The following is a 71,468-nucleotide window of genomic DNA, read 5'->3' as shown; positions in this document are numbered from 1 at the left end:
TTATTTGGTGTTCCTCCAAAAAAGTATTGTATATTCATACTCAGCTTGGAAGTTGCTAGTCAGAATTCCTCTCCGGAGAGAGTCTCAATTCACATTTAGTATATCTAAAGGATCAGAGGTCTTACATTAAAGAAATAAGTTAATTTTCTTAGTCTAGTGTTTTTTTTTCTTTTGAGAAACCTAATCTTTTTTTTTTTTTTAAAGATTTTATTTATTTGAGAAGGAGAGAATGAGAGATAGCATGAGAGGGAAGAGGGTCAGAGGGAGAAGCAGACTCCCTGCTGAGCAGGGAGCCCAATGTAGGACTCGATCCCGGGACTCCAGGATCATGACCTGAGCTGAAGGCAGTCGCTTAACCAACTGAGCCACCCAGGTGCCCGAGAAACCTAATCTTTAACAACACTATAGCATACTGATTTTGCTAGAGCAAAATTAGTAGATACTAACCTATGGGATCATATTAGTTTAACTTTTGGAAACTAGCATGTAGATATAGCATTCATATGAGCACTTGTGGACTGTAAATTCTCAAATGATGGGTGAGAAAGCAAGGAAAACAAGATGACTCAGCCCTGAGTAAAAGTAGATTTTTAAGTGTGTACATACATCCTACTTGTTCTTATATTGTTAGACTTCACTACATACAGAACATCCAGATTGATCTCGGAATCACTCCCACTGTGATCCTTTAGATCACTTGTGGCCTCATAGCATTTCTTGGCTTGTCATCTTCACTGTGCATTAGAATGTTGGGCCATTTTTAATTCCTTCCAAAAAAAATTTTCACCAGTGGTACAGTGATGCAGTGGATTATATATTGTCCATATCTGTCATGGATAATACAACATTGGGTGCAGCTTTTTTTTTATTCCAAAAGTCAGTTTGCTTCTTTTTTCTGACTCAGTAGGCTATATGGGGATGAAGACATGAATTGAAGGCATTAGAGTTATCTAGAAATAATTATCGTGAACACATACATAGCATTTACAAAATGCCAGCCACTATTTCATGCACTTCTTATATATTAATTCCTTTAATCCTCATAAAACTTTTGAGGTAGATAATATTTTCTGTTTTACAGTCAGGAAACTAAGGTTAAGTAATTTGTCTCCGGTCATATAATTGGTAAGAGGAAACCATTTAAACCTAAGAACCTGACACTGAAGTTACTAGTACTCTTAAGTGCCGTACTATACTGCCACTCTTGTAAATGAGTGATTGTAAGTTGCTGCTTTTTTCCATTTTTTAAAGATTTAGAACCTTTTGCTTTCACCTCTTATGTTCACTCAGGAATAAGGACTTACCTTGTGCCAGTCCCTTGGCTAGTGACTTGGGATATAATATATGGTCCTTATTCATATAGAGCTAAAAACGTTTACCAGTTTAGACTTTGTAGCTCACTAAAAAATATTTTTTGTTCTTAATCTGCTAGATTTTTTGAAATAGTTTTTAATTGTAAAAAAAATTTACCATATTAACCATTTTTAAGTATACAGTTCAGTAGTGTTAAGTATATTCACATTGTTGTGCAACAGATCTCCAGAACTTTTCCTTGCAAACCTGAAACTTTTTTACCTTGAAAAACTGAAACTCTGTTAAAAACAAATTCCCTCATTTTCCCTTTCTGGGAGTCCTTAGCAATCACCATCTACTTTCTTATGCATTTGACTACTTTGGGTACTTCATGTAAGTGGAATCATACAGTTGTCTTTTGTAGCTGGCTCATTTTGCTTATTAGCATTATGTCCTTAGGGTTCATCGGTGTTGTAGCATGTGATGTGATTTCCTTCTTTTTTAAGGCTGAATAATATTCTTGTATGTATATAACACATTTTAAAAATGTATCTATGTGTTGATGAATACTTGGGTTGCTTCTACATGTTGGCTGTTGTGGATAATGCTGTTATGAACATAGGTATGCACATATCTCTTCAATATCCTGTTCTATGTTCTTTGGATATATATCTAAAAGTTGGATTACTGGATTATAGGGTAACTCTATTTTTAATTTTTTAAGGAATATAGTGTTTTCTGTAGTGGCTGGGACATTTTACAGCCCATGAACAGGGCACACGGTTCACGTTTCTTCACATCCTGGTCAACACTTAGTATTTTCTGTCTGGGTTTTGGCTGGGGGGTTGTTTTGTTTTTCATTTTGTTTTGGGTAAATATAGTAGCCATCCTAAAGGGTGTGAAGTATCTCATTGTGGCTTTGATTTGCATTTCTCTAATAATTAGATTGGTGTTGAGCATCTTTTTATATGCTTATTAGCCATTTATATACCTTCTTTGGAGAAATGTCTATTCAGGTCCTTTGCCCATTCTTTAATCGAGTTATTTTAAGTTGTAGAAGTTCTTTGTATGTCCTAGATATTAAGTCCCTATTAGATATGATTTGCAGATATTTTCCCCCATTTCGTGGGTTCCCTTTTCACTCTGTTGATTGTGTCCCCTTTCATGCACAGAAGTTTTTAAGTTTGATGGGGCCCCATTTGTTTATTTTTGCTTTTGTTGTCTGCTCTTGGTGGCACAGCAAGAAACCACTGCCAATCCAATGTCTTGAAGCTTTTCCCCTGTTTTCCTCTGAAGTTTTATAGTTTTAGGTCTTAATTTAGCTCTTTAATCCATTTTCAAGTAGTTTTTGTACATGGCATAAGGTAAGGATCCAACTTCATTCTCTTGCATGTGGATATACAGTTTTCTCAACATCATTTGTGGAAGAGACTCATGTTAGACATTTTTTTAATGCCCTGAAATGATGAATTGATGAGATTTTTCTATCTAATTTAGGATGTTTTTCATTTTGACATTTAGCCTTAGTATTTTCCTAGTTATTGATAGAATTTCAAGTTTTATAGGTGTGATACAGAACATATCAGTAAACAGTGATATAATTTAAAATTTTTTTTTAAGATTTTATTTATTTATTTGACAGAGACACACAGCGGGAGAGGAAGACAAGCAGGGGCAGTGGGAGAGGGAGAAGCAGGCTTCCCATGGAGCAGGGAGCCTGATGTGGGGCTCAATCCCAGGACCCTGGGATCATGACCTGAGCTGAAGGCAGACACTTAATGACTGAGCCACCCAGGCGCCCTGATAATTTTAAATTTTAAGTGATTCAGCTCTTTACATTGTTTGTGGGGTTTTCACATTTGGGTTTTTTTTTAATCAAATTTGTATATTAAATTAAAATTTTATATGAGTCCATCTCCAAGTCATTCTGTATAGTTTTTTCAAATGCCTAATCTATAATATATTAAAATATTTGTTGCTTTGAGCTGAATACTTAAAAGTACTCTAGCCCAAAATAAATGATAGAGAAATAAATGTTGCATAATTTTTCCTGTCCTTTTTGCTCATAGGGAAGCAGCACGAGAGTGTCGTAGAAAGAAGAAAGAATATGTGAAATGTTTAGAAAACAGAGTGGCAGTGCTTGAAAACCAAAATAAGACACTCATTGAGGAGCTAAAAGCACTTAAGGACCTTTACTGCCACAAATCAGATTAATTTGGGATTTAAATTTCACCTGTTACGGTGGAAAAGGACTGGCTTGGCCACAACCAGAAAGACGAAATAAACATTTTATTTTCTAAACATTTCTTTTTTTCTATGCACAAAACTGCTTGAAAGCAACTACAGAATTTCATTCATTTGTGCTTTTGCATTAAACTGTGAATGTTCCAACACCTGCCTCCACTTCTCCCCTCAAGAAATTTTCAGCACCAGGAATCATGAAGAGACTTCCGCTTTTCATCCCCCTCCCTCTTCAAGAAGTAATCATTTGTTTACTTGTAAATTGATGGGGGAAATGAGGAAAAGAAAATCTTTTTAAAAATGATTTCAAGGTTTGTGCTGAGCTCCTTGATTGCCTTAGGGACAGAATTACCCCAGCCTCTTGAGCTGAAGTAATGTGTGGGCCGCATGCATAAAGTAAGTAAGGTGCAATGAAGAAGTGTTGATTGCCAAATTGACATGTTTTCACATTTTCATTGTGAATTATGTAAAATTGTTAAGAAACATACCCTCTAAAAAAGAATTTTAGTATGGTGTTGAAGAAATTAAGAATGAATTCGGAGTGCTTTCTATGTACATTCTCTTCTTCAATACTGAAAACTTGTCCTTGGTTCTTAAAAACATTCTGTATTAACTATAGCTCTTCCATAGGCAGTTGTTGCTTCTTAATTCAGTTCTGTATGTGTTCAACATTTTTGAATACATTAAAAGAAGTAACCAACTGAATGAAAAAGCATGGTATTTTAATTTTAAATTGAAATAAATAAAAGTACAAAGCTTGTTTTAGTTAGTACTAAATTCTTAGTAAAAAGATGCTCATTAGTAAACCAGCCCCTTGAGTTATATAACAAGGTTTTTAAATAAATGTTTTTGTCATCGCCTTCAAAAAATATTTATGTCACTCATTTACTTAAAAAGATATTTCTAATTAAACTGTTCCCATTTGCACTTACATTATACCACCAACAGGAAAGCCTTCAAGATGTTAAATAAAACAAAATGATATATTTGTTTATAAAATGTTATGTGTTGTAGAAGAATACTGATTTGAAATCTTTTCCATATTAACATACTTTAAGAGTATCTCTGAATTTTTTAATGAAAGAAGTTGTAAGGATATAGTTATAAAAAGTACAGTATTAGATGTACACAAGAAAGTTATTTTCTTCAGACATATTTGAATGACTGCTGTACTACAATATTTGGATTGTCCTTTTTGCAAAACATTTTTTTGGTTTGTTTTCTCCTAAAAAGGATAGTTGTGCTTTAGCTTTCCAATATGCTGTATAGCCTTTGTCATTCTACAGAGGAGCTACCTGTTTGAATCCCTGACTATAACAGTCTGTATTTATACGTATCATACATTGTTTCCAGTACTACTCCTAATTATTAATTACTCATCTTATTCACTAAGCTTGATAAATCTAGAAGTTACCCTTTAAAAGAAAAATAGGACTAAGGTGGATTGTAAAAATTGGAGACTGACATAATCTTAAGTATAATTTCTCATTTGAGAAGGTTATTCCTTTTAAAAGAAGAGTATAGAAAATGTGTTATATTTAGTCATGGGTTATTTTTAAACATTAAGTTTGTTAATACGTTAACAAAATATGCAGATATGGGTGTTATTGGGTCCATTTTGAAAAGTAAGGTTTTTAATTAATATTTGTATATGGTATATTTTTGTTTGTAACAAACCATTGTCTTTTTTCAAGGATGAACAGAGTTTATGAAGGAGCATCATTCTAAGAATTGAGTGATTGTAGTCTTATATTTGGACAATTCACCAGATTCTCAAGAAGGCTTTCAAACGGCTGTAAAGTTTGATGTTTATCCTGCTGAGCTAATGGGGAAAGTTGTAGCATAAAAATTATTTGTATACCAGCTTAGATATGTCATTTTCCAAAACTTCAACAGAAACTAAGCAAAATCACAAATCTGTTCACAAATTAGAATTCTTAATGAGTCAAAATGTTTTGAATGTCATAAACTTTATAAATGAAAATTGCCTAGTATTTAGCAAGTTGTATTCTCTAAAGTAAACCGTTTTCCAAAAGTTGAGGCATTCTGTTTAATTAGGAAAGTTGATGGTCCTCTTAGTCCCCGATAAATCAAGGCAGTCACATCCGTATGAGCTGGTTGAATTTATAAGTTTTTATAAATACCAGGTCCTTTGTACCTTGAGGATGATTGCACTGGTTTGAAGTCAGTTACTTCATGGTGAGGTAAGAAATATATTCTGTTGCTAAATCTGTTTTAGACCCTTTTAAGAGACTTGAAGATATTTCAGTTTATACAGATAGAAATTAAGCATCTTTTGTGCAGACTTTTTTTTTTACAAGAATTGGAAAAAGGGTGTTTGTTTTTAAAAAAGCATGCAACTTTGAGAATCTTTATTAAGAAAATGACATAAGTAAAAAAAAATCTTGTAGCCAAGAACTATAATATATGGCCACATTACCAGTAATAAATGTTTTTTCTCTTCATATTGGCCAAAAGGGAATGAAAACGTCATCATAGGAATCTGTACATATGCTACTGATTTGCCTAGAAAATAGCAAGTTTGGTATCGCTTACTTTGCAAATATAGGGCCATGTGGCACTTTTATCTATAGGACAGATTAACTCTAATAAAAATGAAGTGGGAGGGGTTTATTTTTGATATATTACTCTTATGAGTTTTCAAGCTTTGATAGTGTTTAACTGAAAAGTGGTTTAGAAAGGGCTAGATCCAATGTGTTCACATTATTAAAAAATTGATAGATACAATTTTAATTTCATTCTTTTCAAACTCAAGTACCATATTGGCAACCATCATATTGTCATAGGTGCTCTTTTCATTTAGATATTATTGGGGGGGGAATGGCATTTGTATAATATATGTGTACATATATATAAATACATACAGTATATAATCTGAAGCTCTGAGAGCTCTTAAGTCAGGAATGCTGAGTATTATAGTATATTGAGGTCAGATGAAATTTTACATTTTTGTGTGTTCTATTGCATCCCTTTTGGTAGTTTCTTGGACTGCATTACTCCAGCACTCATGATTGATTTTTGTCTTCTGATTTTCTTCCAAGTATTTTTTTTTTATTGTTAGTTTTCTTTGGCTTGATACTTTTACATATGTTACTAGTCACTTGAAAACTCCCCCACCCCTGAAGTATTTGGTTTTTATGCTTTGTCTCTGGCAGCTATAACAGTGGTAAGAACATTTTGAAGATAGCTTCTAAAAGGTACCACTGATTTTTCAAAACTCATCCTGGGGGAGGAATTTTGGTGTTTTCATTTGAGCAGGGATTTTGTCAAAAAATGTGTTTTGGATGGTAGGTCAGCAGCAGCGCTAGTGTCTGAAAGCGCACACCAGTCAGGCAGGCTGTGTAATCAGAGGTCATCTGGCTGAAGTTTCTCTCGGTCTCTCAGGCCTCATCCCTACTATCATTTTGACCACGTGGGGTGACATGTGGAATCATACAAAGGCTTAGGAAGAAACAAGTTTGTTTAAACCAGGATGCTTTTACTTACTTGAAGTGACTTCAATCTAGATTTCTTCTTTACATTTTTTAAATGTTTTTAATTTTGTGATCAGCTACAGTCAGCTACTAGCATAAATTGGTCTCTTTAATTTGAAGATCAAAAAGGCTGCTTCATTTTGCAGGATTAAATAAGGCTAATATGGTAAAGTTAAGATTTTGAATTAAAGTGGGTTATAAGAACAATAGTTACACACCTTTTCAGTTATTTCAAGAGTCTTTATTTTGTTGCCTTTGTGGCTCTGAAAACTTTTCGGTATATTGTTTCCCAATGACCTAATACAAAAGTTGTATATTTATTTGGATTATATTTACATTGTATTCTTTGTAAATGTTTGGTGTAACTTGCACTTTTAAAAATGACCCAGTTGGGTATTAGCAACTTGAGAAGTTCCCTCATCAATTAATTGTCAACTGACTTTTTATGTCTTTCTCCTCTCTTCAAATCATGTGACTTTTTGAATGGAAACTTTTCATTAAAATATTTTAGCACCTAAAGGCTAGTCTTATAAATAGCTGTAAAAGAAAAATAATGGGAAATTAGATTTGACTAGCCCAGTTAATTAAAAGATGAGTTTGGACCCAATCTTAACTCTTTTTCATCATGGATAAAGACAGAAGGAAAAGCAACTCGAGTGAATAGATATTTATTTCCAACATTATGTTGTCTATAGGATATCAAGATATCCATGAATTTGTCCAGAACAGTAAAATATTTTTCAGAGTAATTACTGTCATGATGGAGACCACATGTAATCATTTGACTAAGGTTTTTTTCACTTTAAATTGGCTTTCTTAACATCAAAGAAATGCTGCCTAAATTTGACTGATGTCAGGTGAGAAGGAAGAAAGTGCCGTGTGCTTTAGCAAGACTGTAGGTGAAGAGTTGGGGGATACGTTTGCTCACTCAATTGTACAAAGCACAACTAGAACTTTTGTTGGATGGTTTGCATACATCTTGAATACTTTTAATGTTGATATGTTGACTTTTTTAAGTTGACTGCACAGTCACTGTATGTACTTGGGAACTGGTTTCCTTGACTTTCTCGAATCGATGGCTAGGAGAGGCACTAATCCCTGAGGGGTTGAACATATCATGAAGCTGAGTCAGTATGGAAGAATTTCAAATAAATCAAACAGGGTGCTGAAGTTCCATCTGTCTCATATGCTTCTGATAAGTTCTTACTGATTAGTGAATGTAGCTTAAGCCTTTGTATGTGTCCTCAGGGGGCAGACAAACTTTAAGAGGGACCAGATAACGTTTGAATGGAGGGATTATATTTCAGGTGTTTTAGCTTGAAATTTATTTTTTAAAAAAATAAAAATAGAAAAAAAAATAGAACAGAGCCTGTGAAGCAAGATGATATTATAAACAGGCAGAGTTGTTTAGCACAGAGAGAAGATATTGACCTGTCGGCATTCTGGTACTGTGGGTGCAGGTCCTAGCTGGGCGTAACATGATACATTTTTAATTATTCTCACCAGCAAGTAAAAGAAAAATGAACAATCTGGGAAATGTCTTTGAAAAGGGTCAAAGAGTAGGAAATTCAGATTTTACCTACTTTATATAGGCATTATATGATACTTGCCTACAGAAGTATGGCATGTCCAAGCTTCTGTCTGAGGAGCATCTCAGAAATGTGAGAGTAAATCTGAGATAGTTTAAAAATTGGTAGGGAAGGAAGAAAATCCCTGCAGATAATAATCTTCTGTTAGTTGGCCAAGTGAAATGATCTATCATTGTGTTTGGGAGGTTTTATTTTCTTATGTTTTTAAAATTGAATTGGTAAATGCTTTATAGACGTATTTTTATCCAGGTGCCACTCCAATTTGTGTATGTAATAAAATTATTTATATTAAAAGTGGGAAATAATTTGTCAACATTGTTCTGTGAGTATGGATTTATTAGGGGTGGCAAAGAAGAGTGCTAGTTAGCAGTTTTCCATGTAGAGTTATCCCCAACTGATTTGTCCACATGTCAGTTGTCATCCCCACCCACAAAAGGAATTATTTCTAACCTAGATGTATCACTTGAAACTTTTTAGAAACAAAATAATCAGGGAAGTTTCTAGAGAGAAAGATGTTTTTGGTTTTTGTTTTAATTTTTCCTTGAGGATTGGGGTAAAGAATACCTCCCCCCAGAACTATCAGCACAAAACAGGGTATTGATTTTTAACTCTGATGTTGCTATTGGAGTTGAATACTAAATAAAAAACTATAATGAGGGAAGTACATTTCTAAAAAAATTCCCTACATTCTAGAAACATCCCTGTTTTAATTTTTTTACCTAAATCTTTTTGTGCTCTATCTGTGTAAAGAGAGAAAATGTACTGGCTTATAATGCATTTTATTAACACTATGTACATATTAGCTGCTTTGTGTTCAGAATGGTAGCAATTGCTTTGTATATTAAAGTGATCCTTGTGAATTTGTGAAATATTGTCATAAAGTGCTTTTTTCTTACTGTAATCTTTGTGGTATCAACTGTCATAATGCCCTTTTTACACACATTTATGTGCAGTCACATAAACATGCTTTTAAAAACTCTGTAAGTCTCTTTTTTGGGGGATGGGATCTCTATATTTTCTCTTTTACTAGTAGTGTTAAGCTGTATTTTCTTGAACTTAGTTTTATTACTTTTGTTAAATGAGCAAAATTTATGTTAGAATATTTCACAAGCTTGTTGGCACAGCAACAGAAAACTAGTTTGAGCAACAAGAACATATTTTCAGTTATTTAATTTTACTGTATTCCTCATTTTAGCACAAGATTTCTTTGTTCAGTAAGACTGAACAGTACCTATTTGAAGATTTGGAGATGTTACCGCCCTATTGAGAAAACCAATGGGAGACATAGGACCAGCTGTCTCCAGTATCATAAAATGCATGTTTGCACTGGAAGAATAAGAATAGATAACTTCTCAGGTCCCCTTGTAATTCTTAAGTTCTGTGATCATATAAAATGGAAGGAAATGGGAAGGGGTGTGGTTGATATGCTCTTTGCTTTAAAGCATAATAAAAGATTCTCTCCTATTGATTCAATTTCTGAAAATAAGCAGTGGCATTTTTTGTAAAGTACTTTTTTAAAAAATTACCATGACATGTTTATGAAGCTTGTTATACCTGCTATAGTATTGAAGGAATTACATGAATTTTACTCTTTTTCTACAGAGCATGACCATATAAGTTATTCTGCAAACAGCCATTTTTGAGAGTGAAAGGGTGATACTAATTAATAGGGACAAAAGGGGTAAACCAGGATTGTGCTGAGCAAATCAGGACCTGTGGTCACTGTCCTTGTAACCCATGTTGTTCAGGTGCTCCAATAAAAGCAGAGAGTACCTATTTTCTCTTTATCCATACCTTTGTTGTCACTTGCTTATTTCACAAATACTTGAAGACATGCTTATGGGCACTAAGAAGTCTCTGCCCTCAAGAAGCTGTCTAAGACACAGCAAAGAAGCCATTCTAAAATGTTTATACAATTTTAGCTCTCTGCTACAAACTCCTATTTGTCATCTCCACTCAGATTGCAAAACAGAACTTCTAATTTCTTCTCTAAATCTGTTCATCCTTCAGCTGGTTTTTTCCATCTTATAAATGATGCCACTATTCCACTAAAATGCTTAAGGCAAAAACCCAGAAAAGCATTGCCTTAATCAGCGTTATTCTTCCATTGTGCATTTTAATTTCTCCACCTCCTATGTACATTGACCAAATTTGGGGCTTAGAATTCTCCTGAGGACCTAACAAGTGAAGAGGAAAGGTACTTCCAGGCATTTGAATGCTATTTTTGTTTTTAATTGAGGTGCAATTTACGTAACAATTGACCATTTTTAAGTGAACAGTTCAGTGGCATTTAGTGCCTTTACAATGCGCTAGCTACCACCACCTGTATATCCAGCTCCAAAACCTCATCACTCCAAAATAAAAGCCTGTACCTATTAAAGAGTTACTCTTCATTTTCCCTTCCCTCCTGCCCCTGGCAGCCACCAGTCTGCTTTCTGTTTCTATAATTACCTATTCTGAATATTTCATATAAGTAGAACTGTATGTGACCTTTTGTGTCTGGCTTCTTTCACTTAGCATGTTTTTGAGTTTTCCTCCACACTAGCATTTACCAGTACTTCATTCCTTTTTATGGCTGAATAATAATCCATTATATGTGCCACAGTTTATCCAGTCATCCATTGATGGACATTCAGATATTTCTACTTTTTGGCTGTGTGTGCATAGTGCTGCTATGAACATTCATGTGCAAGTATTTGAGTCCCTGTCTTCAGTTCTGTTGGATAGATACCTAGGAGTGGAATTGCTGGGCCATATGGTAACTCTATGTTTACTTTCTGAGGAACTGCCAAATCTTTCCTGAGCTGCCGCACCACTTTACACTCCTCCCAGTGATGTATGAGGGTTCCAATTTCTCTATGCCCTGGCCAACGTTTGTTACTTGTTTTTGTTTTAATTATACCCATCCTTATTGGTGTGAAGAGGTATCTCTTCTGAGTTGCAACTCTTTAATGATTAATGATGTTGAGAATCATTCCATGGGTCTCTTGGGTATTTGTATGTCTTGGAGAAATACCTGTTCAAGTCCTTTGCTCATTTTTTAATGGTGTTTTTTGTTGTTGAGTTTTAGGAGTTCCTTACATAATTTTGGATACTAGACCCTTATCAGGTAATATGATTTGCAATTATTTCTCCCATTCTCTTTTCTTTTCACTTTCTTGATAATGTCCTCATTTTTTCACTTCATTTCCTTAAGTAGTATGTACATTTGGAAAAAACTACAAATGGAGAAGCAGTTTCTTGTGTATCCTTTTAGTGACAATCTGTGCATGTACATGCAAATCAATGTCTATTCTCTCCTCTCCCCTTTTTACATAAATGGTACTTTTTCACTGAATGTGTCTTGACAGTTCTATTTCAGTATATGTACATCTGCCTCAGTCTTGCTAACTGGTATGCAGTATCCCATTGTATAGATATCTCATAGTTTATTTAGTAAGCACCCTCTTTTATGGACATTTAGGTTGTGACTTTTGACTGTTAACAGGTACACACAAGTTAGTATAAATACAAGCCGGTTCATCTTCAGGATAGATACCGAGAAGTGGAAATTATTATTAAGTATGGTTGTATTCATATTTGGAGGTTGCTTCCTCGGCATTAAGAATCTGCTAAATTAATAAAAATATGTTATTAAGTATTTTTTATGTCAAACTTTATATATAGTCTATGTAATTTTTTTTTTAGGAGTTAGAAGTAGCAGAACCAGCCTTGACACAAGGCTTTGTATAGTAGGTAGGCCTTTCTTTTCACACCTCTTTCACAGGGTTTACCCTTCTAATCTTTCTCAGAAGCAATTGTTCTCAGCTAGGAAACAGTTTCTCAGCATGCCAGCTTTTCTAGTGTTAAATTTTAACACTTTGCTGGTTGTAGAAAGAAAAGCATAACGTGACTTAAGAGTGGAAAGAAACTTCTGAGCTAACAAATCCTCAGTTTTTAAAGTGACAAAAAAGAACTGAGGCCTGCCCTGATTTCATGCAGTTCCTGTCAGCGTTAAGAGAAACGAAGTCTCTTGTTTCCCAGAACAAGGTTCTCCATGCTCACAGCAATGTCTTGCCTTATTCTTGTTAAAGACCTTGAAAATGCTACTTCTGTCTAGGTAGAGGTTCTGGGGTAGCAGCAGAACTGTGACCACGTCTCTGACACTAAAATAAATCACATGACTGTCTCACCAACTATGATGTCAGGCCCTAGGTCAAGGGCCTCTTAGCAGTACTGGTACATTAAAAAGTGATTTTTTAAATTACTTCAAAATTTTATTGTTTTCTTGATTTAAAAATTGATAAATGCTTCAATCTATCAACCACCATAAACTAAAAGCATAGAGAGTAAATGGATTTGATACTAGAGGTGAATCTTTTATATAAGTTGATAATTTTGTTGAGAGTATGCTTTATTTTTTCATCTCCGTGATTATTATTTATCCCTACCTTGGGCAAAGGAAAATAAAGCACAGAAATTAAGCAATAAGTAAACATTTATTTACCCTTTTGAAAACATTTGCCCTTTATGAAGAGGGCACCTAACACTTGTCTTCTAGGAGCATAAATTGTGTTTGGTAAGATAAAACATTCCAGACAATGTTGTTATTCTGCCCTGCATTTTCAATTTAGTGTTCAGTTAATTTAGATAAAGTATTTTGATTAGAATTCTGATCCTTTTGTATGAAAGAATGTTCCACTAGAAACTAACCAAAGATAGTACCAGGGCTTCAAAGATGACAGTGTACTTTCTAGTGGTAGTTCTAAGAACCTGATGTCATACATACATATATTTTAACATAGCATCTTGGTACCAGTATTTGGCTTTAGTTGTGGGAGAAGTCAATATTACCTACTGGATAACTGTCTGAAGAGTTCTAAGAAACTCAGCAATGTGAGAAGGCTTGGTGTACAGTAGGTTTAAACTAGGTTTTTATCCTTGAGGATAAAACAAGCACACTTAGAATGCACGCTTATGGGATCAATTAATCCCTTAACATAAGAGAAAAATGTCACAACTTTACTGACATTTATAGTGGATACTGTGGCATACCATCCAGACATACCCTCTCTCCCCAACCTCTCACCCCACCCCACCCAGTCACTGCCCCAGCTTCTGAGAATGTTGGTTCATGGCCCTCAGCTGAGATTCTCTCCAGGTATTTTCCTCACCCTAAGGTCATGCCCCTCGGGTCAAATGACTAATCTCTTCTGCTGGGACATAAAGTCCCTCCCCCTTGCCTTAATATGGCCCAACTGCAGGGCCATCCCAGCTCTCAGTTCTCAGAGGACTTTCCTGACTGCATCCCAGCCCAACTTCTCCCTCCTTCCCAGTCTTGCTACTTTTACTCCCTCAGAGAGGTAGATCTGAAAGCATTCCCATTTAAACTTTGCACCCTAACCTCCATCTCTATTCCCCCAGGGAACTTAGCCTTTGACAACATTTGAAACCCAAAGCCAAAACAGAGAAACTTGATTTTTCACTGAAACAACCAAACTATTCCTGTTGAATTTTTCTTGCCTTTTATTTTCTTCTATTAAGACAAAAAAAATTACCTTTTTCTGATTCTTATTTTTTATGAACATGTAAAACCACCAACTAATGCTTGCTTCACTTGGTAGAGCATCCAGACATCTGGAAGCTCCCCACCCCGACCCCATCCCACCTGTCTCCATCCATACCCACAATCATTGTAGTATCTGTTCTCCAAAGTCAGGGATATTAAAGGAGCTGAACTCCAATTAAAATACTTTCTAATAACATACCTGAATGGGACTGGCCTTTCATTATAGTGTTGATGATACTGCACGGCTCCTCATTTTCAAAGACCATCCATGTTCATGGCACGCTACTGGCATTTTATGGATTTGCTAAGCTATGGATATTTCTATTTCATGTGCATTTATCAGAATTTTGTTGAACCAGTACATCACAGAATGCTCAGAATTTTTAATTCATAATTCATCTTTATTAAAGTAAAACCTCTAAAATACATGTAGAAAATAACGTATTGGGTATTTTCACATCCAAGATAGTCATTGAAGGTTAAGAGGAAGGAGGAGGTCTTATTTCTAATGTTTTACAAAGGAAATCTAGTACCAAATACCATACTGAGATTATATAATATTCTTGTCATGTAAATTTATTGAAGCTGTTAAGCTTGTACAGTTAAAAAAAAGTATGTGACTTCATAAAGTCTGTCAAAGATAATCATAAAACAATGAAGCAATCATTTAACCCAAAAACCAGTCCCCTCTAAATGGAATGTATCTTTTTCATTCAACCAATATTTGGCTCTGAGACACTGGCTACTGGGAGGCAGCCAGGGAAGAGGCACGATCGAGCAGTCCTGGCCCTCAAGAGGCTCCCCATCTTCTGGGGGAGTCTGGACACAGAGTAAGAACTTACAAGTACAGTATGGAAGGAGCTTCTCCTCCAGGGAGCTAACCTTCCCTAAGAGGTGAGATTTAAAACCGTTTTCATTGTCACCCTATGCATTACAAAGAGGAGGGGAAAGCCTAGGCAAGAAATACAAGAACAACATTTGAGGAAAGGGAGTGCTAAGGTAAAACCTATAGCTTTTAAAGAAAGCCTGTGCACAGCACATGGAGGGCCGAGATTTTAGGGGTTGTCAAAAAGCAGCTAAAATTTTATTTTTACTTAATCCTTTGTTTATATACCTAAATCATAAATTAAGCCAAAAAGCATGAAATGAGACCTCCGAGAACTCATATCCTACTCTCAAATAGCCAAAACTATTTAAGACCTAAATGGGGCAGATAAAAAAAATATCTCAAGAGCTTTAACAGCTCAGGGGATATATACATCAAGCCTCTTGTTTTATATTCAAAAAAGTAGAAAACTGGGCTAAACATATACCTCAGAATGTATGTAAAATAATTTGCATGGGTTAGCCTCACCCAAACAAGCTCACTGCTTTGACGACACCCTTATACTGGCCCTTCATTATATCATCAGGGGAAATTGTGTATCAAGAGGAAGGAGTATGGGACACAGATATCTCAATATGTTCCTTTAATGGGGGTTAAATTTTTCAGAGTCAAATAGGACTAAAAAGTCATAGCAGTGGGATAGACTGCTGCTTTGTTTTAAAACGTGCTTTGTCCCTTGAGAACCTTTGGTTAGACTTTTTGTTCAGTAAGCCATTTCATTAAATGTTCAATTCCCAGTCTAAGACCTTCACTGACACACGCAATAACAACATTCTTATAAATTAAAGTCAACTATAAGTCCTCCCTCTGGTTTCTCTTCTGTGCTTTGTAAATATATACATCTTTTTCAGGATCATAGTGAACCTTACTCACAGTAAATTGCCTCTCCAGCATCGCTAAGAAGTTGTTGTCCCGTTCATAGCGAATTCGGCAAGCTAAAAGAATCACGGAGCGGTTGCTACTGAGATGTTCCAAAGTCTTCAGAAGATCTGCGAATGTTTCTTCTAAATATATGATATCAGCTCCAAGAATCAGGTCAAATTCTCCAGGTGAATAACTCCCCAAATTTTGTCCCCAAGTCAGCTCCTTAACAACAGCTTTGGGTTGGATATGGGGAGGTAAGTTGGCTTGAACGTTTGATTTAAGAAATTCTAATGCTACTTTCCGATCCGTGATAGTCACATGAGCACCTAGAATGTGGGACAGAGAGACAGTTATGTGCACATCAATACAGGGCGGGGGGGTCAAGTTAAACAGCAGGGTGAGTGTCTCTAGTATTCCACCAAGTACCCAGAGGATCATACCCTTCATGGATGGCTGCAGAAGAACAGAACAATGACCAGTAGCTCCTTCTGCACTGCTCACTGGCAAACATGAACCTTTGATTTGCATCTCTGACACACCTGTTTGCTAAGCTCTGCTGATAAAATGCAGAGTCCCAAATGACAAGCTGAAGCTTCTGAATTCTGCAGGCAGAGCTGGCCCACCCTCCACAGGTGTCTACCACTATACTTCCTTCATTAGATCATGATCTTCAAGTCAGTAGACCTGAGGGTAAAATGGAATCCACAGAAGAAAAATCTAGGAGCAAATAATTATGAAGATGACAAGATACCCAAAACAGGGGAAGGCCACTTTCTGGAGTCTAAGCCTTAAAAGGAATCAAGGGAGGGCGCCTGGGTGGCTCAGTTGGTTAAGCGACTACCTTCGGCTCAGGTCATGATCCTGGAGTCCAGGGATGCTCAGCAGGGAGTCTGCTTCTCCCTCTGACCCTCCCCCCTCTCATGCTCTCTCTCTCATTCTCTTTCTCAAATAAATAAAATCTTTAAAAAAAAGGAATCAAGGGAGAGATTAATTGGCTATTACAAAATCCCAGTCCACATCTGCTGTTAGGAAGCAGCATTATGTATTTTGTGTGTGTGTGTGTGTATAATTTTTGAAAAGTGGTAAACTTAAAAATTACTCGATTGTATCAAAGTACTATAGGTTAAAATGTGAGATCATGTTTTCTAAATGCTAAGTTTCTACATGCGGTGTATAGAATTAATGAGGCAATATTCCGTTAATATTTCTTGTGAGTTGTTTACCATGAACCAGTAAACTGGTAGTTTACCCTTAAGGTCAAAGAACCACATAAGGTCGGCCCTGAAATACCTCATCTGCATTGCAGTAACAATACAATATGTGTAATCCTGTTTAGTTTGGGCCTTGTAAATTCTGAAATTTAACATTGTGATTCATTCTTTCATAAAATGACCTCTCATTTGCACCCTTCTTTAGTTGGTAATCTTCATTAATCCCCCACGGGGCTCCAGTCCAGCGATAGCAAGCAGCATTTCAGTGGCAGCTCAGACTGATGTTTCTCACCTTGACTTGTAATGTTAGGACACTATGTAATTCTACATGACGTTTACAGTCCTAAGTGTGATACTGAAGAAAACACTCAAGCTGTTAGATTTTACAAGAGTGCTCCTACCACTTTGACCATTCAGTGCTAGACAGCATGCTGCCCGATGAGCAGAATTCGGAGATACTTCTCATCTCTCCTGATAATAAAAAAAATCACAGCCTTTTCCTGGTTTGACTCAGAACTTTATCTCTGGCTTTCTTAACAATCTGCATTTGGGGGCAATCCTGGAGTGATCTAGTCTTTTGCATATCATCTCGGTGTTCATTTTAATACTTCTTACATGTAGACCTTTTCAATGCCTGTCTCAGGGGGTTTCTGAGGCTACTGCTAACCAGCTAGGGGTTCCAGGAGTTTTGCCAGGATCCTGATGTGAGTTGGCCACTCCCCTGTAACATCTGTCAATTGTACAAATAGCCAAGTAGCTACCATCAGCCAAGGGACAAAAAGCCCCTGCCCTCACAGAGCTTACATTCAAGTGAGGAGCCAGGCAGTAAAAGGAGTTTTTAAAATGAGAATAGCCAGTACTCATTTAGAGATAAGGACTAGGGGGAAAACAAGCAGGAAAGAGAGATGTGAAATGTCTGAAAGTAAGGGAGGTGGGGCTGACATTTCAGACCAAACGAAAAGGGAAGGCCTCACTGAGAGGGGGACTCAGATGAAGGTCCGGAGGAAGTGAAGGTATAACTGAGTGCGTCGCACGGGGAACAGTCTTCCTGGCAGGCAGAAGAGCAAGTGCCAAGGCCTACAGGGGGGCAGGTGAGGAGGCCACCGTGGTTGGAATGAGTGAATGAGGAATGAAGTAGTAGAAGATGAGGTCGAGGAAGTAACGGGCAGGAGGCAGATGGCCTCTGCAGGCCTCACAGGTCACATTTCAGAAAGGCTTTGGCTTTTTTGGAGATGGGAAGCCAGTGGAGAGTGCTGAGCAGAAGTGCCCATGATTTCAGGCTTTAACAGAATTTGTAGCAGTAGGTCAAGGAGTCGTGTGAAGAGGTCACCACAATGACCCAGCTGAAGGAGGCGGGTGGTTTGCCCCCTTGCTCTAACCACCCCAGGCCAGCTCCCAAACACACCTGCCCAGGAGCAGCCTCTCCTGAGAAGCACTCCCCCTCACCCCCCACTCAGGTTTCATCACCCAGATGTCATCCCTGCACAGGGCAGCTCTGTCTGTGGTTTCCTTTTGGGTGTTTGTTTAGGGAGGGCCATGGAAAAGGTCTTAGATTTCTTTGAATCTGTCAATTTCCTTTGAATCTTTCTTCCCCTTGTGATTTGGGGAACATTAGATCATTTGCCCTGTAGTTTCCCACAATCTGGATTTTGCTGATTGTACCATTTGTGTAGTTTAGCATGTTCCTGGCTCCTCTGGGTCTCCTGTAAATTTGAGCTTACTTTTTTGAGCAAGACTATTTCAGAGGTGTGTTCTTCATCAAGATGTATGCAGGACCTGGTAGGCTCTATTTTTGTGATGTGAGCAGGCACAAATACCCAGTGCCCAGATCTTTAATTCACTAGATTACTTTTGCATTTGTTTGTTGAGAAATCTCTATAAAGGGAAGTTTCTTTCAACTACTATTTGGTTACTCATTTTGTACAGAAACTGAGTAGGATAAACTTTGCTCCTCCCTCCCCTTTTATACACCAGATTCCAAAGAACTGGTTTCTAAGCATCCTCGAAAGATGACTAATTGGGTTTATTTTGTTGCTGTTGTATCATGAACTCATGGATTAAACATATTTGATATATTTAAATCCAGTGCCATTATCAATATTGATGTTCAAACTGTCCTATCTTTTGCCAGTGGACTTTTGACACAACACCATGTCATCCTTGTTAGCTTCCTTGCTATCTGGTATAATGAGATATACTGGGTCATCTTATCTACTTCCCGCTACAGAAAATACATTTCCATTACACAATTTCAGCCACTTAAAATTTTTTTGATTTTTTTTCTTCTTTAGATAGGAGACAGCAAGTTTGTAGGCTGATGGGAATGGTCAGTTGGAAAGAGGGAGGAAAAATGATTATGCGGGAGAGGGGCTTGGCCCGTGCAGGGCAGACCCTGCATGTGAGAGCATCCCACGGAGGGCAAAGGTGGAGCCGGTGGGCCCAGGCACAAGAGAGTTAGAGGCAGCGTGGGAGGCTACAGAAGTTCTCTTCTGCCCGCCGCAATCTCCTCAGTGAAATAAGAAGAAACGTCACCAGCTGGGAGTGTGGACAGGAGACGGAGGAGCTCAGCAGAGTAAAAGAGGAAGCAGAATGGGGCTGCTCAGTGGCATCACCTGCCCCCTGAGGTTCCTGAGCCATGATGTGAAGTGAGACCCCACAGCAGCGTGCTGCCCACAGCCACACGGGGCCTGCACGGACACAGGCCTGGAATCAGCCGAGTGCTACCCTACACCTGCTATTCAGCCTAGCCAGGAGAAGCAAGGACGGGCAGAGTGCCCAGGGATGTGAAGATGGTGAAGAAATGACCCCCCGGGAGGCTTGTGCTGTGTGTAGAGGGCGCAGCAACATTTAGCCCATGACAGACTCATGGGAGCTGACCCAACACGACCACATGTCCCTCGGCCACTCACTCAGTAATGGAGAAAGAACGCATGAACCCCTACCATCACATTAGTTGGTACTTTTGTAAGCAACACCTTACTTTATTCGAACATGGGAGCACATACTACGTACTAGAGACACAGATGAGCAAAACAATCCTTGGCCTCTAGGAGCTCAGTCTCAGGAGGGAGAGAGACACAGAAGCACAACTACGACACAACATCGGAGTAAAATATGGAGATGCGGTTGCCAGGAAATGATGTGGTCACAAAGGAGACCCTCTTAGAGAGGGGCAGAGGTCAAAGAATTCAGAAGGAAGGGAAATCTGAGCTTACACTGGGAAGATGTGGCATTAACCAGGGGAAAGGGGTGAAGAAAGGGCATTCAGGGCAGAAGGGACAGGCCAGAAGCCACGGATGTGTCCCTGGAACCGCAAACAGTGCAGCCGGTCTGAAACAGGAGCCCGAAGAGTCAGGCAAAACGGGGTTAGAACCTCGTGAGTCTTAGGCCGTGGGGAGGCACAGGGCTTTTTGTTGTTGTTTTTAACTAGGCTCCACACCCACTGTGGGGCTTGAACTCATGACCCCGAGATCAAGAGTCACGTTCTCCACCGACTGAGCCAGCCAGGTGCCCCGAGCACTTCTGCAAGGAGGATGGCCTACTGGGAAGTGGGTCTGGGAAGACAAAGCAGAGGCAGAGAGGTGAGGCAGTGGGGATGCGCGCAGCATCACGGAGGAGACAGATGCTGAGGGCTCCAGCCAGGCCGGGGGGCACGCAAAGGGAGAACTGGAATCAAGAAACTGTTAGAAGACAGATGAGTGGGGCCCAGGGAGTGAGCTGGGGCTGAGGGAGCAGGTCAAGCCGCCGCTGGCTTGAGTGATGACGTGGGCGGCCACACTAACTCAGAACAAAAGCAAAGGATGATGAGTTTGCAAAGGGAAGAGTTCAAATGTAAACACACGTTCTGTTTGAGGTGCTGAGAAATAGCCAGGCAGAGACACCCAGCCTTCAGTGAAACACAAGTGGAAAGCTCAGTGGAGACTCACACACCAGGAGTACAGAAAACTAAAAGACAACTCTTTCCTGAGCGCCATATTTTCAGACTGTTCCCAGACTTGGTTGGCATCAAATCACCTCAGAAGCTTTTAAAATCCAGGTTCCCTAACCCCACCCCAACTTACTGAACCCTATCTTAAAAATGAGATAGTTTTTTCTAAGAATAGTTTCCACACAGTACAAAGAGATTTTCAAATAAGAACCAGGGTTTAAGAGTCAGAACTGGATTCCAATTCTAACTCCAAAATCCATGAGCTTCGTGACCTTGGGCAGGTTTCCTGACCTCTATCAAGCCTTCATTTCACCACAGAGAGCGCCAAGTGGACCCACCCACCACACAGGGGCAGGGTGAGAAGGACCTGGAAACTGCCCACTAATTAACAGGTGTTGTTTTTTTCTTTTAACAGGAAAATCTCATCACCCATTATTAAAGTTCTGCAAAGAACTCGCCAGGGTTTTGTTGTTTTTTTTTTTTTGGCTTTTTAATATAATCTGTCTTTTCCTTCCTCCCCCCTCAGAATTAGAATGGAAGCTTCCTCAGAAGGCAGGGATCCACAACACCTAAAACCAGGCCCGGCTTTTGGTGGGTGTTCCCTGAATTCAGGAATAAATGACTCAGGTTATGGAAAATGAAAATACTTTAAAAAAAGAGAATGATCAACATCTAACATTTCAAAATCATTACCTATTCTAGTTCTCACTGCCTCCTTTCTAAAAGACTAATTTTTTCTTTACTCTCAGGTTTCAACCTCCAAACTAACGCCTAATATTTTGCAGCCACAACAAATAATGGGTATGCAAATCACATAGCACAGAGAGGTACACACAACGTAACGTTGAATGAGACATACAGGTGTGTACGTATGTCCATATACATGTGTGCACACATACACACACACCTCTATAACAATGAATTACAACTATGATTAAAAATACAGATGGAGGTGGGGCCCCTGGGTGGCTCAGTTGGTTAAGCGTCTGCCTTGGGGTCAGGTCATGATCCCAGGGTCCTGGGATCCAGCCCCGTGGCAGGCTCCCTGCTCAGCGTGGAGTCTCCCTCTCCCGCTCCTCCCTGCTCGTGCTCTCTCTCTCTCTCAAATAAATAAAATCTTAAAAAAAAAAATACAGGTGGAGGAAAAAGAATGGAAGGAAATACACCAAAATGGCAACAGTACGTATGTTGCAGAATCATGAATAATTAGGACGTTTGATGGGTTTGTCGTCCCCCTTCTTTATTCTGCTTCTAGCGCTATTTTTGAAATAGAGTGACATCATTTTTGTAAAAGAAACATTACTTTTCATAATCTTCTAGTTTGTCCAACTCTTATTCCAGAACTACTTGAGTATCTACTGTGTGGCAAGTGGTGTCTGGGGCCAAGGACACACAGAGTAAGATGCAGTCCCATGTCTCAGGAGCTTCAGCGGGCCAGGACAGACAGACACAAGGAACCATCACCTGTTACAAAATGTGACACAGCTGGGGCACAGGTGGTGAGCAGACCAAGCGCTCTGGGGAGAAGAAATCAGGCAGCAATGAATTCTGTGTGGCAGGAAAGGATTCAAAGAGGTGACAGGGAAGCTGGACCAGGAAGCACGCATCCCCCGTCCCGAGCACAAGGTCTGCGGTTCTGTTCCAGCCGCTCCCCAGCCATCCATCTTGTGAGGCAACAACTAACCAGTCCCTCTCTCTGCGCTCGTCTTTGAAGAAGCTCATCCCAGTTTTCCCCACCCCACAGACCCAGATTTCTAGATCACAAACAGAAATACTCAGAGGGGCAATCAACATTTATTTGAGCATTTGCTTTGTGCCAGTCAATGAGCTAACCACTTCCTATGCCTGATCTCATTGGATCCGCACGTGGCATGAACTAGTAACTCCATTTTATAGGGAAACTGAAGTGGAGAGATTAAGCAAGTTGCCCAAGGTCACAGAGCTAGTAAGAGTTAAAAGAGGTGTCAAAACCAAGTATAACTCAGGGCGCCTGGGTGGCTCAGTCGTTAAGCGTCTGCCTTCGGCTCAGGTCATGATCCCAGGGTCCTGGATCGAGCCCCACATCGGGCTCCGTGCTCCGTGGGAAGCCTGCTTCTCCCTCTCCCACTCCCCCTGCTTGTGTTCCCTCTCTCGCTATCTCTCTCTCTGTCAAATAAATAAATAAAAATCTTAAAAAAAAAAAAACAAGTATAACTCTAAACCTATGCACTTTGCCAACTAGTCTCTCTACACCAGCTGATGCAGCTGTGCAGTTCTGGAGAAACAGAAGAAACCTCATTTCTCTTCCAGGTAACTCCTCTCACATCAGCAAAGTTAGTGTCAAGGAAAGATAATAAAGAGCCACAGTGTCTGACAAGCCTGTTGTTTGACTCTCAAGTCGCCACTGACCAGGACTTCACAAAGGGGCTTAATCTCCCAGAACCCCAGTTTCACTGGCAAAATTAAAGTTAAAAATAATATCTAACACCCATGGAGATATTATAAGGCTAACAAAAGGCAGTGTATGAGCAAGGGCCTCATCGGTGCCTGTACGGGCTATGGTGTGAGACAGATGGAAACCTAGATCCCCACCACGCGGCCCCTGCTCCCCATCACATTTGGGAAGGCAGCATCTAAACAGAGAAAGGAATACTGAAAAAAAAAGTTACCAGAAAGAGGACACAATAACGGAGGGGTTTTCGTGGGTCCTCGAGTACCTGTACACTATGTAATGGAATTCCAGCTCCCGACCACCAAAGTGTGGTCTGAGTACCAACAGTGTCGCCATCGTCATCCCCTGGGAGCTTGTTAGAATTGGAGGCTCTCAGGCCTGACCCCAGACCTACAGAAGCTGAAACTGCGTTTTAACAATACTGAAGTGATAAATGTTATATATTGTGTCTTAGAAGGTGGCCTATCCTATCATTGGGTAGTTTGAACTGCATGAGCCAGAAGCTATAGAAAGGAGTCAACAAAGAATAATAAAATAAAAACAAAAGCTTCAGGGCACCTGGGTGAGCATCTACCTTCAGCTCAGGTCCTGATCTCAGGGTCCTGGGATCAGCCCTGCATCCGGCTCCCTGCTCAGCAGGGAGCCTGCTTCTCCCTTCCCCCTGCCCCTCCCCACTGCTCATGCTCTCTCTCTCTCTCAAATAAATAAATAAAATCTTTAAGGGAAATAAAAAAGCTTAAAAATGCTCTAGGCCTAAGTTAATGTGTGCATACCAAACAAAAAAAATGAAAAACCTTGATATCAATTCAGGTCTGCATACTGTGAATACAATTTTTTTTAAAAGATTTTATTTATTTGACAGCGAGAGAGGGAACACAAGCAGGGGGAGTGGGAGAAGGGGAAAGAGGGCCCCATCCCAGGGCCCCATCCCAGGACCCTGGGATCATGACCTGAGCCGAAGGCAGATGCTTAACTGACTGAGCCACCCAGGCGCCCCTGTGAATACAATTTTTAAATATAAGATGTCAGTACAAACTACAGCAGGGCCGACCCTTCTTAGAAGAGAAAAACCAGCCAAGTTTCCTCAGCAAGGGAACTATAGGAATGAGACTACCTGCTCTACCTGCGTCACAGGGTTAAATCCAATAGTGTATGGGAAGGCCCCTAAACTGTAAAAAAAACTGTGTGTGAATATGAGAATTCTCTTTGAACTGAAAGTTGACTTCAGATCATATTATTGGCATAATACTGAAGGGGTCAGGAACCTAATTCAGACAACCTAATTGTCTCCTCAACTGCAATTCTAATTGCCCAAATAAATGTGTTTGCTTAAAAAAAAATAAACTGAGGAGGGCAAAGCAGTCTCTCATGAGAAGTATAAATAACAGGATGAGAGCAAGAGCAAGAGAGAAGAAAGCAAGAAGGCTTGTTGGAGTTAAGGGCACCAGCAACCGACTCATAAGCACAGGGCACAGAAAAATCCGGTAAGGGGGAAACTAATATGGGTCTGTGTCAAGGAAACAGCACTCACACCTCGCAATGAGTTCCACTCATAAAGGAGTGAGCCAGCGAACGGCACTCACCCAGCAGGGCAGCCACTATGCCCACCAGCCCAGTGCCGGCACCCAGCTCCACCGCCGAGCAGCCCCGGAGTTCCACAGCTCCCATCTCCAGATACGTGGAGAGAACGACAGCCTGAATCAAAGCACAGCGGGATGATCCAAGTCAACAAGTGCTTTAGGAACCCAAGGGTTTCTGGCCGACTTCGCACTAGCGGGAAGACAGGACACACCCCCCTCCCCGCTGCAAGGTTCCAGTCCCAGGTTGGCAACACGCAGAAACTCAGCTGCTGCTGGGAGCGGACCCCCTAGAGCGGGCACAGACACTGCAGCCTCAGGCCCCACGAGCTCCCTCCCGGGGACAGTAAGGGTCAAGGACACTGCCCACACAACACAGGGTACCTACCTGCTCAATCTGGCAAGCTTCACTTCTTACTCTTTGGTATATGAATTATATCTCAATATAAAGCTGTTATTAAAAATAAGTAAATAAAGACCAGTCTTATAATCCACTGTGGTTGTCTGCAGAGGCCCAGTGGGGTACTCACCGCGTCCCAAACCACCGCCGCCACTCCCAGCTGTCTCCAGTCCTGCCGGATCTGGATCGTGTGGTTCGCAAAGGAGAAAGTGGCAAGGGGCTTGTGGAATTTCTGCAACCCCACTCCTGCTGTCTCCTCATAGGGCACCAGGGCCATTTCGCCTGCACTCGGCTCTCTCGGCTCCCTCAAAGCTGTTGGGCAAAAGAAGCCTGCGTGACGCTCTGGCCAGAAAAAAATGCACCCTCTTAAGTAGTCCCAAATGCTTTTTAAGGCCGTTTCTTACAAGTTCAAAAGAAGACAAGGGGGGGGGGGGGGAGAGGAGGGCTTTGTCTAATTCCTTTTTGCACGGCTCTTCCTCTTCTGGGAAGGGAAATTTAGTTCTGAATCCATGCCACACGAGGTCTTTGGGAAAAGAACCCACAACCGTAGGACTCCCGCAGGATGCCCTAGGCACTCCGCTGTGACCGCTGGGTGAACTGGAGCCGCGGGAAGAGTGAGCGTAGCGGTGCTGCTAGCCCAGGGCCGCAGTTAAAGTCGTGCTTTCCGGGCCCGTCTAGACTGCAGCTGCCACCCGCTGCGGTCGGCAGGATAGTGTTGCTGTTTTGTTTTGGTCTTCCTTCCACCCCCTCTAAATTCAGTGCGTTCAACACTGACAGCCGCGGACCCGAACCTGCACTTGGACTGAGTGTTAACCGTTTGATTCTCCGGCTTTTTGACACGGTCGCAGCTCCATCTCGCCCAGCCTGGAAGCGAAAGACACTCTGGGACCCCAAGTCGCCACCGAGGAGAGCGAGAGCCCAGGGCCCGGGGCGGACTCGGGCTTCCGGCGGCTCGGAGGCCTGCCCTGAGTCCCCCAAACCCGACCCCCGGCCCCCTCGAAAGGGCCGACAGGTACGCACTCACTTCCGGCGGGCCCCAGAGCTCCGGGAACCCGCGGGGGTAGGAGTGGGGGGGGGTCGGGGACGGGTCCCTTAGCAGCGCGGGTCGCGCGCCCCACCCCGGGAGTGCCGCCCGCTTCCCCGAGCTCTGGCCGCCCCCGAAGCGTGGCTGGCGACGCTGCCGGGCCCGAGGTGGGCCTCGCCTCTACTTACTGCTGGGGAGCCAGCCCCGCGTGGCGCGCCTCGCTTTCCCCGCCCCGAGCGCGGCCGCCGCAACCTCCCGCCTTAAAGGGCCGGGGGCCGGGAGCCGGGAGCGGGCCAGGCACCAGCAGCGCGGGCAGGTGGCGGAGGTGGGCGGTGCGCGCGCCCAGAGACACGCGTTTCCGGTCCCTCCTACCGCGGACAGGTGTTCCCAGGGCGCTGCGGGGCGCGGGGTCGCAGGTGTGCCGGTGCGCGCCGGAGGAGGACGCTGGGGGAGAGGAGATCGGGCCTCCCTCCGCAGGGTCCCCAAGGTATTCGGGCCGCCAAATCAGGTTCCGGGACTCCGAGGGCAGCGTGGGCGAGGAGCGCGAGGCGAGCGAGGTGCGGAGCCGCGGGCAGGCGCGCGGAGAGGGCGCGAGGGGTGCTCTGGCGGCGGGTGAGGGGGAGCCCACCAACCTGGCGCTGGCGAGGTTCTTGTGCTGGTTCCACTTCTCTCTCCCTGAGCTGGTTCTCGGACCCGCGCGCGCGCACTGTGTGTGTCTGTGTGGGTTTGTTGCTTTTTTCTAATTTGTGTGCTTGCCTGTTTTTAGTGTTAAAGGTCATTAATTAACAGGTGTAGAGAAAGTTTGCTCCGAAGTAGACGTGGTCACCCATTCGTCCTCGCGTCACCAAAGGGAGGTCCGAAGTGGTGTAATCGCCACTTGGTGGCAATAGAGTAGGAAAAGTGACAAGCCCTTGTCAACTAGAGCGCGAACTCGGAGTCCGCACGCGGCGCCCGGGACTCGGTTGTGAAAAGCATCCCGGGGCAGCGGCAAGGCCAGGGGCGCGCGATTTAGGCCCACACCCAGGGCCGGGCGGTTGCTACAGACCCAAGGCCCTAGTCTCGCTCCTCCCAGGGCCGGTGGTTGGCGCACCTGCCCTTGGGACCTTGTGCTTGACGTGAAACCCACTGACCCAAGCTGCCTGCCCTTGGAAAGCGCGGCTGGCGTGAGCACCCCACCGTGCGACCGCGCGGGGAGCGGCGTCGTCCTCTCCGGGAAAGTTCCCTTTTCTTCCCGGACGCTGACCCCCAGTTCCTCCCCCACCTGCCGCCGCTCGGTCCCGGTGATTCTCAGCCCCGGCTGCACGTTTGAATGAACGCGAGAGCTTTTCAACTCCCCCTCCCTGGACTCTGCCACTGGAAAGCCTCTGCTGGTGTGAGGCCACCCGAGCGTTGGTATTTTTCAGCACTTCCTGGTAATTCCTGCTGTAAGAGCCTCAGGCCGAGCCTAAACCACCCCGCTTCTCGCCTCTCCCCTCCTGTAGGGGGCGTGCCGGCCTCTCTCCACATTTCTTTAACCTTCCAAAGGCTGGAGCTGCAAAACCGACTTGAAGTGTACTTCAAAGATCAGCAGTGAAGGTCTTTTACTAACTTTTCTTCTTTGGTCAGTTTATTTATTTTCATTTTTTTTGAAATTTACGTAATAGAATTTATTGTTTAGAGCAGTTTTAGGTTCACAGCAAAATTGGGAAGAAGGTACAGAGATTTCGCAAATTTTCACTCCCTGCTCCAACACCTGCATAGCCTCCCCCCATTATCAGCACCCCCCACCAGAGTGGTACATTTGTTACAACTGATGAACCTACACTGACACATCATTATTACCCAAAGACCATAGTTTATCTTAGGGTTCATTCTTGGTATTGAGCATTTTATGAGTTTGGACAAATCTATAATGGCATATATCCACCATAATAGCATCATACAGAGAAGTGTCACCTCCCTAAAATTCCCCTGTGCTCCATCTATTAATCTTCCTCCCTCTGCCATAACCCTGGCAACCACTAATCTTTTTACTCAATTCCTTTGGGTCAGTACGGAAGACTGATTACTGAATCTTATGGTAAAAGTATATTGAGTTTTGTAAGAAACCACCAGACTGTCTTCCAAAGTAGCTGCACCAATCAGCAATGAATGAGAGTTTCTGTTGCTCCACATCCTTGTCAGTACTCGGTGTTGTGAGTGTTTTGAATTTTAGCCATTCTGGTAGGCGTGTACTAGTTGTTTTAATTTGAAGTTCCCTAATGACATATGATGTGGAACATCTTTTCAGATGCTTATTTGCCATCTGTATATCTTCTTTAATGAAGTGTCTGCTAAGGCTTTGGCCCATTTTTTTAAATTTTTATTTAAATTCAATTAACATATAATGTATTATTAGTTTCAGAGGTAGAGATCAGTGATTCATCAGTCTTATATAACACCTAGTGCTCATTATGTCACGTGCCTTCCTTAATGTCCATCACCCAGTTACCCCATCCCCCCACCCAACCCACCCTAGCAACCCTTAGTTTGTTTCCTATGATTAAGAGTCTCTAATGGTTTCTCTCCCTCTCTGATTTTGTCTTGTTTTATTTGTTCCTCTCTTCCGCTGTGATCCTCTGTTTTGTTTCTTAAATTGTACATGAGTGAGGTCATATGATAAATGTCTTTCTTTGATTTACTTATTTCACTTAGCATAATATCCTCTAGTTCCATCCACATCATTGCAAATGGCAGGATTTCACATTTTTTTGATGACTGAGTAGTATTCCATTGTGTGCGTGTGTATACACACACACACCACCTTTCTTTATCCGTTCATCTGTCCATAGGCATCTGGGCTCTTTCCATAGTTTGACTATTGTGGACATTGCTGCTATAAACACTGGGGTGCATGTGACCCTTCGGATCACTACATTTGTACACTCCCAGTAGTGCAATTGCTGGGTCATAGGGTAGCTCTATTTTCAACATTTTGAGGAACCTCCATACTGTTTTCCAGAGTGGCTGCACCAGCTTGCATTCCCACCAACAGTGTAAGAGGGTTCCCCTTTCTCCACATCCTCACCAACATCTTGTTATTTCCTGACTTGTTAATTTTAGCCATTCTGACTGGTGTGAGGTGGTATCTCATTGTGGTTTTGATTTGTATTTCCCTGATGCCAAGTGACATTGAGCACTTTTTCATGTGTCTGTTGGCCATTTGGATGGCTTCTTTACAGAAATGTCTGTTCGTGTTTTCTGCCCATTTCTTGATTGGATGATTTGTTCTTTGGGTGTTGAGTTTGATAAGTTCTTTATAGATTCTGGATTCTAGCCCTTCATCTGATTAAGACATTTGCAAATATATTCTCCCATTTGGTCAGTTGTCTTTTGGTTTTGTTGACTGTTTCCTTTGCTCTGAGTAAAAGCTTTTTATCTTGATGAAGTCCCAATAGTTCATTTTTGCTTTTGTTTCCCTTGCATTTGAAGACATGTCTAGCAAGAAGTTGCTGCGGCCGAGGTCACAGAGGTTGCTGCCTGTGTTCTCCATTAGGATTTTGATGGATTCCTATCTCACTGTTAGGTCCTTCATCGGTTTTGAGTCTATTTTTATGTATAGTATAGGAAAATGGCCCAGTTTCATTCTTCTGTATGTGGCTGTTTGATTTTCCCAACACCATTTATTGAAGAGACAGTCTTTTTTCCATGGACATTCTTTCCTGCTTTGTCGAAGGTTAGTTGACCATAGAGTTGAGGGTCCATTTCTGGGCTCTCTGTTCTGTTCCATTGATCTATGTGTCTGTTTTTTGTACTAGTACCATACTGTCTTGATGATTACAGCTTTGTAGTAGAGCTTGAAGTCCAGCATTGTGTTGCCACCAGCCTTGGTTTTCTTTTTCAACATTCCTTTGGCTATTCGGGGTCTTTTCTGATTCCATATAAATTTTAGGATTATTTGTTCCAGTTCTGTGAAAAAAGTTGATGGTATTTTGATAGGGATTGCATTGAATGTATAGATTGCTCTGGGTAGCATAGACATTTTCACAATATTTGTTCTTCCAATCCATGAACATGGAATGTTTTTCCATTTCTTTGTGTCTTCCTCAATTTATTTCATGAGTGTTCCCTAGTTTTCTGAGTACAGATCCTTTGTCTCTTTGGTTAGGTTTAGTTCTAGGTATCTTATGACTTTTGGTGGCCCTTTTTTTTTTTTGTCCTATTTTGTTTTCCAGCTGTATTGAGATATAATTGACATGTTTAAGATATATAATGTAATGATTTGATTCGTGTATATATTGCAAAATTGTTATTACAATAAAGTTAGTTAACACATCTATTATCTCACATAATTATAATTTTGTGTGTGTATGCATGTGTGTAGTGAGAATATTTAAGATCTACTCTCTTAACTATCAAGTATATGACACAATATTGTTAACTATAATCACCATGCTGAATATTAGATTCCTAGAACTTATCCATCTTATAACTGTAAATTTGTACCCTCTGAACAACATCTCATTCCCCCCACCCCCAGCTCCTGGCAACCACCATTCTACTCTGTTTCTATGAATTTAGCTTTTTAAAAAAATAGCTTCCTCATAGGGGTGCCTGAGTTGCTCAGTAGGTTAAGCATCCAACTCTTGGTTTCAGGTCAGGTCATGATCTCAGGGTGGTGAGATCGAGCCCAGCATTGGGGTCCGTGCTGGATGTGGAGCCTGCTTAAGATTCTCTCCCTCTCCCTCTCCCCCTCCCCTCACCCCCCATCTGCTTGTTCACTCGCTCTCTCTCTAAAAAAATAGATTCCACATATAAATAAGATCATACAATATTTGTCTACCTTCTTTCGCTTAGCATAGGGTCCTCAGGGTCCAACCATGTTGTTGCCAATAGCAAGACTGCCTTCTTTTTTATGGCTGAATAGTATTCCAATATATATTTGTATACATATGATGTATATTATATGGTGTATATTATATGAGGTATATCACCCCACACACCACATTTTCTTTATCCATTCATCTATCAATGGAACTAGGTTGTTTCCATGTCTTGGACTTTGTAAATAATGCTACAATCAATGAACATGAGGGTATAGGTATCTTTTCTAGATAACGATTTCATTTCCTTCAGATATAAACCCAGAAGTGGGATTATTGGATCATACAGTAGCTCTATGTTTAAATTTTTTGAGGAACCTCCATACTCTTCATACTGTTTTCCATAGTGGCTATACCAAACTTTATTCCCACCAAGAGTGCACTAGTATCCCCTTTTCTCCACATCTTGTCTTTTTGGTAGTTGCCACTCTCACAGATGTGAGGTGATATCTCATGATGGTTTTGATTTGCATTTCCCTTATGAGTAGTGATGCTGAGCGTCTTTTCACGTACCTGTTGCTTGCCCCATTTTTAATCTGATTATTTTCTTATTGTTGAGTTTTGTTTTTTTTTTTTAAAGATTCATTCATTCATTTTAGAGAGCAACAGTGCTAACGGGGCGGGGAGCTGGAGGGGGGGGTTAGGCAGAGGGAGAGGGAAAGAGAGAATCCTCAAACTGACTCCCTGCTGAGCACAGAGCCAGACATGGGGGGTCCATCCCAGGACTCTGGGATCATGACCTGAGCCGAAGGCAGACGCTTAACTGACTGAGCCACCCAGGCGCCCCAGAAATTTTTTATTGTAATGAAGTCCACCTTATCAACTCTTTCTTTCATGAAGATTGCCTTTGGCGTCACATCTAAAAAGTGATTGCCAAACCCAAGCTTGTCTGCATTTTCTGCTATGTTATCTTATAGGAGTTTTATTGCTTTGCATTTTAATTTAGGTCTGTGTCATTTCCAGTTAATTTTTGTGAAGGGTTTAAGGTCTGTCTAGATTCATATTTTTGTATGTGGATGTCTGGGGTTGTTCCAGCACCATTTTTTTAAAAGACTGTCTTTTTCCGGGCGCCTGGGTGGCTCAGTTGGTTAAGCGACTGCCTTCGGCTCGGGTCATGATCCTGGAGTCCCGGGATCGAGTCCCGCATCGGGCTCCCTGCTAAGCGGGGAGTCTGCTTCTCCCTCTGACCCTCTCCCCTCTCATGCTCTCTCTCTATCTCATTCTCTCTCTCAAATAAATAAATAAAATCTTTAAAAATAAAAAAAAAAAGACTGTCTTTTTCCCACTGTATTGCTTTTGCCGCTTTGTCCAAGCCCAGCTGACTATATTTACGTGGGTGTACTTGTGAGCTCTCTGCTCCATTGATCTGTTCGTCTGTTTTCTTACCAGCACCACACTGTCTTGATGATTGCAGCTTCTAGTAAGTCTCAAGTCGGGTAGGGGCGGTCCTCCAACTATATTCTTCTCCTTCAGTATCATTTTTCCTTACCTGGCCTTCTCTCCTTCTCCTTTTCTCTCTCCCGGGGTCTCCTTTCTTTCCTCCTCTATATCTCTGTGTGGTTACTACCTCTCAGCTTTCCTCTCTTCCCACTTTTTTCTTCCCTCTCTTGGTCTCTTTCCTTTGGGGAGCCAGGATTGGGCACAAGAAAAAGGACGGGCTTTGGGGCCAGAGAAACCATGAATGTATAAATTCTGCCTCTGATATTTTAATTGGGATGACCCTGAGTAATGTCTAATGCTCCCTAGATCCCAGGCTCCTCATGCATAAAGCCTGGCACAAAGATCCTGGCCCCCTCCTCCCTCCTTCTCCCCACTCTCCATTCTTTATGCTGAAATCATGCTCAGGACTTCACAAGACGGAACCTTCCCAACCTCTCCAGCACTCCGCGAACATAGGATGTTCGTCTTACTATATTGACTTGCATTTCATCTCGAAAGTTGTTCACTTTTTCTCAGTACGTCCAGTAGCCCTCCCAAGGTTCTAGTTGGTGCCACTGGGCTCAGGAAGCACCAAAAAGAACATTTAGGGCAGTGTAGACATGAAGTGGAGCTCTGTTTTTATAAAAATAAACCAAAACAGCTGGGGGGGGTCTCTGTGAATACTTGAAAATAAATGTTTAATCCTCCAAAAATACTGGGTATGTGGTAGATGATAATTATTTTAAATATCCAGTCTACCTTCCCCAGACCTGTCTTTGGTGTCCTTTCTGGAGGAAGTGATGTCTCTCCACTCACCCTGGGCCAGGACAGGATCGGGCTGGGCTGTGTGACTTGCTTTGGCCAGTGGGACATGGATGGAAATGACATTTGCCACCTCCAGGCAGGAGCACGAGGTGCCTTGCACAGCCGTGTCATTGCTTTTCCCCTGCTCAAGAACTGCACGTTTCCGAGCGGGGCACTGCTCCATCACAGGTCCCGTGGAGCAGAGCCACAAATGCCCTGTGCAATACAGGAAATGAGAGTGAGAAATAAACCTTTGTTGAGATAACCATAGAGATTTGGGGTCGTTACTACAACGCAACTCCGAAGAAGCTGACAGAACACAGGTGTGAAAGAGACAGAAATCTCAAGCGTTAGGTCGAAGTTTTTAGCGGCTGGCTTAGTTTAGCCCTCCAGTAAAGTAGAGCCTGCTTTGGTGCTCTGCCGATCTCGAAATGACTCCCAGGCCCCAGTGTCAACGTCAGCTGAGACTACTGACCACCTTCCTCCAGCTAGGATTCTAAGACTTGAAGGCAGTTCTACTGACAGTGTTGCTGGGGGAATGCAAAAAAATAGATTCCATTTCTGCATCACCCAAATTTCAAAGTGCAGTTCAACCATAATATAGCAATCTAAAAAATGACGTGCTTTTTCCTAATAGCAAGGGGGGCTGGGCTTCTTTTCTCGGTCCTCTCTCTCCCAGACAACTAATCAGGGAATGTATTGGGCATCCCCTCCAGCCCAATGGGTACCCTGTGCCCTATTGAACTCTTCATGCCCACAAAGCCCTTGCGGGAAGCGGAACTTAGAATGGGATAAAATATAAGTAAGTCCACCCAGAGGCGTATGATTGATAGCTTTTTATTTTTATCCCCATGATTAAATTGCCTTTCCCCAGCCACTTCCCCAGAGAATAATGGTGGGTGCTTTTTCTTTTGTCCCTCCTGTTTTTTGGAACTAGTCCATGTACTAGGCCACAGTAGAAGCAGTCACCTTGGAACAACATGATCCCACCCTGGGCCCGGGTGGGTACCCTACCCAGGCTGGATACATTCTCTCCACAAAGCGAGAATTCAGAGTGGCTATTGGACATCTGTTCTTATTGTTATTAGCCCAGCATCCATGGCCCATTTTGCTGGTGGCAGATCCCTTCTGCTAATGGTCAAGAGCCCAGCTTTTGTGGCCTCAGAGTTCAGGTCAAATCCCAGCTCTTGCAAGTTATAGCTCTGAGGCCTTAGCCAAGACACATTCATCTGCGCCTCAATTTCCCCACCTAGAAAAGGGGACAATGTGCTGATTAAATTAGCAAACAAAGAAGATAAGTTTAAAACGATTTAACTTATCTAAAATACTTAAAACTGTACCCAACAATCGACTTCATGTAGCTTTGCTCTTACTGTTATGTGTTTGCGGGAGGGCCAACCTTGGCCCTGGCTCCAGGCCTGGCAATGAGCATTTCCTTCCATCTGCCCTCCGGGTGGTCCAGAAATGGGCATGTGACCAAAGCTGGGCTTACCTGCAGCCCTTCCCGAGACTGGGACTCTCAGAAAAGCAGAGTTTTGGCAAAGGATAGAAGTCTGGAGGTCCTGTTGGTCATCGGGTCCCAAGAGGGCTGAGCCAGCCAAGAATGGAGCCGGCGGAGGTGCAAGAGGAGGGAGAGGCTACTGCTTATGGTGCCCTGTCACCACCTGGATCTAGCTGGCCGAGAATTTTCAATTATTTGAGTCCTTAAATTTCCTAATTAGCTTACGCCAGGTTGAACTGCTTTCTTTGTCCCCTGCAGAAGCAAAACAGTCCTGACATATTCATTCTGGGCTGGTCCCTTGAACAAAGGAGATGTAAAGTCGCACCAGCGCGGGGCGTCCTTGGTTCCTTGGTTTGCAGGGAGTGGAATGGAGAAGCTGGTGGCAGGGAGCATCTGGGGGCTCCCCTGGCCACAGCCTTTCCTGGCTGCACCTGGCTTCTCAGAGGCTATGGGACACCAGTGTAACCTGAGAATGCATTTCCTTTTCTTGCTTAAGCTGGCTTGAGTGCCCGATGCGCACCTCGAGAATCACGGGAGTCCTAACGAGTGGTGTGTTTTCTGTTGTTTGTTTTTAGGAAGAAAAAGTACATGGAATACAAACATTCTATAAGATCCTGGTATATAATTCAGAGATAGCTAGCTTACTGTCCTTTCTGCCAAACCACAAATATGATCCCAAAAGATGAACATGTGTTTGAAAGACAAAAGTCTCCTCTCCACACTTGCGGTCAACAGATGACATGAGTTAGCACAGACCTTGATAAGTGTTGGTGGAATGGAAGCATGATCTCCAGCGACATCTTTCTGCCCATTCTAGGATGAAGAGGTGGTACTCATACCAAAAGTACCACTTCTGGGGCACCTGGGTGGCTTAGTCGGTGGAGCATCAGACTCTTGGTTTGGGCTCAGGTCATGATCTCAGGGTCCTGGGATCAAGCCCCACGTCGGGCTCCGCTCTCAGTTCGGAGTCTGCTTGGGGGGAGAAAAAAAAAAGGTACCAGCTCCACCACGGTGCAGTGCAAGAGTTGGGGGGTTGGCGTTGCAGGACTTGAAATCTAGCTCCCCTCTCGCTAGTCCCTAATCATGCAGCCTTGGGCAAGGCACTGCCACTCCCCTAGTTTCCATTTTCTCACCTGTAAATGGCTGATGATAATACCCACCTCACTCACCGGTTGCTTCTGGCACCAGAGGAGGGCAAGTACATAAAAGTGAATTAGCATCGGGGCGCCTCATTCTCCTCCTCTGCAAAAGGGGGACCTTCCCCCGGGGCCTTGCCCAGCTGGGCTTGATGTGAGGAGGAAGGTGGAACCCTCATGCTCAGTGCTGACCGTGGTGCCTAACCTGCAGTAAGCACTCACTAATCTTTGTTGTTATTGATCCCTTCACTGTTGCCACAGCTTTTTCCTACTTATAGGATTGGTGACCTTCCTGCCTCTCGGTGCCCATTTAAAAATACTGTTCAGTCGCCATTCATGTAATCCCAGGTGGTTGTGGCGACCGAAGTGTCCTCAAGGGCCCGGCCCTGGCAGCACACTACCCCCCTGTCTTGCCGCGGGACACTGCCACCTCTCTGGCTAACAGCCCACTGCCGTTAGCCAGCTGCTGACGCTTGGCCTACACACAGTCGTCAGAGCTTTGCATTTCAGTGGCTCCCCGTGGCCTACAAGTTCATGGCATCTGGTTCAAACACCTGGTTTTTTCTTTATATCCTGCTTTGTTCCAGAAGATATTTAAATATCTGGCAGTATCTCATTTTTGTCGAAGATGCTTCGTGATCTCTCACTACAAAACTAGACCTTCAGAATAGTCTTAGGACCCAGACCCCATGCTCAACTCAGTTTGGTCCTGTCATCCACTGGTTTGATGGGAATCTCTCCAGCAGGGGTCTACTCGTTGCCGGGCACAGGAGTGCAGTCGTGGAGGCCTCACTCTCAGGGTCTTAGGTTCAGCTGGGGCTCCAGCCCATGAAGTTGGTGTATTAGTTGCCTAGAGCTGCCATAACGAAGTACCACAAACTGGGTGGCTTATTAAAAGCAGAAATGTATTGGGTGCCTGGGTGGCTCAGATGGTTGAGCGTCTGCCTTCGGCTCAGGTCATGATCCCAGGGTCCTGGGATCGAGTCCCGCATCGGGTTCCCTGCTCCTTGGGAGCCTGCTTCTCCCTCTGCCTCTCTTTCTCTCTCTCTCTCCCCCTCTCTCTGTCTCTCATGAATAAATAAATAAAATTTAAAAAAAAAGATTTAAAAAAAAAAAGCAGAAATGTATTTTCTCCCAGTTCAGGAGGCTAGGAGTCTGAAATCAAGGCCATAGCCCCTCCAAAGGCTCTGAGGGCAGAACCCTTCCTTGCCTCTTCCAGCTTCTGGTGGCCCACGGCCTCCCTTGGCTCACGGCGGCACACCTCCCGTCTCTGCCTCCGTCTCCACGTGACAGTCTTCTCCCTGGGTATCTGTGTCTCCAAGTCTCCCACTCTTTATAAGGACACCAGTCATTGCATAGAGGGCCCATCCCAATCCAGTAGGACCTCATCTTTATTTGATTACATCTGCAAAGAGCCTATTTCCAAATAAAGTCACATTCATGGGTACTGGGTGTTAAGACTTCAACATATCTTTTGAGAAGACACAATTCAACCCATAATTGCAGCCAAAGCAGCAAGAAACAAACAAATGAGGGCAAAATTTAAATGAAAATACTTCTTTTTAGGGATGCCTCAGTTGGTTAAGCATCTGCCTTCCGCCTAGGTCATGGTCCTGGGGTCCTGGGATCAAGCCCCATGCTCCCTGCTCAGTAGGGAGTCTGCCTCTCCCTCTGACACCCCCCCCCCGCTCTCTCCCAGAGACATATTCTGTCTCTCTCTCTCTCTGAATAAATTTTAAAAAAAGAAAATACTTCATGGATTTGACTAAAATTCACAATTTTATAGTGGAAACTGGTATAGGACAGTGGTTCAGAGTGTGGGTTATTGAATCAGTGCCTGAGTTGGAATTCTGCAAAGATCTATTTCCTTCCTTTTATAAAAGTAGAATAATAGTAATGCCTCCATCATTAGGCTGTTTGGAGGAGGAGGTGGGCAGTGAGCTAAAACATGTCAATCACCACATATAACACCATAACACCTGCATGTAGTAATCTCTAAATAAGACCCTCTATTATTTACATTTAGAATCTTAAAATTTCCAAAAACGAGAACACTTTAAATAAATCCGTTGTTATTAAGCCTTAAATCAAATATCATTGTGCACTTAGGCAGGTCTTATCTGTCATTTCGTAAATGAGCTACTCTATGCTCATACAGCTTACCTTCTATTAAAGTAACAGGGATTATAAATATCAAGTTATTCGGACACTGTATTCTATTGCAGTGAATGTGCTGCCCACATGACTAGCCCTCTCTGTGAAGGTAAAATGGATTATAAAGATCAAGCTCTTCGGCCATTGCATAGCCACTGCCATAAACTGGCTACTTGACAGTAGACAGTGGCTACTTGATTTCTTTAAACTGAAATTTACCCTAGTGACAGCAGCATGAGAAAACACACCAAGCCATCACCCAAGCTCAAGAGCTGTCTGTTTACACAGTATGCAGTTAAAATGAATTTCGTTACCATGAAATTTCACCTGTAGTGATTTTTTTTCATTAATGTGGGCCAAGGCAAATTGATTAGACTACTGATCTCCAAAAAGTAGAAGCCTTCATGGACGGAATGTTGTGGTGAAAGCAAATTGGACACATTTTCCTACTATTCTTGAGAAAGAATGGAGGTGAGAAAAGGAACAGAAAATGAGGAAATTTTTTTAAGATTTTATTTATTTATTTGAGAGAGAGCACAAGCAGGGAGAGCAGCAGAGGGAGAAGCAGACGCCCCGCCAAGCAAAGAGCCCAGTGCAGGGCTCGATCCCAGGACCCTGGGATCATGACTTGAGCCGAAGGCAGATGCTTAACCGACTGAGCCACCCAGGCACCCCTGTGGAAATTTCTTTAAATTTATTGTTAGTGTTCCTGTCTTGGTTTTTCTTTAGAATGCTCGGTTCTAATCCAAGGTACTATGGTCAGTTTTTTAGTTAATCTTTTACTTAATATTGTAATATAGATTGGTATTATAATTGTACTATAACCTCATTTTAAATACATAGAAATTGAGACATAGGCATTTTTAAAAGATATTTTTGAAACTGAGACTCTTAATTGCTATACACTGGAGTTTAAAATGTTATCAGAAAACACATTGCCTTGAACTTCTAACCCAATAGCCCTTCTCAAACTTTATTGTCTCGGGATCCTTTTTTTTTTTTTTTAAGATTTTATTTATCTATCTATCTATCAGAGAGAGAGAGAGAGAGAGCACAAGCGGTGGGGGAGACAGGCAGAAGGAGAAGCAAGCTCCCAGCTGAGCAAGGAGCCTGATGTGGGACTTGAAGGCAGACGCTTAACAGACCAAGCCACCCAGGCATCCCGGTCTCAGGATCTTTTAAACTCCTTAAAATTATTGAGGACCCCAAAGAACTTTTGTTTGTGTGGGTTATATCTATCGATATATATCATATTAGAAATTTTAAGTTTTAAGAAGTTAAAACCTCAAACAGTAAATTATTTGTTAATTCATTTTAAAGTAACAACCATGCTTCTTAGCATCAGAGCATGTTAACATCAGAGCAATGACATTATCATATGTAGGGAGCCTCTGGAAAACTCCATAGTATACTAATGAGAGAATGAGAGCAAAAAAGGCAAATAACAAACATCTTAGTATTATTATGAAAACAGTTTTGATCTTGTGGATTCCCTAGATAGGTCTCAAGGTTCCCCAGGAGCTTCGGGCCAGACTTTGAGAACCATTTGTCTAGATAGTTCCTACGCCTTCATAGCAAAACTGTATTTTTTGTCTAAACTATGACTATGCAAGGAATAAGTAACAAGCATACTTGTAAAGCTCTGAGTTTCTAACACTGAATAAAATATATAATTGATATATTACCAATTTTCTTGTTATCTTTAACATAGAAGCAACATGGGCAATACAGAGTGTGTGTTCTGAGGGGGCCCTGGAGGCTGGCACCCTGGGTTCTAATCCCAGCTTCGCCACTTAGCTGCGTGGCCTTGAGGGGGTCACTTAGCATCTCAGCCTCAGTAAAATGAGCAGGCTATTCCCATTGACCTCTGAGGCTCGCTGTGAGGATTAACTGGAATAATCTCTGTAAGGGAAGATGACTTTCCCAGGGAACCTGGGGCCATGTGCCCGGTCCAGGGCCATGTCGCCCCTGCCTGAGAGCCCTCTCTTGCCCATCTCACACCCTCAGAGGTGGACAAACTAGAGGAGTTGGATTTCTGAGTCCCTGGATTGTTGCGTGAGCCAGAAATAAGCCTTTGTGGTGGTAAACCACTGAAATGGGTTTCAACTGACTCCCTACTGCAGGTAGCCTGGCCTCTTCACTAACACTTTAGGGCCAGCCATTTGAACAGGAGAGGGCGCAAAGGCGGGGGGCGGGGGGTGACATTTAATCGGAAATTTAGAAGATTAGAGGCTTCAAAAATTAGAAGATTTTAAGGCAAGAGCGACCTAAAGGTGGGGGCAGGGAGGCATTCCCAGCAGGGGAATAGAAAACGCAAAAGCCCCCAGGCAGCCGCCAGAAACTTTCCAGAGACTGGCCTCAAGCAAGGGGGAAGTGGCAAGAGATTAAGTGTGAAGACAAAGCCCCAGGGACACTGAAACCTTTGCAGTCCCCAAACCCCACTAACAGCTTGCAGCCTGTGGGGGAGGCATCTCTGCATCATCTACCCGGGGCCCCTCGGTGGGAGCCACAGAGCCCTGGGGGACACCGGAGGGGAGGCTGACTGCCCTCCAGTTAAAGAGTTGCAGTCTTAAGGATATGCAAGAAGCGCAGGAATAAAGCTCCAGTTGGTGCGACTGAAAGATAAGCATATACAGTCCCGGCATAAGCACATTCACCACCGTCTTTCTTAAGTTCTGCAGCTCCTCCATGTTTTCACAGGCCCTCCCTGGCTCGGGGAAGAGGAGAGCTGCCCCATATACCTGGAGGGCGTGTGCAACTTCAGTGGCAACAATGGGGCTTTTCATTTTGCCAGGGAGGTAACACCTGTTCCCAGCGGAGGGGCACAGGAGCCCCCATGTTCTCCAACAACACAACGGAAGCAGCAACGGGGGGAGAAGTTTCCAGTGTTGCGTCCTGGTGGGTATGGCCATTTCAGCAGTGGTTTTTGGAGAACGGCTGAGTAAATATCTGACGAAGGAACGAATGAATGAATGTTACAGTTCAGAACCATCATACCAAATTATTGCCACCTTACTTCAGGGTCTTTAAGTCCAAATTCCATTTCTTAGACGCTTCTGAGTCAGTGCTCAAGAGTTCGTAGAGGGTGTCACATTTTGTGTGTGTTTTATCAACCTGGGGTTCAGTGGTACCCACAGGTACAGTGCCTCCTTTGGTAAGGAACTGTGGACTGTTTATCTTTTGATGATTCCAAGGAAAGGGATGGAACCATTTGCCTGTGCTTGTTAATTTGTGTGTAACTCTCAAAGTGGATACATTTTATGCGACATCAAAACAGATCATCAAAAGGAGAACGGTATATTATCAAAAATGCTAGCTTGCAGGTCCAGACTAACTCATGAACTTACAACAGTGCCCCTCCTTGGAAGACACAGGACATTTGGAGTCCGAGTATCCTGGTGAGCTGTGAGGACGTTTTTTCCAGATGGGACGATGGAATTAGACTTACGTGCACAGGGGACGGGGGAGGAGGGCGCCCTGGGGGTCTGGACTGGGTGGAGGCCACTGTCTCAGACTGGCAGTGTGCTTTGCTTGTCCCACACCACGGGCTTCTGTTTTTATAGTTTCATTGTCAACATTTGAGTAGGGGGAATAGCAGATAGAAACCAAGGTCTCTGGCTTTCTTTAAAAGTTTTGAAATGTCGGGCCAAAGCGGGTCCAAATGCCCACGAGGTAGCGATGAGCCAGAGCTGAGCTGGCTCTACCCTCTGCACTGTACACACTCTTCAGTGTGCCACAGTTCCCTCCACTCCCACTGCCTTTCCCTTCGCCTGCTTCATCCACTGATGGTACTGTTGGGGTCTTGGAAGGGACCCCAAGAAATAGCATCTCTTCTGTTCTTCTCTGGGTTCTAAACCAGCTGAGAAGTAAGCACGTAAAGCTGAAGGCAAAAAAGATCTCCTCTACAGAGAGAGAGAAGAGGTTGGAAGGCACGGCTTCCGGTTGCAGGCAGAACCAAGCTGACTTAGCTGGTGGGGCTGCAGGGATGTGGCTCAGGGCAGGCCGCCCGGGTCTTTCTAGAGCAGAGGAGCGGTGGAGCGCGGGTTCTGCGTGCAGTCATTCTCCCAGAAGGAGGAAGGCATGTCAGGACTTCAGGCTTCCCAAAGTGTGTCAAAGGGCAAAGAGGCCTGGTGTGACAGTCATGGGAACTCCCAGGGAGGGGAAGGAGCACCCCTTGCCCACCGGGCACACGGAGCCGCTAGGGCTGGTGAAGGCTGGAGGAAGGTTTCTTAAACAAGCTGAGTAGGGGCGCCTGGGTGGCTCAGTTGGTTAAGTGTCTGCCTTTGGCTCAGGTCATGGTCCTGGGGTCCTGGGATCGAGCCCCGAATCGGGCTCCCTGCTCGGTGGGGAGTCTGCTTCTCCCTCTCCCACTCCGCCTGCTTCTGTTCCCTCTCTCGCTGTTGTCTCTCTCTGTCAAACAAACAAACAAACAAATAAATAAATAAAACAAGCTGAGCAAAGAACACCCCACCCCACCCCACCCCCGGGCTCCTGGTGATTTTCTCCCAGGGGCCCTTAGCTCAAGGTAAATAAATGTGGTAACCTTCAGCCACCGTGGAAACGAAGTTTCTAGAAAGAAAGAAGCCGAACTCACTCTCTACTGGGGCAAATCAACCAGAAGGACAAGCATGGAAAACAAAAACAACAGAATAAAAAGACAAAGGACTGAAAGGCAATCCAAGGTGTGTTTTATGACACAGGAGCTAAATTCAGGAGAATGAGGGCGAGGCCTGGCATAGACGGGCAAACAGTAGAGTCCGGGGCCGGCCACTGAGGCACAGTCTTGTTCAGTGGGCGCTAGTGAGGGCCACGCACATTCACAACCATGCAAAGCACGTAATGTGAACCCCTTTAGAGATGAGGAAACCGAGGCCCCGGGTGATTGATTCTAGGGGGCATGTGGAGGGATTCCAGGGCCGGTCGCACTGGCTCTGAAACCTTTCCCCTCTCCCTGCCTGTCCTTTTGGGCCAAGTGTAAGTTGTTTCCCAAGAACAGGAGCACTCCGTCAGAGAACTGCAGGTCTCGAGTTAGAGCCCTGGGCTGGACTGGGCCGGACTGGGCCTAGCTGGGCACTCCAGCTTGCCCCGCCCCTGGACCAGTCGGCATCCTGGCCCCTCCCGGCTAGTAAGCTGGTTACCTCTGGTGTGTGATGTCGTAACCTGACCTTTCCCATCCTCTGGCTGCCCACTCCCCACAGAGCGGAGATGGCGAAAGGGTTATGAAGTCAGCCTCCACACCCACCATGTATGACCCTCCTGGTCCATCAGCAGCAGGTTTTCCAGAAAAGAGGGAGAGCGGCGGGGCACGACTTTGTTGGAGGGGTTCCTTCCCTCCTGGTTTAGTTGTGATGCCATCGACATACACACCTCAGTTATGCCTGCCCAGGGTCGCGCTCACTCAGTAGTTCTCCACAAGATCGACTAGTGAAAATCCCTTAATAGGGAATGTTTTTAGAAGGAACATATGGGGAATAAAAAAAGGGCTAAATATAAACCTGTATTTACAGAACTGAATAAGGAGCAAAGAAAAACTGAACAGAAAGAGCCGGATGGAGAAGTCTCTCCTAAAACAGGTTTTTTTTCGGTGGGTGTGAGTGAACATTTTGCTGTATATGTGAATTCGTGGAACACTGGAGTTGCCTATAATTAAACAAAGAAAACAGCTCACGATGCCAAAAACAGTTCTGATGCCAATCATATTATGGAAGCACCAGAGGGCTATACCCACTAACTTTATCAGAACTATTATTTGGTTGCATTACAGACTTAGAAACGATCAAATGGAGCATAGACTTTTAAAATAGAAGTTTCATATTTAAGGCATCTTTTAGGTAGCTAAGGCAACTCTTTGAGAAATGATCTACATGAATGCTAAAAGAAAAAAGAGGCCAACTCTGAAATTAGGGCATAAGCAGTCATGAAAGAAATCCCCGTGGCCCAAAGAGGGTGAGGAAGGAATGAACACATTTATTGAGCGACTATCATAGGCAGAATGGTTGCTGGGCATTCTCTTGTTTGACCCTCGTGATGTTGCTAAGACGAAAGGATTATTTTTCTCCCCTCTCTGTTAGACTGAAGATCTCAATGTCAAAGGTTACACTGCTAGCACACAGCAGGCTTGGGATCCAAAGCTAGTTCAAACCCAGTTGTCTGGGGCACCTGGGTGGCTCAGTCCATTAGGCATCTGCCTTCGGCTCAGGTCATGATCCCAGAGTCCTGGGATCAAGCCCCGTGTCAGGCTCCCTGTTCAATGGGGAGTCTGCTTCTCCCTCTGCCCTTCACCCAACTTGTCCTTGCTCTCTCTCTCTTTCTCAAATAAATAAAACATATTTTTTTAAAAATCCAGTTGTCTGGCTCCAGAGACGCTTGCCCTTTCAAATACAGCGTGGCCTTCCACGGTGGCATCAGCAGGCACTGCTCCTGAGGTTCTCATTTCCTCCTTGCCAAAGTTTTTAACTCAAGTCTATTTGAGGAGTTTTCTTCTCTCTCTAGGGAAAGGTATTTCCTTGAAAGCACTTGGTGGTAAATTTTACTGTTAAGAAATCCCCATCATAACTTTTGTGTGTCGTGTCTTTTCTTATATCAGTTAGATTTTATATTATTTTGCTTGTATATTTCTCTGCCAGAGACCTTACATGTTGACACAGTATGGTGTGAAGCAAATACTTGACTCACTTGGATCATCATGATGCAAAATCTACCATAACTGCCAAGGGTGGGTCCTGACCAGGAAGGATCCGGCTTCGCCTGCCTGTACTCAAATGTCAAGGCCATCTTTGAACAAGCAGATTAGCCACAGATGGTGAGATAGCAGAGAGCAAGTGGAGCGAGAAAGGTTCCCAGTCCTCGTAGAAAGTGTGCATCAGAGGAGGCCGCATTCTTTTTATTGAACAACCCTTCCCAGTGTCAAGTTACCCTTCAACAGCACCCTGTAGAAAGTGCTGGTTTATACGGCCAGCTGGTCTGTTGTGGAGAAGGTCTAACTCCCTAAGACATGCGTCAACAGCCCGCCTGCTCAGACAGGAGACACCCCGCTTTCCTGCAACTACCCTAGAGCGCTGGACTCCCAATGTGCAGAGCCCAAAAGGCAGCATCACTGAGCAGCAAGAAGGAATGCTGGAGCTGCCAGTTATGTATATGTTTTTAATGTCACCCTTTAAAATGTTGGGTTTCAGGGGCACCTGCGTGGCTCCGTTGGTTAAGCATCTGACTCTTGATTTCAGCTCAGGTCCTGATCTCCAGTTGAGGTCTCAGCCTCGGGCTCGGTGTGAAGTCAGTTTGGGATTCTCTCTCCCTCTCCTTCTGCCCCTCCCCCTCCCCCTGCAAGTGAGCTTGTGCAGCGTGCGCTCTCTCTCAAATAAATAAACTTTTGAGTTTCATGTAATAGATTTGCATGTACTTAATACATTAGTATTATAGTACATGCTTAGATTTTATTAGTTAATAGATGTAACCTGGAAAGACATGCTTGAAAATGGTTTGCCACCATGGGGACAAAACCAAAAAAGCTTGGAGACTCTCTGCCTAGGGGTAGGTAAATATCACTGGAGGTGGTGACCAAAGCCAGCTGCTAAATTCCTAAGATCCAAAAGATAAATCGAAATTGCCTGGGTCACAGTGCAGGGAGAAGCAAACCTGCCAGGAGCAAGGTACAATTGGACTCTCCCTGCTTTTCTTTTTTACCAATGAGGATGACACCCTGCGAAATTGCCTGAGAAGCAGGTGGCTTGTGAGTCACAGGACAGCCCTTTCATTCCCTGAGTAGCCCTGGCTGTGGCCCTCAAGACTCAGAGAGACCAGCTCTCCTTCCCAAAGCAGTGAGTTCTGCCGGTCAAAGGAGTAAATAGTAAAAGATACTTCAACATCACTTGTCCTACAGGAAGTGTACATTAAAACTACTAAGAATACCCTATTCTTCAACCATCAATTACATAGATTTCAACAAGTCAGTAGTTGCCCCGGGTGGAGAAACAGGCATTCCCATATATACCCAGTGGGTGTATAAATTGGCAAGAACTTTCTGTAGGCAATTTGAAAATTCTGACCAAGAGTTTAAAAATTACACACATCTACCTACCCATCAGTTTCTCCTCTGGGTATTTTTTGAAGAAAATAATCAAATTTGGAGATAAAGGTATAAATACCTTTAAAAGTTTGTTATTCAATCACTTATTCATTCTACACACACCTACTGGTGTCTTTTTTGAGGCAGATCCTGTGCTAGGTGCTGCCACACACCAAAAAATAAAATAGGGCTCTGCTCTCCTAGAGATTATTAATAATCATTACAGTGTTATTTATAACATGGAAAAATAGAAACTTAACATGACCGAAATGAGTGTTGTTGTTGTTCTGCAGTTATGAATTCCTATGTAGCTATTATAAATCGTATTGGAGGAGACAGTGGAGGGATGCCTGGCTCAGTCAGTCCGAAGAGTGTGCCACTCTTGATCTCGGGGTCGTGAGTTTGGGTCCCACGTTAGGTGTAGAGATTACTTAAATAAATAAGCTTTAAAAAAAAAAAAAAAGACAACGGAAAATGTTCACATCAGGTAGTTTGAGTGGAAAAAAACAGTTAACAAAACAGACATTATATGTCTCCCCACAGCCTTGAGTGCCCAGAGAAGGGTCACAGTTCACCCTATCATTTGAGACAGAAGTAATTTAGAATGAACAGACTTCCCTTTAGTGAGAAACAAAACAGAATAGAACAAAAAAGCATTGGGAAATGTGCCCATCATTTCTTCCTACTTCATGAATGTTTTCTGAGGGTGATTCTAGGAGGAGCTAGCTGAGCAGATAACAACAACATTGATGGAAGATTCTGAGAGGCAGTAAGACTCATCTCAGGAACTACAGCCCAACTGAAAATAAGTTACCTCATGCAATATTTAAAAAGAATCTCCCACATAATAAACAAAAAACCCCTAAGAGAAATGGGCTTGCTCAGACACTGTTGGTATGAGGGTGGCTTGTTACAAACATTTGAGAAGGCAATTAGCAGTATTTATCAAAACTTGTAATGTCACTGCCATAACCTAGCTATTTTATCTATAGGAATATATCTATAGGAGTACTTAGGCCTGCATGAAAAAATTTAATGAGGAGATGGAAATTAACCAGCTTAAGCTTATCGGGAGCCCATAAGGAGACAAGAGAAAAAGAGGCAGCAAGAATACTTGAAGAAATAATGGCCAAAATTTCCCAAACATTTTGGAAAAGATTAATGTGCACATCCTAGAAACTCAAAAACTCAATCAACCCAAAGAGATCCACACTGAAATACACCATAGACAGACTGTCTAAAGCCAAAGATGAGGAGAGAATCTTGAAAACAGCAAGAGAGAAATGCAATATCATATGTAATTGATCGTTGGTGAATTAACAGTTGACTTTTCTCACCAGAAACTGTGGAGGCTAGTAGTCAGTGGGATGACCTGTTCAAAGTGCTGAAACAAAAACAGAATTGTACATCCAGCAAACTATCCGTCAAAAATGTATCATTGGGGGGTGCTTGGGTGGCTCGGTTGAGCGTCCGACTCTTGATTTCAGCTCAGGTCATGATCTCAGGGTGGTGGGACTGAGCCCTGTGTCCCTCCTCCCCCCACCCCCATTTCACGTACACACAGACTCTCTCTCTCTAAAATGAATGGATAAATCTTTAAAAAAAAAAAAGTATCATTGAAAGACATTCAAAGAAACAAATATAAACAAAACCTGAAAGAATTTGTCACTAGTTGACCTGCCCTGCAAGAAATACTCAAGGGAGTCCTTCAGGCTACATAAAAGGACACTGGACTATACTTGAATCCACATGATGAGATAAAGATCTCACTCTTGACTATACTGCGTACTAGGAATGTGGAGGAAAAGGCCAGACATAGCACATTTCTGGTTACCTTTTCTTCTTCTTACCCTTCAAGCTTCACACTCTGAGTTTTTAATGCAATATCCAAAAAATACCCAGTCACATTGAATCAGCCTGACGTTTGATTTGGAGGGCTGATGACCCACACTTGTTTAGACTTGTTGACATTTGGGGCTTGGAGCTAAGAGATATCTCCCTTTTGTATGACTGAGCACAACTTACGAAATAATGCCAGCAATAACAGCATCATCATTTTACAATGGAAGTCTAATTGGAGTGTGAACGGAAGTGCTATTGGCCAAGGGCCCCTATCCACTAGTTATGTCGTATTGGAAAATCTGACCCAAGAATCTGACAATCAAAAAGGATTATCTTTCATTTCTCCATTATTTGTTCACAGTTATGCCATCTGGCCCATATAACCAGAGGAAACTTGGCACCCACATTCAACTAGAATGACCATCAATTCACAAAACATCCCATTTTCTCTTTGCCAAGAACAAAGTGACAACTGATCTCAACGTGTAAGTACTTATATAAAACAAATGACTTGAGCAGGGAATATTTCTTAAGAAGATAGGGTTGGAAGAGCATTTTAGTGTCATCAGATATATCCAACTATGTTCTGAGAGTATAACCTAATTTATCTTTCTTTGTGTTTGTCTCTGAAGTTTCCCTTCAATTTAACAAATACTTTTTGAGCACCTGCTTTATAAAATGGAATGAGCCAAACACTAAAAGGATACCAAGCTATATTAGGCAGGAAATGGCTCTAGCTCTATAAGAAAGAAAATATGAGATTTCAGTGGCTTAACCCAATAGAACTTAATTTCATGCTCACTCAACAGCTCAGTGATGCTGTCCTAGGTCAGGCAACTCTCTTCCACCTGGTGAGCCAGGGATTTGGGCTCCTTCTCTCTTGAGTTCCTGCCATCTTCTAGGGCATCAGGATCTTGGCTCAAGCAGCCTAAGCGGTAAAAGAATAAACAAAGCATGCACACTTCTTAAGATCCCCAGCCCACAAGTGACACCTGTCACTTCCACTTGCCTCCACCTGTAAGAAAAAGTCCCTTGGGCACACCTGGATGTAGGAGATTGGCCAATGTGGTCCCGGGCTGGGTAGTCAACTTCCCTGCAACAACTTTATACTCAGGAAGGAGAGGAACAAGCTAGAGGTCAGTTATTTCTATTGGGTAAGATGTAGATTCTATCTTCAAGGAAACTTTGTCAGAGTAGAGAAAAAAGCTCACAGGAGAGAAATGTCACAGAGGAGGTGGCATTTGAGATGATCCTGGATTGTCAGAACTGCCAGACCACGTGCTGGTGAGAGGGGCATTCTAGATGGAGTGACTGCCACTAAGGAAGCATGGAGGTGGGAAGGGAATGTTGAGTAACTAGTTTTCCTAGAACAAAGATTTGCATAGGGGAGAGATGGAGCTTAGAAGTTGTGTTAGGTCACTTATTATGTAAGGCTCTGAATGTCAGGACAAGGAGTTGGAATTCCATGCTTCCTTTATGATGATTATCGTGCATTTTTAACACAAAGTTTCCAGAACAATGATTGCATTAATCACAAACAAGCATCTCTCCCAGACCAGACAATACATTCACTATGAAGGGATTTCATTTTTCAGACGGTAACGCTAATGACTGCATCATACGACATTCACAGGCTGTGTAAATGATTTCAAAAGTTTGCATCTGTTCCCATGCATCTTGCTACTTACAAAATACAATCCAAACATTTCCATTTCACTCTTGCTCCTTCTCACAGGATTATCTCACATAGTTATCTAGAGACCTGAGGGTAGCTTTACGCATTGACATCACAAACCAGTAGGGCCTCCCTTGGGTGGGGCAGAAGACCTTTCTAGGGCTGTGAACTCTGAATACTGTTGACGCAAAATGAACAAACCTTTTAGAATCTCTAAAAGTAAAAATTCCAGCCCAAGTTAGGACAGCTGCCCAGGAAACATACTCTTCACAGGGAGAAAAGTGCGCCAGAGAATGAACATTTTTACAGGGTTATATACTTTTTTTTTACATCTTATAAAAGCTCAAAAGATTATAGACTAACATAGAGGCAGGAATCATGAAGGTTTTTTTTGTTTTGGTTTGGTTTTTGGTTTTTTTGTTTTTGTTTTTTAAGAATTCCAGTGAGAGGCAGGTCAAATAGCTTTTTTTACTCCTGAGTTGTTTGTTTGTTTAAGATTTTATTTATTTAAGAGAGAGAAAGAGCACAAGCAGGGGAAGGCTCAGAGGAAGAGGGAGAAGCAGGCTCCCTGCTGAGCAGGGAGCCCCACGTGACACAGGGCTCCATCCCAGGACCCTGAGATCATGACCTGAGCCAAAGGCAGACACTCAACCAATTGAGCCACCCAGGCGCCCCAGGAATCACAAGTTTTAACGTCAAGGAATGCAGGGAGTAGGAACCTTGATATCTTCAAGATGGTTTTCCTTTAGGCCAATCATTTATAAAGTAGATGCACAATGTATGCTTGGTGGGCCGTAAATCAGGCTTTTGGTTTATTTTTTTTTTAAAGATTTTTATTTATTTGAGAGAGAGAGAGAATGGTAGAGAGAGCATGAGAGGGAAGAAGGTCAGAGGGAGAAGCAGACTCCCTGCTGAGCAGGGAGGCCGATGCAGGACTCGATCCCGGGACTCCAGGATCATGACCTGAGCCAAAGGCAGTCGCTTAACCAACTGAGCCACCCAGGCGCCCAGGCTTTTGGTTTAAACAAAGTTAATGTACAGTCATGCTGACTTAGAAAGAAATCTAAAATGGCTTTCCTTATACATCAGGCCTTTAGAGAGTTTTCCTCTCGTTGATACCAATACTGATCACTGCACAGCCCATAAATGTGATTTCCCTCACTTTCATCAGACAGCGTCCTCACAGCCCCAGAGTCAATGTTGGCATGGAAATCGTACTGGAAATGTAACGGGCATAAATATTTGTTTAAAGAACATTCGGGTGCAAAGGGACAGGAGGGGCACATACAGCAACATTGGGGAGCCTCAGGAAAGTAGTAGCTGGTCTAAGAACTGAACTTTTTCTGAAGGCTTTAGGTTTCTAATGGTAGCATTCTGTGGATTGTGACTTTGATGTATATCCCTCCAAGCTGGCAGGGACTTTCGAGTATACCCAAGTGGAACATTTAGGAAATCCTGATTGCGGGTGGGGCCTCACTGTTCTCATTGTGCTGCACATCATATCTTCCCTTTTTGGAACGGGGTTGGAAAGAAACAAATAAATAAATAGATTACAGAGAGATGCTGCCTTCATTTCTTCTACAGAATTCTTGAAGCTCTTGGACCTACTTTACCTGGTAATTATTTTGCCAATTTCCATTTAATATAATGCAATTTTGCAAAACTGTTTTTAAGCCATTGGTTTAATATAGTCTAAATAGGCATGATATAAGCTAGAGTTTAGTTATACAGAGCTCTTAATATTATATACTTAACCTTACTTGCTTCATAAAATAAGACAACTATAAGCAATTTCACAGTTAATATTTTTAATAAGTTCACATTCATAACCATTTTTCCCGTGATAAAGTTAGCAAAAATTTTAAAAAGATAACATCTAAAGTTGGTGAGCATATTGTGAGATGAACATTCTCATTCACCAATGCTGCTGATTTAAATAAATAAGAACACACTTTCTGGAAAGCAACTTGGGAAAATGTATCAAGGGTTTAAAAATGTCTATTCTGTTTGTCTCGATTCTATAGCACACACAAACAGAGCAAAAAAACATTCTCCACAGCAAAAAAAAAAAAAAAAATCACCAATTAATGGTGATTATCTCTTGGTGATGGGGTAATAGACAGTTTTTACTTTGGAATTATATTTTTAAAAAAAATCTATCCCCACTGAGAAAATATCATTTTTATGATTATGGGGAAAATTCTTTCCATCATTTAAGAATGTAAAGAATTTTAATAAAATAAGAAAATCTTCATAATATTCAGTGAGAACAATACCATATTTTATAAAGAATATAACATCAACTAATTATATATGTACATGTGTATATATACAAATATATAGTCATTTGCCTAATAGATACATCTGTTTCCCAAAGCCTAATATGTACCAATGAGCTAAGTCTAAAGCCACATTTATCAATAAGTATTAGGCAATTGGGCAATCCATATGAATTATGGATTTTAAAAGTTTCTAATTTACAGTTTTTCAGCACGGAGCTTGTATTGCTTTTAAATTAAAAAAAGAACACTTAAAAACCAAATAGAAAAAAATCTCTACAGAGCATGATGATATCACTCTATTCACTGTACAGTTTATAAGTCATGTCAGGCTGTCAGCTTCCTCATCTGTAAATCGAGGGGATTAGACTAGATATTCTCTAAGTTCTCTCTCAGACTTAGAAGATTCTATGGCTGTGAACCATACAGCACACACCTAATAAATAATTATCAAAACAACAGACCATGTCTATAGTAAATCTAAAAAGACTCCGACCTTGAGGTGTAATGATATAATAATGAGAGCATGGCCTTAGCATAAAATAAACTTGGCTGGTGGCGCCTGGGTGGCTCAGTTGGTTAAGCATCTGCCTTTGGTTCAGGTCCTGATCCCAGGACCCATGTCGTGGGGCTCCCTGCTCAGCCGGGAGTCTGCTTCTCCCTCCAACCCCCCCCCCCCCCCCGCTCATGCTCGCTCTCACTCTCTCTCTCTCTCTCTGCCTCTTTCAAATAAATAAAATCTTTAAAAATAAACACTGGGGTAGCATCCGGGCTGAGTCTCATTTCCCTCAGTAGAAAAGTGAGGATAATAATTCTTCTCAAAGGACTGAGAAGGGGTTGAAATATGATAATTCCAAAGGCCTTCGCATGTTGGCTGGCTTGGAGTAAATGTTTGGAGTGATGCTTTACTCGCTAATCTAAGACCTCACAGGATATTGGCCAGATTGCCCTGGACCATCAGTTTGCAGTCCCTGGATCTAAACTCCCATTTTGAACCCAGTAGCAGGAGGCAGAGGGTAACCTTTGTGAGGACTAAGCCATTTCAGCTTGGGGAAGTTGAGACGGGGGTTCAGGTGGGACCTGAGTGTGGCACACCATATCTCCAGGACTTCGGGGTTGTCGTTCTGTGGGAAGAGAAGTGGGAGGCACAGGGCGTCGAAGCGGGGCACAGAGGAGAAGCCTGGTTGTGTGTTTTCCTTTGTGCTGGCTTTCTCACCTGCCTGCCAGGCTTTCTTCCTTCTCCCCTCCCTTCCTTCAGAAAGTATTTAATGATACAGATGACGTGGCAGTCTCCATGCATGGCCTCAGAGTTTGAATATTAAATAAGATATTGGTTCTGATCCTTAATTAGCTTATAGTCTAGTAGGAGAGACAGATAATAATAAAAATCACAGACCCACGTGATCAGCCCTGCACCCAGAGTGGGTTGATGGTCCGGAAGAGAGAGAACTCTGTGCTCGGGGGGAGTAGTGGACTTCAGAACATGGTGAGAGAAAGCCTCCCAAAGACAATCTCCCCAAGGTAATTTTTCTTTCTGGCAGAAGTAGATTTTGCTCCAGTGGTCAAGATGTGTTTGAGATACGGAGGGGAGCACCCTGTCAGGAACAACACGGGAAGAGATCAATAACATGGCTCCTCCATTAGGGAACCTCATGGAAATGAGCTGCCACAAAGAAGCATCTGATGTACAGAAAGGAGGGAAATGAGGCTTACAACCAGACCATGAGGGATGTAGACCATGCTAAGAATTAGGAACAACAACTCAACAACAGGAAAACAAAAAACCCAATTAAAGAGTACACAAAGCACTCGAATAGACATTTCTTCAAAGAAGACACACAAATGGGCAACAAACATGAAAAGATCCTCAATTTCAATAATCACCAGGGGATGACCATTATAATAAAATAATAATAATAATAATAGAAGTGTTGGTGAGGATGTGGAACAATTAAAACCTTTGTGCATTGTCAGTGGGAATGTAAAATAGAGCAGCCAGAAAATAGTCTGGCAATTCCTCAAAAAATTAAAATGCAATTACCATATGATCCAGCAACCCCACATTTTGGTATTTATCCACAAGAACTGAAAGCAGAATCTTGAAGAGGTATTTGTACACCAATGCTCACAGCAGCATTAGCCGCAATAACCAAGAGTTGAGAACAACCCAAACATCCATCCATGGATGGATGGCTAAACATGTGGTAAACACATCCAATGGAATATCATTTGTCCTTAAAAGGAAGGAAGTTCGGACCCGTGCTACCACATGGATGAATGTTGAGGACATTCTGCTAAGTGAAATATGCCAGTAGCCAGGGGACAGATACTGCATGATTCCACTTCTGCGAGGTATCTAAAGTTGTCAGACTCCTAAAAATAGAAAGTAGAATGGTGGTTGCCAGGGGCTGGGGGGATGGGGGCAGAAGAGAGGAGTTGTTTCGTGGGTATGGTTTCAATTTTGCAAGGCAAAAAAGTTCTCGAGATCCATTGCACAACAATGTGAATATAGTTAACACTAAACTATTGTACACCTGAAAAGAGTGAGGATGGCAAATTTCATGTTATGTGTTTTTTACCACAATAAAAAAGAAAGAATTAGGAACAGTCTCTTGAAGGCAGCAGACCATTCCCTGAAGCCTTTTAAAGCTGGGAGACACACGGTCACACCCATTTTTGGGAATAAAGCCTCTGGGGAAGGTGTTTCATGGAGTCCCGGGAGACCAGCTGGAGGGCCTTCGAGGGTCCAGACAGGGGCTGATGAGGGTGTGACAAGCTCAGAGAAAAGAGAAAGGAGATGTGACAGCAGGAAGGAGTGCAGGTGTGGCTAGGAACCACTGTCATTATGCCTGATGTGTGCGACCCGTGGACATTGTCTGCCTGCGTGATTCTGGGCATTGTCCAGCTCCGCGTGTTGTTACTATTGCCCAGAGGTCATCTGATTCAAGAGGACTCCCCATCAGGAATGCACATGAACTGGCTGGTGATCGTGGCTCTGTATGATTCCGAAACAGGGTCCTCTCCCCATCCGGCTCCCTGGCTTCTTTCTTTTTTTGTGTGTCCTTTTTTTTTTTTTTTTTTTTTACAGTAGCACCAATTCCCTTGAATACTGTCATTCAGACTCAGAGTTGCTATTCTCCTAAAGCCAAAGAAAGAGCCCTGATTGAGGCAACGTCTATAGAAATTCAGTAACTTTCCACTTACCTTTCTTCTGTCTGCGTTCTGTGGAATTTCCCAGCAATTATATCATCCTCCAGAAATACATCCTGGGTGAAACCTTTTTGAATCTCCACATTTGAGAAAAACCATTGTAGTGAATGTTTTCCTTCATACAAATGCACTGACATGTGATTTCTGGAGACGGAGCGTGTCACCATCAGTGGGCAAGAAGGGTGAGGCCACTCCGAAAGTCAAGAGCAGGGGGGTCAGATAGGATCCTTTCAAGTCAGGGACTCTGTCAGGAATACCAGGCTCTCAGCACAATTCACCTTTTGAGGGGCGCCTGGGTGGCTCAGTCGTTGGGCGTCTGCCTTCGGCTCAGGTCACGGTCCCAGGGTCCTGGGATCGAGCCCCGCATCGGGCTCCCTGCTCGGCGGGGAGCCTGCTTCTCCCTCTCCCACTCCCCCTGCTTGTGTTCCCGCTCTCGCTGTGTCTCTCTCTGTCAAATGAATAAATAAAATCTTTAAAAAAAAATTCACATTTTGACTCAACAAAATAACATAGTTCTTTCTGCCCTTGGCTTTCGGAATTACTTATGAAATGTGGACACCCCTGAATGCCAGAGGCCAAGGATAATTTCTTCTAAATTAATCATGAATGGCCTTTAGTAAAATAATGTTGCTTGTTAAAATCATATTCAATAGTACAATTTACAAATCACCAAATCTCTTGTTTTTGTCCTTTGATATTTCATTTACTGCTTCCAAGCTTAGAGAAATTAGAATTCCTATAAAGATATAACTACTAGTTTCTGTTTTCTGCTACTTTACTATGACTTGATTTATATGTTGAATTGTCAAACCTATCTAAAGGCTTTTTTTTTGTATAATGCAAATTAAAGCATTTTTCAATATTGCTAGCACCAAGAAGTAAATCCGAAAGGGGTTTTCCTTCTCTATCTATAAAGTCAATCATTTGCATGTTTTGTAAAATGCTTAGCACAGTATAAACATGAGGTAATTTAACCCATGGGGGGAAAAATGTTTTCACTCCACATCTCCCTTGGAAAATATTTAAAGCACAGCAGTCAGAGATCTAATTTTCTTTGAAGGTACTTTTGGATAAAATCCAGGAAAACTACCCTTTGTAAAAGAGATGAATATTTCATCTGAAAACTTGGTCCACTTAAAAAAATTAACTACCAAGCATGTTTAAGTGTCTATGTTAGTTACTGTGGTACAAATTATAGTCAATAGAAGTTTCATGCTGAGAAAAACCATGAAGTATGTAAGATGAATGCTATTCACTGTGATTTTTCTCTTCAGGAGCTAGAAAATAACTACTTAGAGAGATTATGCATGAGGGTAATTGCTGTTTAATGGAGAAAAACTGGGGAAAATAATTATAAGAGTGAAGAAGATATTTCCTAATCATCTGTCATTTAAAAATAAGAAACAAAAAAGAAAACATAGTACATTTTCCAGAAAGACTTGGACATGATGCCAAAAGGCAACACTCTTGATGCTATACACACAAAAGAACTTCCCATGAAGAAATCTGAGATTGCTGTATGTAGAAGTTTTTTCTAGAGCCATCGCCAAGATGTGTTTTACTATTACAGTCACCCACCTTTATTTGACATTTCTACATAGCCAAGATGGAAGAACACACCCATCTGAGACGTCAGGTACTGGAAGGAGATGCCAATAGAAAGACATTTCCTCCTTCCAGGAAAATAAAAAAGTAGGGGGCAGTGGCAAAAAGCAATCTTTGAATTTCTTATTTTGCTTACTGTATCGAAGAAATATTAGTAAGCTAATAAAGGCCTATATTTATGGCCCCATATAGGCTTTATTCAGATAATAGTTTATTGATGCTCTCTTCTTTTGAAGCTGGTCTTCTTAAGTCTATAGATATTTGCCCCTGCCATATGCCTACCAGTTCTTCAGCCCTGCCTCAGAGGAGCTGATGCTCTGGAGGCAGAGGAGGGAGCAACTCTGTGAATTATTCAGCGTGACTGGTTTGCTGTTGTTCAATAATATAGGATTTAATAACCAGACAAGACAAGAGTACAAGAGATGTGGTGAGGCAGTATGTGATTAAGGGTGCAGCTGGAAGTAATCTCTCTCTCTCTCTCTCTGAATTTCCAGAGCACTTTATCTATGCCGCTTAGGGCACTTTCTTTCTTTTCTGATGGTACTGTTATTTCTCTCTCTTTCCCTTCCTAGAGAGTGAATAACTCGAGGGACAAGCTCCAGGTCCGACTCATTTTGGATCCCCCCACAGAGCCTAGCCTACACCTGCCTAGCATTGCTGCAAGCAGACTTTTGTTATTTAAATAAAACGAGGGACACAGAGAATACGTATGAGTGTGAAGGGGATGGGGGGAGGGGCGTGGGTTTGTGTGAAGATGCTCACATTGGACAAAAAGAGATTTAAAACAAACACTAAATGTCTGAAGCGAACATTGTTTTTACCTCTGTAGCATCCATTCATCGTTTTTGTGGTGAGAACACGATTTTCTTTTGGGGAACTACGGCTCCGCTATTGTACGTCCTTGGTTGGACTGTGATCAAGGGGGCCTGCCCTCCCTTGGCCTGGGTCATCACACTCTCATGGAGCTAGAAATTGCCAGTGACTCATCCCAGCAGTAACCTATCCACTAGGATAATAGATTGTCCATTTGGCTGCCATTCTTTGGCAGATTAAAGATGGCTACTCATTCTTTGTCAGCCCTCTCTCATCAGGAGGCAGAGTCTCTGCCCCTTTCCTTCAATCTGGACAATATGTCCCTTCCCTGTTTAAAAGAATAAATGGGAGTGATCGGGTCAGTTTCAGTGCCTAGGTCTTCACAGATTGGCCACTTCCACTTCTTGTCTCTTCAGAGGTTCACTTGGAGCCCTGAGCCACCTTTAAGTCCAGCGACCCTGAGGCCACCACACTGTGAGGAGGCCGAAGCTAACCACCTGGAGAGGTGCTGCCCAACCAGCTCCCAGCGCTTCTTGCCGTCCTGGCCCAACGTTGAGTGAAGAATCCTTCACAGGACTGTAGTCTCAGAAGCCATCTGACTACACCCACATGAAAGATCCCAATAAGAACTCTACAGATGAGTCCATCAACCCCCAAACCATGAGAGAGAACAATAAATGGTAGTTTTAATCCACTAAGTTTTGAGGTGATTTGTTACACAGCAAGATAACTGGAACACATCTAGACTCTCTGCTCTTCAGAATACTGTTGTTCAACTTTCCCCTCAAATGCTTCAAAAGAGTCCTCTTCTCCCCCATTAGAATTACAGGACTACCTTGTGTTCCTGTAACACAGTCTGGTGTCCTAAGTGTCCTATTTTCCCTCTTTTCATCTGTTCTTTTCTGTTCCCCAACTTCTTATCTATGAAATGGGGTTACAAGGTACACTCATCATAGCGTTGCTGTGAGGAAAAATTGAATACCTCTAAAGCACTTCAAACATTGCCTAGCACAAAGTAAGCACTTAGTGAATATAGCTTTTGTTAAGTATTAATCCATATAATAATGCCATGATTTAGATGAGACTGTTAAGCTTAAACAGGTCAAATCAGAAACTGCCAACTGGCCATTCACTTGTTGGCCTGCCCAGTTTAAACAAATATTTGAATTAGTTGCAGCCATTTCCACATCTGATAGAGTTCATATGAATATCCAGAATTCTGGCTTATTGCAAAAATGAGACAATCCCCTGCAAGGCGCCTGGTGGCTCTTGCTGACCAGTGACTTCCCACTTCCCATGGAGCCTGTGCTCTCTGGTTCACCCTGCCTGCCCCCCCAACTCCCTACACTGGTGTCCACCACCTCTGTTCATTTACGTTACTTGCCTGCCCTTATGGGCATTCGAGCTTGTAACTCAAGAGAGCAAAGACAGGAAAGAAGAGAGGAAGGAAAAGAGGCAGAGAGGAAGGCTGAATTCAGCACGTGGGCACGTTCTTTCTGGCTGTAGCTACCTTGGCAAACATTGTAAGAATTAAAACATACTTTATTTGGTAGGAGGATCAAATCCACCTTTATAAAACAAGAACCTATTTCAATCATTAAGACAAAACCGGTGTTTGATTTGGACAAGTGTTCTCATTCAAATGCTTGCAAAATATAATGTCTTGTCTGGGAGATGCTGTCTTTCTTTAGGGAAAACCTTGGGGAAATTTTCTATGAATGTGTTGGTCAAAAGAGGATGGGCCAGAATATTTATTTATTTTTAAAGATTTTATTCATTAGAGAACATGAGCATGGTGGGTACGGGGGAGAAGCAGACTCCCCATTGTGCAGGGAGCCCAACTCAGGGCTCCATCCCAGGACCCTGGGATCATGACCTGAGCTGAAGGCAGACGCTTAACCGACTGAGCCACCCAGGTGTCCGTCTCGTAGTAATTAAAATCCTTTCAGAATCGTTCCACTTGCTGCTTTGTTCTATATTATTTGAACTATTTAACTTTCACAGTTCATCACAGAGGAGCTTGTCTGTACAGTATGAGTTTAAAGATTCCCTGTCTTCCACCTGAGAGCATTTGCAAATCTGTCTCCCCTCTTCTATCCCAGTTCAGAAGCAGGGAGATTATCTCCATTGCAAATCGAGGGTTGAGGCTCTGGCGGTCACAAGCACCCAGTTGAGCAGCTGAGTCTCCTTCCAGGCCAGGGCCTCAATGTGCTCTACTAACACAAGAAAACTGTGAGACCAAAGAAGGAGCCTCTGTTTGGTTAAGGTTCTAGTGGACGCCTCCCAAGGGGAGAAAGTGCACAGTTTATATTATATTTAGCAATCTGCCAATCAAGGAAAAATGCAGACATTAAAGTAGCTTGTATAAAGGTTTTTATTAAAGTAATATAAACACAAAGAACAATAGGAAAATAAGAATAATAGAAAAAAGGTGACCCATTGTCCAAAAGAATAATCAGGTTTAACATAGTGATGTAGTTTCCGCCAAGCTTTTTTCTTACAAATATTAATAATCATAATGAGTAGTTTTGAATATGGTCTTTTCACTTGACATGCTGTTGTAAGCATTTCCTCTAGTATTACCTCACCTTTGTGGGCAAAATTGTAGAGGCTACAAAATATTTCTAGAGGATATGTCATAATTTGTGGGATTACTTTCCTGATATTTGTTTATTTAATTTGTTTCTAATTCTTATAAATAACATGGCTCTGAACATCATTGTACATAAAGTTTTTAATATATTTAGGATCATGTCCATATGTCAGATCCTCAGAAATGGAATTATGGAGTCAAAAAAAACATTGAAGGGGTGCCTGGGTGGCTCATTCAGTTAGGTGCTAAACTCTTGGTTTCAGCTCAGGTCATGATCTCATCATGAGCTTTGCACTCAGCTGGGAGTCGGCTTGAAGATTCTCTTACTCTGCCCCTCCCCCCACTTGCATGCGCGCTCTCTCTCTCTCTCTCTTTATCTCTCAAATAAATAAGTAAATCTTTTTTAAAAATGGAAAATTTTACAGCTCTTGTTGCATATTATTTTTTTTTTAAAGATGTATTTATTTAAGAGAGAGAGAGAGCACATGTATGCAAGGGAGGAGGGGCAGAGGGAGAGGGAGAGACAATCTCAAGCAGACTCCCTGCTGAGCACAGAGCAGGCACGGGGCTTGAGATCGAGCCCCTGAGATCATGACCTGAGCTGAAATCAAGAATCCAATGCTTAACCAACTGAGCCATCCAAGCACCCCTCATGTTGCATATTATTAAATTGTTTTCCAAAATGTTTTAACCAAGTTAGACTGCCACCTTTCCAACAGTAGGTACAATAAGTTTTTTAAATCTTAAATTGGTTAGCACGGCATTTCACAATCTTAATTTCTATTTCCTTGACTCTATGCAGAATGAACATTCTTCCATGTCTTAGGTACTTGTTTTTTCTTCATGTTGAATGTTATTCAATGTCTTTTGTGCATTTAAATATGAACTCTTTAGAGCTTTTCTTATCTTTTTGTGAGCTTTTTATATAGTGTTATTAACCTGCTGTTATATTTGTTGGAAACATACTTTTCTAGTGGTTTGAATTTTTTAAGATATTTTATTCATATGTTGGAAACATATAGAGAATAATACAGTAAACACTCATGAACCTACACCCAACTTAAATAATATTTTGCTGTAACTTCAAAAATGTTTCAAGAATAAAAAATTACAAACAAATATATGTAACCTGTATGATACTGATTTTTGGAAATTTGTTGAGACGTACTCTGTGACCTTGTATGTTGTCAGTTTTTATAATGGTTTCAACTATTTGGGAAAAGAAGAAACAGTCTCGGTTTACCACTTGCAGGATTCTCTCTAACCCAACTTGATAAAGCTCGTTAGTTGTACTTTCTAAATATTCTTTACCCTTGCTAAAATTTTTTGTCTTCTTCACCTAATAGTTTCTGAAGAAGGTGTTGAACATTTCCCACTATGATTTAAAATTTGTAACTGTCTCCTATCATTCTGTCAGTTTCTGCTTGGCATATGTAGTAACCATGGGCACGTACCACTCATGATGGTCGGTGATTCTCCCCCTTGATCCTGATGTGGCATCCCAAGTTACCTAAGGTTTTTGCTCCATGTTCTGTTTTGTTTAATACGATAACTACTGTACTGGCTTTTAAAAATAGTATTTCCTCTTTTTCTCTATTTGTCTTTTATCTCCCCACTCTCCTGTTCTCTTTTTATCTTTCAAATTTCATATGGTTTTGTTTTAGGTATAATTCAGTGGTTTTCACCTTAGCATCACATTAAAAATCACCAGGGAAGGTGTTTTTTTTTTTAAAGATTTATTAATTTATTTGAGAGAGAGAGAGAGCACGCATGAGAGCAGGGAGGTCAGAGGGAGAAGCCGACTCCCTGCTGAGCTGGGAGCCCGATTCGGGACTCGATCCTGGGACTCTAGGATCATGACCTGAGCCAAAGGCAGTCGCCCAACCAACTGAGCCACCCAGGGGCCCCAGCTGGGAAGATTTTAAAAATACCCACTGCCTACCCTCCCTGCACTCTGCCTGGCCCCACAGAGATACTATGTTAGAATTGCTTGGTTATTTTTTTTATTGTGGTAAAAAACATATAAAATTTACCATCTTAAACATTTTTAAGTACTGAGTTCAGTAGTGTTAAGTATATTCACTTTGTTGTGTGATGGATCTCCAGAACTTTTTCATCTTGCAAAACTGAAGCTCTATTAAATAACAACTTCCCATTTCCCCCTTCCCTCCAGGCCCTGGCAACCACCATTCCCCTTTCTGTTTTTATGAGTTTGACTCATAAAAATGGGATCTTAATCTCATATAAGTGGAATCATATAATATTTGTCTTTTGTGATTGGCTTATCTCACTTAGCATAATGTCCACAGAGTTGATCCGTGTTATAGCACATGACAGGATTTCCTTTTCTTTTTTTTTTTTTAGGGGGCGGCAAGGAGGGGCAGCGGGAGAGAGAGAGAATCCTAAGCATGTCATGGAGCCCAACGTGCGGCTCGATCTCACAACCTTGAGGTCACAACCTGAGCAGAAATCAAGAGTCAGATGCTTAACAGACTGAGTCACCCAGGCATCCCAGGATTTTCTTCTTTTCTAAGGCTGAGTATCATTCCATGTGGAAATATATACAACATTTCATTTAGCCATTCATTCATGGATGGACGGACATTTGGGTTGCTTCCACTTCTTGGCTCTTGTGAATAATGCTGCTATGAACATGGGTGTGCAAATATCTCTTCAAGATCTTGCTTCAGTTCTTTTGGATATACACCAAGAAATGGGATTGCTGGATCATATGGTAATTCTATTTTTAATTTTTTGAGAAACTGGCATAATGTTTTTAACAGCGGCTACACCATTTTACATTCCCACCAACAGTCACAAGGGTTCCAATAAATAATGGATATTTTGTAAAGCTCTCCCTGCAGGAACTATTTACTATCCTTCTTTTTCCCCTATTACTTCTTTAACACAACCTAATCTTTTTTACAATCAATTGGTAAATAAATTGTGTCTTAAGTTATCGGTGCATTTGCTAAAATCTATTTTCTGTTGACAGATCTTCTACCTGGGACACTTTTCCTCTTGGCAAAGCATATGCTTTAATAGCTTTTATAGAGGACCTGTTGCAAAGGTATTATCCAAAATATTTAACAACCAAGATCCTGCAGTCAAAATGAGTTGACCAGTCAGAATGAGCTCTTCCCACAGGGCAGAAGCAGGATCTTGGGAGATCCCCTACTGTGACAGCCATTAACTCTTTAGTTGTAAAATTATGGATCAATCTGGGCAGGGTCCCAAGGAAAGGTTAAGATGGCAGGAGCACACCTGAGTGTTTGGGGCAAAGATATTTACTAACCAGTAAGGGAGTGTTCAGGGGTGATACTAAAGACATTACATCCTAGTATAGCATGGGTAGTAATCAACCAGAACAGACACGAACCATAAGCAGTCTCTTTGCTCATGCCAATGCCATACTGGATATAAGCCCCAATCTGCAAGTGGCTAAATTCGTGGTCTTATGCTTTACTATTTGAAAATGGTTTCATTTTTTGTATACACATGGCAAGAGTTTAGCAGTGTAGACATCTATTTTCCCTCAGTTCCTTGAAGATATTACTTCACTGGCTTTTTTGTGTCATCTGATAGGAACTGACTGTTGCCTAATTGCACATTATCTGTCTTTTATCTATGATAGCCCTTAAGATTTTCTCGTTATTCTTGAAGTTTTGAACTCACCCTGCAGTGATTTGATTTTTTAACTTTTTTGGTATGTACAATATACTTTCAATATGAGGATTTTGGCTCTTTCTCTTCATTTTCTTCTTCTGGAATCCTTGCAGTATGTCCTTAATACCCCTTAACTGTTCTCTACTATTTTTCTTTTCTTTGGCCAGGAACTGAGTGAATTCTTCCTTTCCAGTTCAGTAATTCTCTCTTTGAAACTTTCCAGCCTAATGTTCATTCTTTCAATTGATTTTTTAATTTTAATGTCTGTATTTTATGTTTCTATTTCTCTTTCAGATCCATTTGTTTCTTGTTTCATTAGTGGGTTGTTTTTTTTTTTGCTTCATACTTTTGTGTTCTTTTTGTTTTTTCTAAAGATTTTATTTCTTTATTTGACAGAGAGAGAGCACAAGCAAGGGGAGAGGCAGGCAGAGGGAGAGGGAGAAGCGGGCTCCCCGCTGAGCAGGGAGCCCGGTGTGGGGCTCGATCCCAGGACCCTGAGATCATGACCTGAGCTGAAGGCAGACGCTTAACTGACTGAGTCACCCAGGCACCCCTTTTTGTGTTCTTTTTTTAATAGAAAGATTATCTTCATATATCTCTTTGATGAGCAGCGCATTTATTTTCAATTCCTTGTCAAATAATTCCATAAAATTAATTTTATCTAGAGAGGGGAAGTGGGAATCATACTTTCTTATGTTAGATATTTTAATATGGTTTTGGAATTTTATTTTGCAGGAGGCTCATTTTTAATAAAAAAAAAATGTTTCATCTTTTATTTCTTCTCCCTCTCTTTCTCTCCATGCTCACCTATTCCTGTCTGACTAAATTGCTTTCGCCCCCTAATATCCTGGGGCCCCCCGTTCAGAACTGGGTACAGAGTAGTATTTTGATATTACTGACTTAACTTTGATATTGTACGTGTCACCAATTCCTTCTCAGCATCAGGTTTGTCTGAATTCCTACTTCCAACATTGGTAGCTTCCTATGAACCTGTAGCTCTAAGCAATGGGTGAGCAAAATTTTTTTTAGTCTCATATGACAAGAGGGAGCGCCAGCCCTGGTCTGTGTCCTCAAAGATCTGTTTGAGTCTGTACACTGTTAGTCTTCATGAACCTTCGGGAGCTGAAGCCTTGGGCGCAGGGTTGGAGGGCCAGGAGGTAACCAGCTGCAATTCTGTTGTCTTCACGCTGGTACTTTTTTGTTTCTATTCCACGGAGGTATTTATTTTTATGCTTTATGAACCCAATTTTATAATTTTCATTTTCCCTTTTTATATCCTATTTATTATTGCTCTGTGTTTGTAATGGGTGTGGGGACGGCAGCAGGGAGGGGACATTTTATCAGAGCTTGAGGCTGCTATACCACTTGACCAGACATGGGTAACAACCTGCTTATATTTAGTTGGCAAAGTGATCAAATATTACTTCATTCCTCTTTTGATTCCTCTTCCTACTTCTGACCTTAAAGAATCCTCCTTTCTGATGTTGGATTAAAAACTCACTTTGTCCACTTTGTCTGAAGACTTTGCTATTTTATTTGAATCTTTAGTATGTATGTATGTATGTATTTATAAGTAGGCTCCACTCCAGCGTGGAGCGCAACTTGGACTTGAACTCATAACTCTGAGATCAAGACCTGAGCTGAGATCAAGAGTCGGGCACTTAACAGCTCAGGTGTCCCTGAATCTTTAGTTTTTAAATTCCACTTGGAACACATTTGATTATAAAGCATGAGATGAGGAATTTCTTCTTAAAGAGCTAAGATTTTCTCAACACCATTTATTGAAAAATCCTTTATTTTCTCATTATCATCCCCTAAAGTATTATATATGATAGGATTTATTTCTGAGCTATTTGTTCTGTTCTATTAATTTACTTCTCTCATCACCTTCTAATAGCATTCTGTTTTAATTATTGCAGATTTTATATTTTTTTATTTTTTATAAAGATTTTATTCATTTATTTGACAGAGAGTGCAAGCACACAGCAGGGGGAGTGGGAGAGGGAGAGGGAGAAGCAGGCTTCCTGCCAAGCAGGGAGCCTGATGCAGGGCTCCATCCCAGGACCCTGGGATCATGACCTGAGCTGAAGGCAGATGCTCAACTGACTGAGCCACCCAGGCACCCCAGATTTTATATAATTTAATATCAGGTAGAACTAGGCCTACTGCATTATTCCTTCTTTTTTCAAAATGTGTTTTAGTTCTTATCTATTTTTTCTCAATAAACTTTACTTCATTTTTCTAATTTAAAAAAACCACTTTGGAATTTTTACTGGTATTTGTACTGAACAAGTAAAAATTTGTATTACATTTGAGGATAACTTATAGGAGTATGACATGCTTTAATATGTCATTTTTTAAATCTCCCATTAAAATTGTTTTGATTTTCTTCTTGTAGGTTATATTCACTTTTCAAGGTAATTCTAGCTTTTTAATGCTTTTTTTCCTTTTTCCATTGTTTTTTAGAAATAATTACTTGTGGCCCGTGGGACAACTCTATCTGGTTAACTGTTTCCTACGTTGGCTAGAATTTCCATCTCTTTTGTTCTTATTAGTGAAAGTATTTAAAGGTATGAATGTACTTCTTTGGTTATGAAAGAACTTCTTGCCCTTTTTGAAAAGCTCTGTTCAAGATTTAGTTCAAAGCTATTAAGTAATTTTTAGTTTTTATTTTTGAATGAGAACATTGTGGGGTTCCTGGAGTAAGGAGGACACACACAGGAGGCTGGAAGTGAGTTGGGATGAGATTTTGAAGATCTTAGAATGTTTGGGCTCAAGAATTTGGCATTTCTGCACTACAGGAAGTGACAATCCAAGTTCCACATTTGTCCTTAAAAACTCAACTTCCGGAACACACGAAATTCCTGTAAAGCTCGCTTTGTGCTACAGCACATAGAAGCACAATGTTATATTTGAGAATCACTATTTGTTCATTTCCTGTAAGACATGTTTGAATGTAAAATGGGAGGAAAAGCCTTGTATTTCAGTTCCTTCCTGATTTTTTTTTTCCTTAAAGGGAGGGGGGAGCATTACAGTCATCCCCCACAGTTGAACACAAGCAAAACTCCGCATCAGTGCCCAGCCGTAAAACAGTCATGGAAACAGCATTGTAACTATAAATACAGAAAATATTTTTTTATTGCCAGAAAAGCAAAGTTACAATTGGTAAAGATTCTTTGTAATGTTATTTAAAACCTGAGAAATCCATAGTTTTGGTTGTTTTCCCAGTAAGTTGAAAGGACTTTTTTTCCCTCCCTTAAATCTTGGATTTAATTTTTCTTGGTCGAAGGCCCAGTGCACCAACAGTGGTGAGTCAGAAGGGATGCCTGAAATAGTTCATGTACAAGTTATCTGTGTCCGTGTCTTATCTTCCTTGGATGGCCAAGACTGTCTCTTATTCATCTATTTATTCCACAAAAGCCCAGCCAAGTTCCTATATTAAATGTTTGCTGAATTATGTTAAAAAGATTTCAACTCATCTGTCAAAAATGTGAGACAACAAGTAGCATTTTGTGATGTGTATGTTGATGCGAACTTAAGGCTTGTACTTAGAATCATAAGGCCAAAAGTAACCCAGAAATTTCCTTATCCCTTTCCTTGACTGGAAGAATTGCCCAATAAATGCTATCAGCTGCTGATGAAAAATCTCTGGTAAAGATATTTTTCAAAATAGGAATAGCAAAGTAAAAACATTTCCTTATAGAAAGTGGTCATCATTATCTAGAAAAAAACTGAATTACACATGAAATAGTGATATATCTTTCAGGGGTGAGATAGAATAACAGATGCAGGATCACTAAGCTCCCTCTCCAAAACCCTTGAAAAAATTAAAAAATAAGTTGGTCAGTAAATGGTATACTAGCAATGTGCAAACTAAGGAAAGCCACACATTCTGAAGAATGTCATCCTGCTGTAGATTGAGGGGGTTTAAGGAGTCTTGTCACTTCTCCCTTCTACCCTACCCTCCAGAGCACTTCTCAGAGGTGCTACAAGTATCCCTGTAAGAGCTTCTACTGGCTATATGCATGGGTATCAAGTCCAGAGAGCATAAGAATTTGGGTAGGAAGGGTTGAAGCAAAATTGTTACTAAAGGTCGTCATTGACACCAACCAAAAGAGAAGAGAGATATGCCTTAAGTATGTTTCTGCAAGGGGTAAGTTGGTGTTGCTCCAAACTAAAGAAACAGAGGATTCTGAGAACTCTCCCTCCCTGAGGCTCCTGGACATTCTTCATCCTTTCATCGTTGCCATATATCTCCCCTCAACCACTCTCCAGTGCTGGATTGGAGAGTAGCATAAGACATGACTCTTAAAAATAGATTGGTGGTTGCCAAGGGCTGGGGGTTGGGAGGGAGGAATGGGGAGATGCTCATCAGAGAATACAAATTTCCAGTCATAAGATGAATAAATTCTGGGGATCTAACGTATGACATAGTGATTATAGGTAATACTGTATTGTATACTTGAAAATTGCTAAAAGAGCAGGTCTTAAATATTCTCACACACATGCACACTAATGATAATTATGGGAGGTGATGGATGTATTAATTAACCTTATTATAGAGATCATTCTGCAATATATATACCTATATCATATTATACCATTGTTCACCTTAAACTAACACAATGGTATATGTAATTATATCTCAATAAAGCTGAAAAAAAAAAGACATGGCTCTCAATGTGCTTGTGGGTCTTGTGGTGGAGATTCATTTAATCATTCAACATTTTTGCAGCACCTATGAGCCACAAATACATGACAAGAAGACAGAGGGTTTGCCAAAGGAATGATGCAGCTACTCCATGAAATGGGATTTGGAAAGTGATATTCGTAAGTTGGATAGACTGGGACGGCGTTGCCAAAGCACTCATGATTAGAGGGACTCGTGGATTGGGTAGGATTTGGACTGGACGAGAGAGAGAAGGTGATGGCTGGAAGTGCGAAGGCATGAGTAGGCGAACTAAGAGGACTCAAGCTGGAAAGGGAGGCTTGGGCCTGGTTGGGGAACACATGGGGGTTTGGAAATGTGGGAGGGAAGGGCAAGTGTGGTAGGCAGAATAATACCACCCCAAGATGGCCATGTTCTGGTCCCCGATTCTGTGAATATGTCACCTTACATGGCAGATGGAGCTTTGCATATATGAATAGGTTGAGGATCTTGAGATGAAGAGATTTTCCTAGATTATCAGGGTGTACCCAATGCGATCACAAGGGTCCTTATACACAACAGGGGGGCAAGAGGGTCAAAGAAAGCCATGTGACCGTGGAAGCAGAGCTTGGAGGGATGGGAGGCAAGGAATTGGATCGTTTCCTAGAGCCTCCAGAAGGAATACAGCCTTGCCAACACCTTGGTTGTTGTGAGACCCATATTAGACTTCTGACTTTCAGAACTGTAGGATAACAAAGTTGTGCTGTTTTAGGCCACTAAGCTCGTAGTAATTTGTTTCAGCAGCAACAGGAGACTAATACAAAAGAGAAGAAACATTAAAGGTCCTTCAAAAAATGTTCACAACATCCTTAGGAAGCTGAAATACAGCTCAGAATCCTCTTACAACCGTATTACCAGGAAGAAAGGGAGGCTTAGTGAGATCACACCATTGGCCAGGATCTCACACATGGCAACCTGTAAAGCAGAGTTCCAGCCAGTCCTACCTGCCCCCCCAGCGTGCTGCCCCTTCTGGACACCAGGCTGCCTCTGGCAGTGGGGAGACGATGAAGTGGCTGGGCAGCGTGGGCAGGTGGGCGGGGCCGTGCTTCCGAGGAATGGTAGCCTGAATCCCCACAGGTCCAGGACTGTGCCTCGGACACGGTGACCGCCCAGTCAGTGCTGATGGTTGGAGAACACCTCCACTGACAAGATGACAATCCAGCCCTACCCGTGACTTCACCCTTTCCTCCTCACCCCAAGGCAGATTCTGACTGGGGAAAGAGAGTTTGTCCAGAGGCAGGGCAAAAGGGAAGTCAGTGAGGGGTTCTAAGTACCAAAGAGAGAGGGAAGGAGAAAAAGAGAGAGTGGAGGGGTGGGGGGTGGGGGCACTAGGGATGAAGTTTGTGTACTTCTACTGTGCCTTGGAGTCACCAGGCTCAGAGGAGTCCCTACCATGTTAATGAAGGGGCCAGTCAGACCTTTCCCCACTGACTTGGTCTGATCACTTTCCTTTCCAAATGTTAAAATCTGAATTTAGGGACGCCTGGGTGGCTCAGATGGTTAAGTGTCTGCCTTCGGCTCAGGTCATGATCCTAGGGTCCTGGGATCGAGTCCCGCATCAGGCTCCTGGCTCAGCGGGGAGCCTGCTTCTCCCTCTGCCTCTGCCTCTCCCCCCTGCTCATGCTCACTCTCTCTCTCTCTGTATCTCTGTGTCTCAAATGAATAAATAAAATATATTTTTTTAAAAATCTGAATTTACTTTTCTTTAAGAAAATCTGTGGAAAGAGGGGCACCTGGGTGGCTCAGTTGTTAAGCGTCTGCCTTCAGCTCAGGTCATGATCTCAGGGTCCTGGGATCGAGCCCTGCCTCAGGCTCCCTGCTCAGCGGGAAGCCTGCTTCTCCCTCTCCCACTCCCCCTGCTTGTGATCCCTCTCTTGTTGTGTCTCTCTCTGTCAAATAAATAAATAAAATTTAAAAAAAAAGAAAATCTGTGGAAAGACTTAAAAGGCGATTTCTCTTTGCTCTGTAGATCTCTTGTGCCATGTTAAACTCATCATTAAAACCAAATTTATACCCTAAAAGGGTGCATTTTATGCTATGTGAATTGTATCTCAAGTTAAAAACAAATTCAGTCTATTTAGTTAAGATCCCCAGAAGGAATTAAAGTAAATGTTAAAATCTACACTAAAATCAAGACTAAAGTCAGTGTTTAAACAAAGCTTAAGCTCTTACACAGCATGCCAAATAAAATTTTGTCTGCTCTGTGACAATTACCCTGGAAAATCCCATTAATTGCCCAGGGTATGGTAATAGTCAGCATTAATATATTCCCTACCGCTTCTTAATAATCCAGGGCAGCCAGCCTTTCTTCCAGGAGTCTGTCACCGTTTCTATGGTTAGGCAACAGATGAAGCTGTTGGCTTGCTTTTGAGGCCTAGGTTGTGTGAAAAATACAATTTGAGTGAGCATAGTCGACTTGTCAGAAATTAAAATCATACATGATGCAATTTCACTGTATTGTTAAATTGTACTATTTATCTCAGATTCTTTCATCTAGTCACTTTCCGCACTTCTGCTTAGCTTATGATTAAATTCAAGTGTCTGGTCCTAGTGAACCTTACCATTCTTTCTGTATTATTATATGTGCGCTTGCAAAAAAAGGGGGGGGGAGCCATAATCCTTCCATATAGATACACATAATCTTAACATTTTCACGTTTTTCTCTTTTTCT

The 71,468-nt window shown here is 42.1% G+C and overlaps 2 protein-coding genes and 1 long non-coding RNA gene across 12 annotated transcripts in view; 2 read left to right on the top strand and 1 right to left on the bottom strand.

The window, feature by feature from the left end:
• Positions 1–9,596, top strand: part of CREB1 (cAMP responsive element binding protein 1) — a 61,401-nt gene extending 51,805 nt beyond the window's left edge. For 5 of the 6 annotated variants that reach the window (XM_025892604.2, XM_025892610.2, XM_073879407.1 and 2 more), the window contains one exon: positions 3,363–9,596. In XM_025892604.2, the coding sequence (XP_025748389.1) occupies positions 3,363–3,507 (145 nt within the window). In that variant the 3' untranslated portion in view covers positions 3,508–9,596. The remainder of the gene's footprint in view (positions 1–3,362) is intronic. The other variant, XR_003212256.2, reaches the window with a different exon arrangement.
• A 4,969-nt stretch (positions 9,597–14,565) lies between these two features.
• On the bottom strand, positions 14,566–27,613 carry METTL21A (methyltransferase 21A, HSPA lysine). Of its 3 annotated transcripts, none has more exons than XM_025892599.2 (4): positions 27,119–27,613; positions 25,593–25,774; positions 25,069–25,180; positions 14,566–16,241 (listed from the first exon to the last, which is right to left on the bottom strand). In XM_025892599.2, the coding sequence occupies exons 2-4, from the start codon at positions 25,737–25,739 to the stop codon at positions 15,844–15,846; spliced, it is 657 nt and encodes a 218-aa protein (XP_025748384.1). In that variant the 5' UTR covers positions 25,740–25,774; positions 27,119–27,613; the 3' UTR covers positions 14,566–15,843. The 3 variants fall into 3 exon arrangements, with proteins under 3 accessions (XP_025748384.1, XP_025748352.1, XP_025748360.1); XM_025892567.2 differs by lacking the exon at positions 27,119–27,613 and adding an exon at positions 26,675–26,899; XM_025892575.2 differs by lacking the exon at positions 27,119–27,613 and adding an exon at positions 26,254–26,514.
• LOC141370411 (uncharacterized) lies at positions 26,891–63,382 on the top strand. Of its 3 annotated transcripts, XR_012374438.1 has the most exons (4): positions 26,891–27,043; positions 48,610–48,733; positions 57,590–57,724; positions 58,247–61,461. It is a non-coding gene; the product is annotated as an uncharacterized lncRNA (long non-coding RNA). The 3 variants fall into 3 exon arrangements; XR_012374435.1 differs by lacking the exon at positions 57,590–57,724; XR_012374436.1 differs by lacking the exons at positions 57,590–57,724; positions 58,247–61,461 and adding an exon at positions 62,788–63,382 and having other exon boundaries at positions 26,904–27,043.
• Positions 63,383–71,468: the final 8,086 nt, after the last annotated feature.

Source organism: Callorhinus ursinus, unplaced genomic scaffold (genome assembly GCF_003265705.2).
Source record: "Callorhinus ursinus isolate GAN/ISIS: 27379988/994484 unplaced genomic scaffold, GSC_fseal_2.0 scaffold2, whole genome shotgun sequence".
Classification (NCBI taxonomy): Eukaryota; Metazoa; Chordata; class Mammalia; order Carnivora; family Otariidae; genus Callorhinus; species Callorhinus ursinus.
The sequence above is the reverse complement of the archived record's forward strand: the minus strand, read 5'-3'. Positions and strand labels throughout refer to the sequence as shown.

Bases quoted from the DNA above. Each gene is read 5' to 3' on its own strand.
- METTL21A (XM_025892599.2), bottom strand. From the start codon at position 25,739: ATGGCCCTGGTGCCCTATGAGGAGACAGCAGGAGTGGGGTTGCAGAAA. The intron at 25,181-25,592 runs GTGAGTACCCCA...GCTTTGATTCAG, and splicing joins CGGCGGTGGTTTGGGACGCG to GCTGTCGTTCTCTCCACGTA. The intron at 16,242-25,068 runs GTGAGTGCCGTT...CCCACATTCTAG, and splicing joins CATAGTGGCTGCCCTGCTGG to GTGCTCATGTGACTATCACG.